General features: G+C 43.5%; 1 protein-coding gene across 2 annotated transcripts; it reads right to left on the minus strand.

The window, feature by feature from the left end:
* Nucleotides 1–14,523: 14,523 nt before the first annotated feature.
* LOC117362804 (protocadherin-8-like) lies at nt 14,524–21,253 on the minus strand. Of its 2 annotated transcripts, XM_033949797.1 has the most exons (4): nt 18,757–21,253; nt 18,253–18,457; nt 15,700–15,733; nt 15,392–15,549 (listed from the first exon to the last, which is right to left on the minus strand). In XM_033949797.1, exons 1-4 carry the CDS (start codon nt 21,208–21,210, stop codon nt 15,528–15,530), a joined length of 2,715 nt encoding a protein of 904 aa, XP_033805688.1. In that variant the 5' UTR covers nt 21,211–21,253; the 3' UTR covers nt 15,392–15,527. The 2 variants fall into 2 exon arrangements, with proteins under 2 accessions (XP_033805687.1, XP_033805688.1); XM_033949796.1 differs by lacking the exon at nt 15,700–15,733 and having other exon boundaries at nt 14,524–15,549.
* Nucleotides 21,254–72,089: the final 50,836 nt, after the last annotated feature.

Here is a 72,089-nt window from a genome sequence, read left to right on the forward strand (position 1 = left end):
GTATGTACATAAAGTACCTTAATAAACATAAACATAAGACTTTGCAATGCTTCAACTCTAAGGACTCTTTTTATCAAGCTGCGGTACGAGCCGGCAAGGTAAATGCTCCGACGCTCATAGGAATTGAATGAACGTTGGAGCATTTACCTCGCCAACCTGCAGTAAAAGGTTCTACCATTGCTTGATATAAGGAGCCCTATATGCAAGACTTTTGAAACCTTCTGACACTATCAATATCCTTAGTTAAAAAGTTCACTTCTGTACAACCAATAAATTGATTAAACCATGCATGTAGCTCTATTATAACGTAGTGCTCATATTTGTAATGTCTTCTACTTTTGGCTTTGATTTCAATAACAGAAGGGGACATCTTGATGGATGTTCAACCTTTTCAGGCACAGCTGTATGTGTTTTATTCCTCATGGCTCAAATAGTATGTGACCAAAAGGCTGAAGAGAAAAATACACCAAGCAAGATGCATGGTGTTGTTAAATGTTAAATGTCATTCTATTTATGAGCTGGAAAAGGTGGTCTCAATTACTGTATTGTATTTTTTTTCCTCCTGAAAAATGCAATGTACTATTATAAGGAATAGCTTCCTCAAAATGTCAGCTGCCGGGAATTAACATTTATGACAAGGGTCTACAGAATGGGCACAACAAATTGCACAGCCAGAAAAATAACGGCTATGTTTGCCATCACTTTCTTAGAGGATGACATTGTTTGTAAAATAACTTTCATGAATATTTATGTTGGGAGTTATAGTCAGGCTGACTTAATAAGTGGCTGATGTAGAAAACTACCATGAGCCAAAGTGCATGGTTACCGCAGGGTATATGCACAAGTTACTGGCCACACAAGGCAAAAAGGAGCCTGGCACAGGGGTTAACTTACACAGGCACACACTGCATTAACATGAATAGTAATGTGGCCATTATGTAACATAGTAGATGACAGCAGATAAAGACCCAAATGGTCCATCCAGTCTGCCCAACCTGATTCAATTAAATTTTTTTTTCTTCTTCTTCTTAGCTATTTCTAGGCAAGAATCCAAAGCTCTGCCCGATACTGTTCTTAGGTTCCAACTACTGAAGTCTCTGTCAAAGCTCACTCCAGTCCATCTACACCCTCCCAGTCATTTGAAACCCTTCCCAGCCCATTCTCCACCAAACAGCCATATACAGACACAGACCATGCAAATCTGCCCAGCACTGGCCTTAGTTCTTCAATATTTACTATTATTTTCTGATTCTAGATCCTCTATATTCATCCCACACTTTTTTGAACCCCATCACCGTTTTCCTCTCCACCACCTCTCTCGGGAGCGCATTCCAGGCATCCACCACCCTCTCCATAAGGAAGAATTTCCTTACATTGCTCTTGAGTCTCCCACCCCTCAGCCTCAAATTATGCCCTCTAGTTTTACCATTTTCTTCTCTTGAAAAGATTTTGTTCTACGTTGATATCTTTCAAATACTTGAACGTCTGAATCATATCTCTGCAACACACAGAAATATTTTGCTAGAATCTGGAGCAATGTAGAAGGATTGAACCACTTTTGGGGATGTACTGTAAATATCAGTTTTGCCTTTTTTCAGTGAGGATGTGAGTATTTTTTAAAGTTGTGTTTATTGTAATGGAATACTAGATGCCATATTACAAAATAGAAGCCCACCAATCCACCTTACTGGCAATAAACTTCCAAATCACAACTACAAAACTAACATTTTTCCCTTTTTTACAATGTGATTCTTCCCCTCCTCCATCATCTCCCCTCTTTCCACCCTTCTATTTCACCAATTAACTCTGAGGGGTCAATAGTGGCTCTTACCCCAACCCTCAGAGCAATCACAAAGCAAAGATATTTTCACTCATATTTTCTCTCTTGTTACCCTGTTCTAGTTCCTATCAAGTTTCAAGTTTATTAGGATTTTATATACTGCCTATCAAGGTTATCTAAGCGGTTTTTACAATCAGGTACTCAAGCATTTTTCCCTCTCTGTCCCGGTGGGCTCACAATCTATCTAACGTACCTGGGGCTACAGAGGATTAAGTGACTTGCCCAGGGTCACAAGGAGCAGCACTTGGCTTGAACCCACAACCCTAGGGTGCTGAGGCTGTAGATCCAACCACTGCACCACACACTATTCCTCCCTCTCTCCCCATCTCCTGGTGACAATGACTAATTCCACCCATTTACTCCCCTATTAATTTAACAACCAGCTTCATGACTGATATGAGTCTCCAAACTGGCTCTCAAATGCTTTCAAACATTTTCCACCCATGGAGATTGTTTCCTTGCACCCTAATATGCTCCAGAACCATTATATGATATATCAAGTTCTTCCATTGAATTCTGGAGATCATCAGTTCTCCAATTAAAGAAGATTCCATTTCCTGCCAAAAGGAATTCTCTACAGATTAAAATAAATGACAAAAGGAGATGCTGTCTGCATTGTACTTAAGATGGGAAGTCATGCAGATGGTGAATGTCTTAATTGCTCTTTTTGGACTGATAAGTGCCTATAACCTCATCTTGATTGACACTTCTAGAATTCGTCCTTAAATTATCATCAGTTAAATTCACTGGAATAGAGGCTTCCAAGTCATCTTCTCTTTGCGCTACCCTCCATATATAATCCACATGGAGTGGATTATGTAATACTAGTGCCCAGTGCAAAACTCCCTTCCAGCTAGAGAATGATACGGGGACAAATTTTTCCCTGTCCCTGCAGGAACTCATTTTCCCGTCCCGTCCCAGCAAGTTCTTTTCCTGTAATTGCCTCATTCCTGCAAGCTCTGTCCTCATCTGCACAAGCCTCAAACACTTTAAAATCATAAGTGTCTGAGGCTTGTGTGGTTAAGGCAGTGGCATACCAAGGGGGGTGGGGGGGCGAACCGCCCCGGGTGCACGCCCCAAGGGGGTACACAGCTGGCCACCCACTGGGGAATAGGCTGCCACCGGGGAAAGGCTTCCACTGCCGTCATCGGGAACAAGCCGGCCGAGCTCTCCCTTCTTTTCTTCCCTGCAGGGCCGACCAACTCTCGCTGCCCGACGTCAATTCTGCCTTGCTGGCCCGGAACATCCTCTCCGACTTTAGAATTGACGTCGGGCAGCAAAGAGTTGGTCGGCCCCATGGGGAAGAGAAGCAGGGCGAACTCAGAGCCGGCCTGTTCCTGATGGTGGCAGTGGCAGCCTATTCCCCAGCAGCGGTGGCAGCATTTTCCCAATGGCGGTGGCATAGGGGAGGGGAGGGAGAAAGAAAGAAATGGGGAGGTGGGGGACAGGGAACCAGAAACAAAGGGGGCAGGATGACACAAAGAAAAAGAAAAAATGGGGCATGGAGAGAGAGAGAGGGAAAGACAGGCATGGAGAGAGGCATGGACAGGCATGGAGAGAGAAAGAAGGGGGCAGGGTGAAACAAAGAAAGAAATGGGGCACGAAGAGAGAGAGAGAAATACAGACTTACAGAAAGAAAGAGGGCATGGAGAGAGAAAGAAAGAAGGGGGCAGGATGAAAGAAAGAAAAAGTTGGGGGAGGGAATGAGATCTGGAGGAGAGGAAGCATACAGGAGGCTGAAAGAAGGGAAGAAATATTGGATGCACAGTCAAAAGAATAAAGTGCAACCAGAGACTGATGAAATTACCAAACAAAGGTAGGAAAAATTATTTTATTTTCAATTTAGTGATCAAAATGTGTCCGTTTTGAGAATTTATATATGCTGTCTATATTTTGTACTATGGCCCCCTTTTACTAACTATCGCGGTTTAGTAAAAAGGGAGGGGGTATATTTGTCTATTTTTGTATAGTTGTTACTGAGGTGACATTGCATAAAGTCATCTGCCTTGACCTCTTTGAAAACCCGCGGAATATAAATGATAATTAACATTTTCTCTGCGTACCCCAAGGATCTCCACTGTCCCTGACTCTCTTCAATCTCTACATAACATCCCTCGGCACCTGCCTGAACAAATCAGGCTTAACCTCCTATAGCTATGCAGAAGACATCACCATTCTCCTTCCTTTTGACCAACCAACATCCTCCATGATAGACACACTATACGGGACACTTGAAACAATTGCAACATGGTTGAATAATCACAAACTGAAACTGAACCCAGACAAGACAAAATTCATTCTCCTCGAAAATAATAAAACCCCAACTATAACACATCTAGTAATAAACTCAATCACATACCCCAAACAATCCACTCTAAAACTTCTAGGAATGACAATAGACAGATGCTGTACCATGCAACCACAAATCAATAAAACAATACAAAAATAATTTGCGTTCATGAGAAACTTAAGGCAAGTTCGAAAATTCTTCGACTGAAAACAATACCAGCTCTTGGTCCAGTCCCTAGTCCTAGGTCTTCTAGACTACTGCAACATACTCTATCTCCCCTGCCCCACAACCATGATAAAACAACTACAAACAGTTCAAAACACAGCGCTAAGACTTGTCTATTCCCTGAGGAAACATGATCACATTACGGCGGCATACCTCGACTCACACTGGCTCCTAATACAAGCAAGAGTGCAATTCAAATTCTACTGCCTACTATTTAAAGCCATATATGGAGATAGCCCAGCCTACCTAAACAACCGCCTAATCCAAACTACCTCAACCAGACACAGGAGAACACACAAACCTTTCACGCATCCAATCAGAGACGTCAAACGAAAAAAGCTGTACGATGGCCTTCTAGCCACTCAAGCAGCAAAATTAGACTACCAACTCTCCAATTTACTGATAATGACTCCAGACTACAAATCATTTAGAAAAGAAATAAAAACCATCCTATTCAAGAATCCTTGAAGATAAACTAACACTGCAAGACTCATCCCAATTCTCTGAAGCAACTCGCTCTACTCTTCAATTCCTCTGTAAATGGCCAGATAACTTCTTTTGTAATCCGCCTTGAACCGCAAGATGTTGGCAGAATAGAAATCAGTAATGTAATGTAATGTTATGTGTTGTCATATGATTCACCATCACTCTTTCATCCCTCCCCTTTCTCATACAACACTCCTCCCCCCTTCTTTTTTTTTAACATCCACCCTGTTCTCAACAATTGCCCACTTAAAACTGCCTGTGGAATCCAGATGCTGACCACTCACTTCATCACTCTCAAAGTCTTATCTCTTGCTCAGTGCTCCTAGCATATAGGCCAGCTAACAGACAACTGGTTTCCAATCTTCACCACCAGTTCAACATTTTTACAAGGTCAGAATTGACCTCTGGTGTCTCCATGGTTTGACCTTTTATACTATCCTCTCTTTGGTGTCAATAAACTACCAAACTCAGCCACTAGCTCCCATATCCTGTACAATATTTGTATTACCTTGAAATTAGGAGAGGGAGGGAAGAATGTCTACTTGTAACCCGTTCTGAGCTTCTAGGAGAACTGGATAAAAATCGAAATAAATAAATAAAAAGGGGGCAGGGAGGGGGAGAAACAATCATTCTGTTCTTCCTTGACAGTCCAATGTAATCCACAAAAACAGGAAAAAAAAAATCCCACGTAAGGTAAACCTGAACAAAGCAACAAGTGGGGAAGGGATTGTATACATCAACCTTGGGAACAACTAAAGTTTATTAAATTTAATTATATATTAAATCCTATCACATATGTAAATATCAGTACAATAAAAAGGTCCAGTACAACACGGTCCATGTTTTGGCTTCAGGGGTGACGATGTCAATCTCCGGGTTCGTTTTATGGCACTCAAGGTCTTAGGAAATGCGCTCACCAATGCAAAATACTCGTGTCTAAATGTCGCATAGGTGTACAGGTACAGGCAGCATTAGAGCTTTTCATTGTACTGACCCTGGGCAAGTCACTTAATCACCCATTGCTCCAGGTATACTATACAGAGCATGAGCCCACAGGGAAAGATGCTTGAGTACCTGAATATAAACCACATGGCTATAAGTGGTATATAAATACTGATCCAATACTACTCTTCCTTCTGCTGGTCCTTTTGGATCTAATTTCTAGGGTACCTGAAAATTGATCTGCCATGTTTGGTAATTGTCCATGTATTTCCCCCTATCACATGTGTGTGGAATCTGGAGTTTTCCTACATTGTTGATTGGTTCAATGTGTACTGCAAAAGTGAAAGAGATCTTTAAGTAGGCCTTTGTAGCATGCATCAACTTTGTCTATGGTGTAGCCTAAATGGACTATAGCATGTTGTATCTCAGGAGATAAGGCAACACAGCAATAATTCATGCCTTTTTATCGTCAAAGTTAGATTATGGTAATTTAATATATGCAGGTATTGGGTCAGGACAGCTGAAGCGCTTACAAATAGTGCAAAATGCTACAATTAGATTATTAGGCCGTGCATATATTTGTGATCATGTGACACCTTTGTATGTAAAATTCAATTGGTTACCAATGGAATTTAGGATATTTAAAAGCACATTTTTTTTTCAATTGGCTTTCTCAAATTGAAGAATTGAGTCTGGGACTGTAATCTGTATTTCTGTTATGGAAATTTTTAGTTGTATGCATTAGTTAGGGTTTATTGAGATTTGATTGTTTTACTGTTTTACTATTAGAATTTTTATTATTAGAATTGTTATTATTGAGATGTTGATTGTCATAGTATTTTATTTAAAAAAAATTAACTTTTGCTTTTATTCATTCCTTTCCTATTTTTAAATGGAGTTCTTTTCTTAATGAATGTGAACTATACATTGCAAACCGCTTGGACCCTTTTTAGGGTGTTATGCAATATATAAAGTTTTAATAAACATAAACTATTTTGTATTTTTCAGACTAATTTGGATTCCAACAACATCATTATCCTGGTCTGGGTGTTGGAGCAGACTGCCCCCCACCACCACTTTGGCTACCTAGAATGTGAGTATGTGTGTTTCCGGATGCCCCAGTGGGGCATGAGTGTTAAAACATCCCACTTTGCTAATCTGTGAGTGCTGCTGTTCTTTGCATCAGTCTCATTGTGCAGCATGGTGGCTGGAGTTTGTCGATGCACTTTTCCTTTCTCCTTGTGTGGCGTGCTGGAGTGGCAGGTGCTGAGTAGCACTTTGTTTTTATGTGTATTATAGTTCAAGCTTTTATGTACTGCATGCCCACTACTCATGGTTTTGTCCTGTGAGCATTTTTGTGTGAATTTGAGCATAATTTCAGCTTTGTGTTTTAGGAATTTGATCTTGCACATTAAGGGAAATATGTGGTGTTCCTAATGTGGCTAACAGTTTGGCCTTTGTCTTTTTCACATTGTCTCTCTGTTCTGTTTTGTGGATTTTAGCCTTTTGTTTCAGTGTATGGGCAGGTGTAAAACAGTTTGCACATTCTTTTACCTTAAATGCAATCTCCTCTCAAAAGGGTGATTTAAGTTCCAGTTAAGATTCTGTTGAAATGATAAAACGTTACTTTCTGGAAATCCTAAAAATTCCTGAGAATTCTTTGCCACCATTGTCAAGAGTGTATTATTTGCCTAATAAAAAAAATCAGGATTCTCAAAAAAAAAGACGAGGATGGAAAACCACAGGAAAATTCTTTGGATGTTACAGCTTTATTGGAACAATCTGATAGAGAGGTGGCTAGTCCAGCCACTCTCCTACTGACTGTGGCTTTGGCTCCGGACACAGATTGGATCCTTAAACTTTTCTTTAAAAATAGATCTAGAGATTTCCTTGGCTTCCATATTCAAGTTTTTCCTGATGTTTCTAGAGAAACTCAAAAGAGAAGGAGGGAATTTTTATTATTAAAAGCAGGTGTGACCCAGATAGGGGGTTTATTTTTTCTTAGATACCCCCCTATAAGTGTTTAATCGGGTATAATTCCCTTAAATACATTTTCTTTGAACCTTTTCATTTGACGGCCTTCCTCTCCATGAAGCGCCTTGAAAAAGGAGAAACATCAGTGTCTCAATAATTAATTTAAGCTCTCTTTCAGCAACAGATAACGTGATTTGGTTTAATTTGTTATTGTATTGTATTCACTCCTAATTCCTTAATCTTGGATCCAATGTTGAGGACTAGTGTGGGATTAAGTTGAAAAATTTTATTACCTTTTATGTAATTTTGGTTTATTTTCAAGTTTGGGAATAATTAATGATATGTTGTCTTGATCGCACTTTTCTGTACAAGATTATATGCTTGTTAAATAATTTGAAAAATTTATAAATAAATAAATAAATAAATAAAAGATTATGTTCTAGTTGTAGGGCAGGATTAAAACGTAGAGAAACTAGGCATGTGTCTAGGACCCAAATATTTTTCATGGGATACTGTCAGATGTACCAATTCAATGATTCACAAGGTTGATTTTTGCTCTGATAACTCGTCAGTTTGTAGAAAGAAAAGGGAGAGGTAAGGTGAACAGCTAGAGCTCTCGCTGTCTGTCTATTCTTCCCAGCTCCTGAAAATTGTCTTCCGGTTGCCAGGAGTTGTCAAGCAACACCTCTTACCTGCTGCTTCCTCTTCTACCAGGTTTCCTCTACAATCAGAACCAAGAGATACCTCACTTGTGGGAGTTTTAAAATTATTTTTATTACATTGGGAAGACCTCCCAAGAAAAGGATCTGGGTATCATTGCAGACAATATGATGAAACCTTCCACTCAATGTGTGGTGGCAGCTGCCAAGAAAGCAAACAGGATGCTGGGAATTATTAAAAAGGGATGGTTAACAAGACTAAGAATGTTATAATGCCCCTGTATCGCTCCATGGTGCGACCTCATCTGGAGTACTGCGTCCAATTCTGGTCTCCTTATCTCAAGAAAGATGTTTATCTCAAGAAAGATGTAGTGGAAAAGGTTCAAGGAAAAGCGACCAAGATAATAAAGGGCATGGAGCTCCTCTCATATGAGGAAAGACTAAAACAATTAGGGCTCTTCAGCTTGGAAAAGAGACGGCTGAGGGGAGATATGATTGAAGTCTACAAAATCCTGAGTGGAGTAGAACAGGTACAAGTGGATTGATTTTTCTCTCTGTCAATAATTACAAAGACTAGGGAACACTCGATGAAGTTACAGGGAAATACTTTTCAAATCATAGGAGGAAATTTTTTTCACTCAAAGAATAGTTAAGCTCTGGAATGCGTTGCTAGAGGTTGTGGTAAAAACAGATAGCGTAGCTGGTTTTAAGAAAGGTTTGGACAAATTCCTGGAGGAAAAGTCCATAGTCTGTTATTGAGAAAGACATGGGGGAAGTCACTGTTTGCCTTGGATTGGTAGCATGGAATATTGCTACTCCTTGGGTTTTGGCCAGATACTAGTAACCTGGATTGGCCACCATGAGAACGAGCTATTGGGATTGATGGACCATTAGTCTGACCCAGTAAGGCTATTCTTATGTTCACTCACTAGGATGGATTAGGTGAATCCTTTGAATGCAGAGCTGTATGTGCCGCCTATACTCTAGCTTTTATTTTCAATGTTGTGTTTTGTTCTAGAAGTCTGTAAGGATGCCTTCTTAATTGTCAGTATCCTCTTTCAGCCACACCATGGCATTTAGCCTTTTAGCACAAGGACCAAGAGGAGGAGGAACAAGCATTGCCAAAAGTTAAGGAGGTTCCTAATTCCCTTCCCTAAAACAGATTTACAGGGATACTACAGCTCCCATCTGGAGATTACATTCTAGAAATTATTGCCAAAAATAAAACGGAACTATTTTTGGAATAATATTTTTATATAATTATGAATATGGAGCATTTTCTTACAGGCTAAACATGGGGACAATTTCTTCAAAATGATTAATTTTGTGCATATTATGACAGGAATGAACCTCACTCCTAAGCCAGGGCATGTGGAGTATGATCTGAGTCTCTCAAATTTATTGCTAATGCAAGAGTCAAAGGAGAACACAAGAAAACAATTCAGCAGATAAAACCCCCTGATGAGTTGCTCTGTATTTCTGAGGGGGAGAGAATGCATATTATCCCCACCCATGTCTTGATGAGTGCCCTCATGTGGTTAACTTTGTATATAACATCTGTACCAAATCTCAGTACTTAGAAACAGAGAAAAATGAAGGCAGATAAAGACCATAAGGCCTATCTCTTATGCTTATCCATGCCATCTACTATCCCTCCCTCTCCCTTAGAGATCCAATGTACTTGTCCCAAGTATGGTAGGTTTACTTTTGTGAAAACACCAATCAGGAGCTGCTTTGACACGAAGCTCCTGATTGGTAAGGCCCGACTTTAGTACAGGAAGAGGTGGTCAGAGCATACAGCGAGTGATTTCCTTCACTTGCCAGTGCTCTGGCTGCCCTCTCCTGCCTCTCCAGCTGCCCTCTCCTATCCGGTCATTCACAGTCGGAAAATACTGCGATTGACCGGGACCGCGAACCATTGACTGCAAATTCGCAGGGGAGCACTGTATTATGAAATTGGACCGATGATGATGTGATATGTGCTCCAAAGCATTCTGTGATTTGATATTGGAATCTTTCTAAATCATCTAATGGTCCTAAAAAATATTCTCTTTATTTGAAATATCTTTGTGTGGTCGAGTGTGATAGCTCGTTGGGCTATAGCTACTGTATGGATCACATTTTCTGAGTGTAAGTGTATGCATGTGTGTTGTGTAGTCTTTCTATGTGCAAAGGATGAAGGATGATTGGAAGGAGTCCTATTCAGTAAGGAGGAATATTCAGCTGACTGTGTAGGAGGCGGATCCAAGTCAGGCACTTTTAAAGAGAACAGTCTATTGCACAAGAAGTGATACTTTTTTTTAAAGTAACCATGGCCATGAGAAGGTGCAAACAGGTTCTATCATGATATACAACAAAGGAAAAGAGCATGGCTGTTATGTTCTACTGGAGAAAAACAAAGGACCAAAATTGTTCCCAGTGACTAGAAAGGGAAAGGAGATGGGATTTGATGTATTGCCTTTCTGTGGTTACAATCAAAGAGGTTTACATCTTATATACAGATATGTATTTTGTAGCTGAGGTTACTGAGCGTTAGGTCCCCAGGGTCTCAAGGAGCTATAGTGGGAATTGAACTTAGCTTATCTGGATCTCAGTCCATTCCACTAACTATTAGGCTATCCTCTCATGCATGTGTGTGAGATCTGTGACTTTAGCATGGGACCTTCAAAACAGAGTATCCATGCTCTATACAGGACTAAATATATTCAGGACTGAGGGGGTCTCAGAATACAAATGATGTAGTGTATGGATAATTTACTTCTTTGTGGTTGCTTTATGGATGAAGCAAATGGCATTAATGGAGCATCCTGTGATTCTTCTGCTTTTTGCACACATCATATTTCTTTCTTATTTTCTCTTTTTTTTACTATGCGGTAGAATATTTTTGTTCACTCTAAGTCTCTTTTCCAACTGTTTCTCTTCATCAGTTCCTGAATTTAGGATGATATTAACCATTCAAAGCCCCCAAATGTGTGATAAATGTGAAGAAATGTTTAGCAACTGGATTTGCGTGTATTGAAATTTTGGCAGCGTGATGACTAGTAATGAATAACTGGGTTATTTTTTCAGGATGACAGAAAGCTCATTATGATGAGATATCATATAATATAGGAAAAGTTTAAAACCGAGACAGTCAATAAAACTCTTCAGATCAATTTTCAGCAGCAGCAGTAAGCTTACATTTTAAAATACTGGCCATGATATTTAAAAGAATATGAAGGGCATAATATAAAAAAATGTCTAAGTCCGTTTGGGCCTAGGCGCTAGTCACCCAAAGTTGGCAGCGTCTAAAGCCAATTCTCGAAAAATACATCCAAAATATATATATATTTTTTAATCGTTTGCTTATACGTCCAGACGTTTGCTGCCATGTCATCTATCTTTATACGGAAACAAACAGGAGAAACTGCCTTCACACCAGTAAACAGCAAACACAACAAAGGTGACCTATTGGTGTTCAGTCTCTTTTATTATGGCCGGAGTCTTGTTGTAAAACAATTCATGCAATTTCCACAAACTTTTCAAGACATGCTATAGTAAACCACTTCTTGGTGCACTAACATATGTTACTGACTACAGCTCGAATGAATAGCGTCTGTGGAAATTGCATGAATTGATTTACAACAAGACTCCTGAGGCAGGCCCCTTACGGGCCGAAACACGATCGTGTCAAGTCCTTCATAATAAAAGAGACTGAACACCAATAGGTCACCTTTGTTGTGTTTGTTGCATCTATCTTTATACCACATTCTCATCCAAAAAATTGTCCAAGTCCCAAACACCCAGAACAAGACCTTTTGGATGTGGGAGGGGCCAGCAAAGTGATAGACTGGACACCCAGACATGGCAACAGAGTAGTGGGGCATCTTACATGGCACTGCTGTGAACTTCACAAAAAGGATGCCACATAAACATCTCACCACAACTCCCTTGCAAGTCATGGTGAGCCCCCCAAAACACCCCCACAACCCACCAAACCCACCTGTCTACAACCCCAATAGCCCTTATGGCTGCAGGTGCCATCTATACGGCAGTACAGTAGGGTTTTGAGGGGTTTTGGTGGGCTATTTTCCACCATGAATGCAGTGGTTAGAGTGGCTTATGAGTCCTCTTCTCTATGGTTCACTAGCCCCCCCCCCCCCCGCCCTGACTACTTAAACCACCTCTGTGGAACTGTACTAGGCTTTCCTATGCCAGGTGCTGATGTTCCGGAGGCAGGTATGTACATTTTTATCCGATATTTATAACGGTGTGAGGGGGTCAGTGATCACCGGGGGAGTGTGAGGGGGTCTGTAATTTGTCCCTGCAGTGGTTATCTGGTCACTTTGGATATCTTCTGGGCACTTATACCTGTTGTTAAATCGCCTAAGTCACAATGTATAAGTTCCATCTAGGCAGTCTCATTAAACTTTCGATATCGCTGCAGAATGACTAAGTCTAGGTCAGCCCATCTCCCGCCCTAACCACTCCTATAAGTCCTTTTGAATATTGATCTGATTGTATTTATAACTTTGTATTAAGATTCTGGAGTTAATTTTTTTTTTCCAAATGACCCAGCATCCTAGATTTTTTGTTCTGGCAATTCCATCTTGGGGTGTTGGGTTTTGTTTTTTGTTTTTCTTTCACCTATATAAGAAGCAGTGCTGGATTTCTGGGGCAATAAGGTTTCATTCACAACCATCCCTCCTTTTCCACTCTTTATAATAGACCCCCCCCTTCCCCCTCCAGTTTCTTGGTCTGGTCACTGCAGCAATGGTCCTGAGGCTAGGAGCCATGTAACCATGCACCTTTCAGAGCTGTGTATAATAGTCTTTAAATCTGGCAACTAGATGGCAGGGATTGTGAGTTCTACCTTCATAGTATCTCCAAGCAGGGCTAGTTGAGCCAGGTAAGGCACTGGCTCGGGGTATCAAAGCTCAGAGGCACTATAAGCCTATCTCCAAGGCTCAGCCTTTACAGCAGCAAGAAGAATGTGTTTTGCTCTCACCACTGCATTCTGTGCTCTCTTTTGTATACGGCTGTGTACACTACTGCAGGTTTAAACAAGAGAACAGGTACCGCCTGTTCTCGCATTTAAACCTGTGGCAGTGCTAGTGGCTGAGTGTGGAGCTCAGCACAACAGTGAGAACAAAATTGGTGTCAGGTCAAAAGCGCTGGGACAAAGGTGCGCCCAGACAATTGAGCGCAGCGCGGAGGCGCGCGCCACTCAAAATTAATGTTTTTAGAGCTCCGATGGGGGGGCGTGGGGGGGAACCCCCCCACTTTACTTAATAGACATCGCGCCGCGTTGTGGGAAAAAGTTAAATTTACAGTAAAATGTGGAGGGTTACAACCCCCCAAAACGCTGGCGCAATGTCTATTAAGTAAAGTGGGGTGGGTTCCCCAACAAAACCCCCCGTCGGAGCCCCTAAAAACAGTAATTTTGAGCGGCGCGCGCCTCCGCGCTGCGCTCAATTGTCTGGTTGCACCTTTGTCTTTCGCGCATTTGTCTATGAACCACAAAATTACATGTCTTGCTGCTGTAAAAGGTAAAGAAGATGCCAGCAAAAGGAGTGGAGGAGGGCACCAGAGTGACAGTTGGCTCAGGGTACCATAACCCCTTGAGGCAGCACTGTTCTCGAGCCCTAGTCAACTCATAATGCGGAAGGCCCAATTTAGGGATCAAACCAGGGAGCTTCCATGTGATAGTACGTAGCACTCAGACTGAGCCACAAGGCCAGCCATCCCTAGCATCCTCTTTATCAATGATGGATGAATCAAACAGTAGGCAGGAGAGCATGAAAACAGAATTAGATTTATCAATCATCTAGTTTTATGTTTAAGTGAATCCAGGTTTTACTTAAGCTAACCCTTACCAGCCTTAGCTTTATGCCTCATAACACACTCTAGGCTTTTCCTAACAGTTACCAGGAATAGCCCCTGCTGTGTTTTAATGTTTAATTACCAGAGTTAATTACATAGAAATAATTAGACCATCTTTAAAGCACATATTACAAGTGACAACACCTTGTGGCAGATTAGTTCTTTCCTTGATAAAATATAAAAAGCGCAAACTACATGAACAAAATCTTTGCACACATCATAAACTCTTTATTAGTGTGTTTATCAGTGACATGATTTACAGAAACAAAATGTATTTAAATAACATGTAATTTGGAAGTGACCATAGAGCTCAAGAAGGACAAGTCAGATGTGGCAAAGGCAAGATCCATCCAAACTATCAAAGATGATTTTGATTTCATACTTGGACAGCTCCTTTCCTGTCTGTTGATTTATAATTATTCAGGGTTTGTTTGTTTTTTTAATGTCTTACAGACAGTTCCTTTGGCAGAAAATTTTAACATTATTATATAAAAATAGAATGATTTTTTTCACTATGTACAAACATATTACATTACACAGTGTACATGTTAAAAATGCTAGGAAATGGGAAGTCATATGCGAACTAAAGCAAGAGCGCGTAAAATTTTTAAATACTGCACATTTCATAAAAATTACATAAAGTACAGTTGTTGTTTGCTAATACCAAACAGTACCAATGTGACAGGAAACTTTCCCCAACAGCTTCATTTTAAGGCACATCTTGCATATGTATAATATATATATACTGTATATATATATACATATACATACATAGACATACATACATATTCACTTATCTCAACTAGACTTGATCAATAACTTAAAACTCTCAAGAATGAATTTGTTTAAGTTGCTTATTGTTCAAAGTTCCTCACTGTCATTTGTGCCCACCTGTGATGACAGGTACCTGGCAGAGCCTGTGGGTTTGTAACGGGGAACAGTGATTTCTTGTAAGTCAGGAAGCCTGCCTGGTCGAGAAGGCGAAAGCAGAGTCACTGCTCTGCTCTCATAGTCCCTGGGTAGCACCTTCTCATACACACTCTGTAGACCCACTGTTTTAGGGATGTGAGCGTAAGCTTGCATTGCCTGGTAGTAGTTGTCTCTACGGAGGGGGTCTCGAGGGAGGGAGGTACTCTTGCAGAAACTGGATACTGAGACTTGTCCTGGATGGATGGAGGAGGAGTCACTGTTGGATGGCCTTCCACAGGAAGGGCTCCAACAGCGGTCTGAATGACCAAGGATCTTGCACTCAGTTGTACAAGCCCATAATCCTAAAAAAAAAAAATAATAATAAATAATGACAATTATACAGTGCACTGTAGAAATAATTGCAGATGATCAGGGATCAGCACTGGGATTAGTATGTGCCAAAAACTATACCACACAAAGAAAACCAATGACTGTATAATGATAAAAAATACCTTATGTGGCCTGTTTCATATAGCTGGCAAATCACTGCTGCACAATGTAGGCATTTATAGAGTGAAAATATAAATATTTTATTCTATTTTGAATTTAATAATTTGCCTTTTCAGTCTTATAAGACTGCCCTCTCTACATAAATTAGATAGCAAGCATGAAACACATTAACCCCTCCCTTCCTACAAAACCGCGGAAGCAGTTTTTAGCACAGGCCGGCACGCAGAATACTCTGCGCTGCTCCTGACGCTCATAGGAACTGTATGAGTGTTGGGAGCAGCACAGAGCATTCAGTGCACCAGCCTGTACTAAAAACCGCTTCCATGGTTTTATATAAAAGGGGTGGGGGCTGGGGGTGGGTTAATGTGTTTCGTGTCTGTTATCTAGTTTATGTACAGAGGGTCTTATAAGACTGAAAAGGCAAATACAAAATCAGCACATATAAAAAATAATGCAAAATCATCATTATCATAACAAGCTATAATCTTCTCCTGCCCAAGTTTTCCTAACCAGCCTCCCTCCCACTTAGGAATATCTTAGGGCCCCTTTTACAAAGCTGCGGTAGAGGTTTCTTCCATGGGCTGGCAAGGTAAATGCTCTGACACTCAGAGGAATCCTATCGGCGTTGGAGCACTTACTTCACCGCCCCATGGTAGAAACCTCTACTGCAGCTTTGTAAAGGCCAGTGTTAATGACTAAGAGCTCCTTTTACAAAGCCGCAGTAGAGGTTTCTATCACGGGCCGGTGAGGTAAAGGCTCCGACACTCATAGGAATTCTATGAGTGCCAGATCATTTGCCTCGCAGTCCTGCAATAAAAACTTCTACCGTGGCTTTGTAAAAGCCTAAAGCAGCAGGCTAAGAATCAGGAAAGCCCTCTGCAGCTCCTTGTGATCTTGGGCAAGTCACTTATTCCTCCATTGCCTCAGGGCAAGTCTATAAAATGTGCCTAAATTAAAGTGCCAGTCTTTACAGAATAGTAGCACTGGCAAATACATGTAAAAGTGTAAACATGGTGCATCACTTAGGCCCTCTTTTACAAAGGTGCGCTACGCGTTTTAGCGCATTTATGGTGTGCTACATCAACGCGTGCACTAACTGCTAACACGTCCATAGGATAACATGCACACGTTAGCATTTAGCATGTGTTTAGGGTGCGATAATATTTATCATGCGCTAAATAGCATAGCGCACCTTTGTAAAAGAGGGGGTTAGTGTACAGCTGCAAGTAGGCCATACCTTTGGGTGGAGCATGGGCATTCCATCTAGTGACATGTGCAGGCTATAGAATACTAACCACCTCTTTTACAAAGGTGTGCTAAGCTTTTCAGCGTGTGCTAAATATCAGCGCACGCTAACGTGTGCATGTTATCCTATGGACGCATTCGCGGTTAGCGCATGTGTTGATTTAGCACGCACTAAATCTGCACTACAACGCTTAGTGCGCCTTGGTAAAAGAGGGCCTAAGAGTGCTACAAGGCACACTTATGCAAGGCAACTGTCTGCCATAGACAAGGCATAAGTAGCCACACCTAGATATTGGCACGCCATGTCCCCTTTATGTTGTTATTGTATAATGGGTTAGGCATGTCTTAATGCTATTATAGAATTGTCATTATGTATGCCTCTATTTTGATGGGATTTTATAGAATTGCCGTTCTCCAAGATTAGGGAAATGCTTGCTGTACTTGAACTACAACTGAAAAAAAAGAGGAGAGCTAAATCCCAAATTCCATCCCTTTCTCTTCCTACAGCAATCCAATTAAACAAAATACTAGGGATAATAAAACAAGAACAAAAGTACCCACAGAAAACTAAATTGAAAATAAAGCTGTCTTATAAAAAGCACCTATATAGATCTGGTCAGGTTATAAAATCAATGTTATACTTTTGTTTTAAATAGAAACGATGACCTGAAACCAGTCATATAAAGGCATGCAATTTAGAAGTGGGTCAAAAATTAGAATTTAGAGTTGGAGGCAGAATCAGTACTTTTCAATTGCTCTCTAGTGTGGTCCTGCCCGAGATAGCTTTGAACCCCCCCAAACCCTTCCCCCCCATTAAAATTGGATTGTTTACAGTTTAGAAGCAATCACAAAAGTAAGACCATACACCAGCCACAGTTTTATTTGGATTTTTTTTATGTTAATAATTGATTTTATGGACGGGTGTATGGTTTTACTTTTTGTTTCTTTGATAGATTTTGTAATGCCTGGCCACTGGCAGTGCAGAACGTGACTTGATAGACTTCAGGGCACTCTTTTCCATATCTTTATTCATTTTAAAAACCAATATCAAGTGCAACATATTATCAAACAATGTACAAATAAACAGCACTTAATTCCATCAAATGATATAAGAAATACATATCCCTCCCCCCCACCCCTTTCAGGGCACTCTTGAAGTGTTGAAAGCTTTTCTCTGCTATCCTTTTTACAGCATAGTGCTTAACTGATAAAGAACAATATTTAACCACATGCAAGTACATTTTTAAAAAAATATTTATTCTTTAGGCACCATACAAACTTAGAGTGACTGCAGACGCAAGACCCCTTACCTGTCTGCATGTGGCTGATGATATCCTTTTTCAGAGCCTCCCCACTGATATCTGAATCACTGTCATTAAAGTCGCTGTCGCCCTTGCCGCTGTCTTTTCCACTAAACTCGGCTTCCCTCGCTGAGATGACATTGAAAGAATTCCCCTTCCAGGCAGTGACAGGCGGGGCAGACTCCTTGCCATAACCAGGAGAAGGCGCATAGGGCTGTGGAACAGAACGATAAGATGAAATGATTCAACAGGCTCACTCCCTCTCCGCCTCCACTTCTCTAGAGCAGGAGTAGGCAATTCCGGACGTCCAGAGAGCTGGAGCCAGGCCAGGTTTTCAGGATATCCACACTAAATATGCATGAGATAGATTTGCATCTCAAGGAGGCAGTGCATGCAAATCCATCTCATACATATTCATTGTGGATATCCTGAAAACCTGACCTGGCTCCTGCTCTCGAGGACCCGGAATTGCCTGCTCTAGAGTGAAGCTCAGGCCAGTGCCTGAGATCTTACCTCGGAATGAACCACTCCGCGTGGTCTCTTTTGGGTCTCATAGAGACCAGAGGTCATTTCTCGGCTGTCGTCCGCGCCGGAGACCTCGTCGCTGGCCGCAGGCTCCGGACAGGTGAGGGGGGCTTTGCTGGGGAAAGCTCGCACATCAAATACATTCCCTTTGGGGCTGGAGAACAAGTTGCTGTCCTCTTCCTGTTTCCCCTTTTCCAGGTGGGTCAGATCCCTTTGGTGGTGCACCGAGAGGCTGTTTTTCTTTCCTTCGGTGTCTTTCCTACGCTTGTTGCAGGTGGTGGCAATCGTGATGATGGCAGCGAGGAGCAGGGTGCAGCTGCCGGCCAGCACGATGATAACTATCAGGGGGATGTCCCACTGCAAAGGCTTCTCTTCCCGGGAGCTCGGCTTGACGACTTCACGACTGATAGGGGGCGCTGCCGTGGCAGTCACGACGAAGCTGACGGTAGCCGTTGCGGACAAGGGGGGTCTCCCTCCGTCAGTGACGCTGACCAGGACCCGGACAATTTGGCCAAGTTCATCGCTCAGGTCGGCAGCGAGGAAGATCTCGCCGCTGGCTTTGTTGATGGTCAAGGGGACACCTTGCTGCTGCGGGAAGGAAAACGCGAGCTCGGAGTTCACACCTTCGTCGGAGTCCCTGGCTTTAATCTGAGTCACAAGGTACCCCGGAGAGGCTTTTGCGGGTACCCCGACTTCAGCCGACCCGTTTGAGAGAACGGGGTGCGTGATAACCGGGGCGTTGTCGTTTTGGTCCACTATTTTCACTTTGATGACAGCGCTGCTGGAGAGCTGTGGGGTTCCCCCGTCGTGTGCTTGGATCCGCAGATCCAGCTGTTTTATGATTTCATAGTTGAATGTGCGGAGGGCATAGATAGCGCCGGTGGCAGGATCTACGGAGACATAAGTCGACACGGGAGCCCCCATGACGTCCGCCTCCAACAGTCGGTAAATGACTTTCCCGTTGTGTCCCAGGTCGGGATCTCTGGCCACCACGGTGGTGATATAGGCCCCCGGGGCGTTATTCTCCAGCACGGACACTTCGTAGACGGCCCTGGTGAAGAAGGGGGCGTTGTCGTTCTCGTCGCTCACCCGGATGGTGTACTGCCGGATGGTTTTGAAAGGAGGGGAGCCTAAGTCTTCGGCCACCACGGTGAGGTTGTACTCGGGGATCTTCTCCCTGTCCAGAGCGGCGCTGCTGACGATCATGTAGCTGTCCTCGTAGGCTTGCTGCAGCTTGAAATGCTCGTGGCCGTGCAGGGTGCAGCGCACTTGGCCGCTGGGTCCCGAGTCGCTGTCCGAGGTGCTGATCAGCGCCACGAAGCTGTCCGCGGCCGCCGCCTCCGTGATGTAAGCCACGCCGGCGCTGATGGAGGTGAGCGGGCTGATGCTGACGGCCGGCGCGTTGTCGTTCACGTCCGTGATGCGCACGATGACCTTGCAGGCGGCGCTGAGCGGGCTGGCGCCCAGATCCTGAGCCTGCACGTCCAGCTCGTAGGTGTCTTTCGCTTCAAAGTCCACCGGGGAGGCCAGAGCCAGGCGGCCGCTCTTGGGGTCTAGGCGGAAGACCTGGCGCACCTCGGCAGACACCTGGGGGCTGAAGCCGTAGATGACGTCCCCGTTCAGCCCTTCGTCGGGATCCAGCGCGTCCAGATCGAGTAAAAGAAAGCCGAGAGGGGCGTCTTCCGTGAGCTCCACCGTGTAAGAGTTCTGCTCAAACATCGGGCTGTTATCGTTAAAGTCCAGCACTCGCACGGCCACCACTGCACTGCCGGACCGAGCCGGGCTACCTCCATCCTTGGCCACCACCTCTAAGGTGTAGGAGGCTTGAGTCTCCCTGTCCAGTTCTTTCATCAGCACCAGGTCGGCGTATTTCACGCCGTCCGCCCTCGTCTGCACCTCCAGGCTGAAGTGGCTGTTGACGGAAATCTGGAAGCTCTGGATGGAGTTGGAGCCCACGTCCTCGTCCACCGCGATTTCCAGAGGGATGCGCGTGCCCAGCGCGGCGTTCTCCGACACCTCCAGCGCAATCTCGGCTCTGGGGAAGCGCGGGGAGTTGTCGTTGACGTCCCTCACCTCCACCTCCACGTGGAGCAGCTTGAACTGATCCTTGGCGAAAGTGACCACGTCGAAAGCCAGGACGCACTGGGCGGACTGCCGGCAGATTTGCTCGCGGTCTATGCGCTCCCCCACGCTCAGCTGCCCGTCGCTTTCCCGCACCCGGAGCAGGGAGCTGTTGGACTGCTTCATCAGGCGGAAACTTCCCTCCGCCGGCACGTTCATGGACGCCTCTTCGGACAAAGTCCCAATGACGGTGCCCGGCTCATCTTCCTCATACAACCGGTAGCGGATAGTTTTGCAGAGGGCCATGGAGAGCAGTGAGCAAACATAGAAACATCTCAAAGAAGAGACCCAGCAACTGCACCGTTCTTTTTCAGAAATCATGGCACCAGCACTGATGAACTAATTAAAAAAAAGAAAAATAAATCTCTCTTCCTAATCTGTTGATAAACCGTGAAGTGACTAGCTTGCCCTCACACATGACATATAGCATACTCCATTTTTTTTTTTTCTCTAAAGACTTATCTACAATAAATATCTCTATATCTTCTGGGCTGATCAGATTTACCTCGCAAAGCTTCTCAGACTGAGCAGAACCGGTAGCTCCTCGGAGGTTCTTGTAGTTACAGACATGCAAATTAACCACCCGCAGCAGCCAATCACAGGTGTCCCTCTCTGCCTCTCACAAAACCCCTTCAGTGTGGGAAGGCTTGGACAGGAAAACATTTAAAACTGGTGAAACCTTTCTTTTTTTTTTTTTTAAAAAAAACAAAACCCCAAACTTTTTTGGCGGTTTTTTAGGGTGAGCAGCGGAAGAATTGGCACAAGGAAGTGTGGACTAAAAGACATGGAGTGTTTCTTAATTGTACATCACTAAAGATCCCTTCGGTTGAACAGGTGCTTTGTATACAAACAGAGTGAATTCTAGTTTTCCCTTTAAAGCTACCGTAATGCGTTTTGACTCTGCCTTTATTCTCATGCACCTAGCAAACATGTACAATCTGATTCATGTTCTACATAAGCAGGCTACCCCACTAAATAACGTCAAATCAAATATTTTCCTGAAAATATCTGTTTTTTTCCAGGTTTTACTCGTGTGATCAGAGATGTATTTCTAGCCTTTCTTTCTTTCAGAGGATTTAGCTAGGAATCTTAGTATGCATGTCACTGCCCAAGCAGTTTCCTTAAGCCTTTGACGCTGGTAAGCTATGTTCCAAATAGGATTTAGCATAAGCTTGGGGAGATTTGGAAAGGTTTCAAAGATCAGAAAGTATCAAAGGCTTATGAAGCCCTCGTTAGCTGAAGAAACATAATGGCATGGCAGGCTATCCCGTTTGAGACACCAATGTCTGTATTATTCTTCTATGACAAGTTAAAAGGAAAAGAAGTTGAACAGTTTCCACAAAGGAGTTGGGCTAAGTTGAATATAATGAACAAACGCCACATGTATCCATTATGGACCCCCATTCATTCTCAATCACTGCCATAACTCTGACTAAACGATGATAGGTGCTGAATTACATACAATACCCAGCACATATTAAAATACGTTTAGAGATCCATCCCTCCTGATGCCCTGTTACGCCTACTTAAAGGATTTTCTTTTTTGTCCTAATAGGGCCTCTCTGGGAAGCAACAGTAGTCTCGTTCCACAAGAACAAAATAACAGCATGAGGCTGAAACCTGGCACAAACCTTGGGGAGCTAAACCATCTGCCCAGCAAAGTATGGAGACATTTATACCACATAACACAGTGAATCACCAGGTTTTACTAGTCCCCCATCTATGAGGATACTGTAACACTTGCATGTGCATTACAGACTTTTATCCTGCCAAGTTCACCTATGAGTCAGTGAAATCTCATGACAGAAAAGCTAACAGTGGGAGGCCCTGAACTTGTGATTATCTCATTCCTGGTGCATTCTCCTTGAAGCACATGGTATTAGGGAAGGGGTAAAACGCGGACCTCAGGGATCTAAAACCGCACGTCCTTAAAAAGCTGAGGTCCGTGCCCCTTTCTGGCTCTGACAGACCTCGATGGCAATTGAGCCCTACGGATCCATCAGATCTGCTAATGAGGCTCGCGCGGAGGAGGATGCACGCAAACACAAGGCGCACGTGAGGTTCCCGCCCCGACACAGCAACTTTCACCGCGAAACCCTCGCTGCATCACCAGCGGGGGAGAATCCCAGCAGGGAGGGGGGAATCGACTGCCGCCGCTTAAGGTGGATAAGAAAAGCTTTGTCCACCTCACCTTTCTAGGGCTCCCCCATCCCCCCAGTCCATGAAATCTGCCCAAGCCGAGGGAACTGCTTCCATTATCTGCTCCGAGCCACCCGATCTCTGCTCCGACTGGGGGCGCCGATGCGCGTGCTTATTATTGTTACCCGCCACCCTTGATTCTCTTTCCCCCTGGCACCTGCAGCTCCTGCTCTCCCAGGTCCGCAGCCTCAGAAGGGCTTGCGCTGAATTCGATCTAAGAAGCGGGAAAAAATGGAGCAGATAATGACAGCTATCAGGATGTTAGCAAGCGAGAACCAGAGCGTGGGTACTCATTAGTTTAAGTCTGGGTATCTTTATGGAATTTAAATGCAAAAAAACAAAACAAAAGGGTGAAAACATACCCAATACAGAACATAAACAAGGACCCATGAAAACCCTAGGATAATGTGGATACATTACAACCATGAGGAATATACGATGGGCATGTGAGATGGATCCGTCAGAGCTCAATTGTTATTGAGGTCTGTCAGAGCCAGAAAGGGGCACGGACCTCAGCTTTTTAAGGATGTGCGGTTTTAGATCCGCGAGGTCTGTGAGACTGACTGGACAAAAAGAGGATCTTTTACCATTCAGTATCCAGGCAAAAGATCATTTGAAAGTCAGCTTAGATTACATCTATCTGTTCAACAATAACTGCTTATGTATTTTCTTGTTCATAGTTTAGGAAGTAGGGAGGAAGGAATTGCCCTTTCCAAATTCTGTAGGACATGGGTGTAGATATGGTGCTTCCCTCCTCCTCCTCTCCATATGGTTTCACTACTTACTTTCTTGCCACTATCTCCCATGGTCCACAACCTCCCCCTGGCTCCCCATTTTTTTCTAGTTCACCCCTCATGGTTGTCTTTCATTTAACTGCTGACATTTGTGACTGAGACAGGAAAAAAGGAGATTTGTTTGGGGGGGGGAAGGAGGAACTATGGGGAGATGGGGGAATATGGCAGAGAGAAAGGAAGAGAGAAGAGAGGGAGAGGCTGGATCACATTGGAGGGTGATGATTGGAAACAGGCTGGACTATGTTTGAGGAAGGAGGGAAAAGATAGGGGAGATGCTGGAGGTAGAGGAGGGGATATAGGTGATTAAGGGGAGATAGCGGATTGAAACGTGGAAGAAAGAGACAAGGAATCTGACATTGGCAAGGGTAGGATGGAGAAGGAGCATCATTTAAAAAAAGGAACTGGCACCGGGGCTGTAAGGAGGAGGTTAGAGCTAACACAGGAGCTAGGGATGAGAGAAGAGGGCTTACGTGCAGATGGTGGGCATGAAAGAAGGGGTTCTGACTGGCATTGTAGTGGATGGGGGCTGGGAGAAGAGGGATGATTTTGGGAGAGGGATCTGATACTGGGCCTGGGGCTAGGAGAAGGGAATTGGGAGCCAACACAGGGGCTGAGGCTGGAAGGAGGCAGATACTGGCAGGTGGCAGTGGATTAAGGGGGCTGATATGAGGGGAGTATGTATGTGTAGGCACAAAGCAAAGGCATATGCAATGTATGGTAGACATAGAGGAGCAAATGATTGCTGGGTTGAATATTGGAGAAAAGGGAAGATGGGAAGATGCTGAGGAAGGAAGTATAGGGGAAGAGAGAGAGAGAATGGATGCTAGGAATTGGGGAGACGCAGGGACAATGGATCTTAGGGACAAGAAAGAGAGGAGGAGGGCACAGGTTTTTGAAAGAAGATAGGAATGTGGAAGTATAAGGGGGAATAGGAGCCTGTATAAGGGAGCAAGACAAAAGAGAACTGGAGGCAGAGAGGAGGTAAATAATAGGGAAGGAACTGGGGTTGGTGAGAGGATGAGAGGCAGAGGAGATGAGTATAGAGGATGGAAATGAGGGATTAGAAAAATGGGAATAGGAGATGAGCAAGGAATGAGAGAGAAGTAGAAACTGGAAGACTAGAAAGGTAAGTGCAAGAAATGGGGGAAGAATGGAGGGCGAGGAGGAATAAAACAGGAGGGCCCTGAGCTGGAAATGTGACATGCTCCTTAGCACTTCTGCTTCATTCACTATATCACTGCAAAGCAAGAAAATGCAATGGACATGCTGCAAATTTGGTTCCTTATGTCCATTATGCCCTATGTAGCTGCATCAATTGCACATATCTTGCTACAGCCCTGGAATAATATATAGATTTAGGTAGATAAACAGGAAGATAAAAAGAAATGGAGAAAAAGATGAAACAGAGGATCAATGTGTGTGAGAGATATAAGGGAGGAAGAGACAAAGACAGAATGAAAAATAAAAGAAAATGGAATTGAGATCCTGGAAAAGGACTTAGGACCTAGATAGAAAGATAAAATGTTGAGACTTCTTAAATGTATTTGTTGAAGAAATTTTTGGGAATCTAATATTTATTTTGTTTTGTATATATGAACAGTTTTCCTTACGCTGGGTTTTACTAAACAGTGGTAGAGGTTTCTATCACAGGTCAGTGAGTTAAATGTTCCAACACTTGTAGAATTATAAGCGTGGGAGTATATACCTTACTGGCCCACGGTAGAAACTTCTACTGCCGTTTAGTAAAAGGAGCCCTTAATTTGTTACCTTGCGCTGAAAAATCAGCAGGAGGGAAGCTCACACCATCCTGCCTATAGGGCTGCATGCTGCGAATGACGGGCCTTCCCCCTCCCATTGCAAAATCACCATTTTGAGCCAATCAGAGCCTTAGGCCCCTCCCACTGCATTCCAAGATGCATTGGGAGGAGGAAGGCCCATCTTTCACAGCACACGGCTCTGTAGGCAGGAGGGTGCGGGCTTCCCTCCTGCCAATTTTGCAACACAAGGTACGGGGGTGTCAGGTGATGTCGGGGGCACTGTTGCTTGAAGTCAGTTGGTATCTGCTGATGTGTGTATGTGGGGGTGGGAGTGGGGGTGTTGCCTGAAGTTAGGTAGTGTCCGCTGATGTGGGGGGTGTTGCCTAAAGTCAAGGTTGTCCGGTGATTTGGGGGGTGCTATTGGCTGAAATCAGTTGGTGTCCAGTGATGTGTGTGTGTGTGTGTGTGGGGGGGGGTGTTGTCGGGGTTCTCCAGTGATGTGTGTTGCCTGAAGTCGGGTGGTGTCCGGTGATGTGTGTGTGTGGGGGGGTGTTGTCTGATGTTGGGGGTGTCCAGTGATGGGGGGGCAGGAATGTTGGGGGTTGTAAAATGATTTGGGGAGGGGTGTAGGGTTCTTGATGTTCGTGGCGGGGGAATCCCAATCAGCTGAGCCAGCAGAAATCCCAAAAACCAGCTCAGCTGGTAGGGATTTCTCTGCCCCGATTAGACAAAGTAGTTAGGTATGTCTACAAAACTTGCTTTTGTGTGTTTTTCACGTGAACGTTTTTATTTTTGAACATGGCCAAAAAAGGTAGATGTCCTAAGGACCAAAACTTATACCTAGGTCATTTTCAAAAATAAAAGATAGACGTCTGGTAGATTTGAGAATGGACATTTTTTCTCCTGGGTTTGTGGATGTCCTGCCCAAAATGTCCAACCTTAGACTTACTCACTTTGTTATTCAAAACAATATCATATCAATCAATCAAGTAACTGAAGTTATTTAGTGAACACTCAGACCCACAGCTGAGGTCTCAGTGAAAGATTCACAGAGCAGCTGTTAAAGAGACCATCATCGTTGTTCACAGTCTCACCCTCCATACAACAGTTAAATAACTGCACAAAGATGGTAAAACAAAACCAACTTAGCTTTGAATGGAGTGGGTAATCGATATAGCTGCTCCGGGTTCCTTTTTATTCAAGTGACTGCATTCATTACAATTGCCGACCCCCCTACCCAGGTTTCGCCAACTGGCTTCTTCAGGAGGGGTACTATGAATATAAAACAACCACATTAACACTAAAACACTTCAGTACCACTACTATAATTTTACACAATAATCATAATTAACTGCCACACCATTCACACTCGGACCTACCGGCATAACGCACTCCACACAACTCACAGACACCAGAGCTTTTGACGACGAATTTCCATCAGCAGGCCCACCTTATATACTCCTCCCCTTCAACTACGTCATACTGACATCAAACTCATCACTACAATCTAACCAAAAACCTGCTCCTTCTATAAATGAAACCATTCGATTTCGTTATTTAATCCTTAAGAACTAATACTAATTGTCTTTCCACGGCAGTGGTGTATTGTATAATATGCCCCTGTGGGCTTTATTATATCGGGCACACTCGGCGGGCCATTAAAACTCGAATCGCCGAACATCTAAGTAATATTAGATGTAATCGTGTGTCGGCTCCTCTTGTGAACCATTGGCTTGAACAGCAGCATTCAATTGAAGATGTCAAATATACAGTGATAGCTAGGACACATAAAAAAACAGGGGATGTGACTCAGTGTCTACTATATTTGGAACAAAAATTCATCTTCCAGTGGCATACTCTGACCCCAAAAGGGTTAAATAACGAAATCGAATGGTTTCATTTATAGAAGGAGCAGGTTTTTGGTTAGATTGTAGTGATGAGTTTGATGTCAGTATGACGTAGTTGAAGGGGAGGAGTATATAAGGTGGGCCTGCTGATGGAAATTCGTCGTCAAAAGCTCTGGTGTCTGTGAGTTGTGTGGAGTGCGTTATGCCGGTAGGTCCGAGTGTGAATGGTGTGGCAGTTAATTATGATTATTGTGTAAAATTATAGTAGTGGTACTGAAGTGTTTTAGTGTTAATGTGGTTGTTTTATATTCATAGTACCCCTCCTGAAGAAGCCAGTTGGCGAAACCTGGGTAGGGGGGTCGGCAATTGTAATGAATGCAGTCACTTGAATAAAAAGGAACCCGGAGCAGCTATATCGATTACCCACTCCATTCAAAGCTAAGTTGGTTTTGTTTTACCATCTTTGTGCAGTTATTTAGCTGTTGTATGGAGGGTGAGACTGTGAACAACGATGATGGTCTCTTTAACAGCTGCTCCGTGAATCTTTCACTGAGACCTCAGCTGTGGGTCTGAGTGTTCACTAAATAACTTCAGTTACTTGATTGATTGATATGATATTGTTTTGAATAACAAAGTGAGTTAGTAGAACATATTTAAGTATATCACTTTGGATAATTAAATTCCCTTGAGGTATAAGATACAACCTTAGACTTATACATCCTATCAAAAATGCCCCTCTGTGTTGTCTTTGTGTAACTTAAGTGAGGGTTTCTAACATGTAGGTTCTTTGTAGGAATCTATAGCAGTTCATTTTGTTCTCTTTTTCAAACTGGAGGTGAATTGGTGTTCTAAAATATTTGCTGTGCTGATTCTCCATAGACAGGGTTGATACAGTTTGAGTTCTTTGACCTGATGTTGAAGTGATATGGTATGGTAAGCTTCTGAGTGTCCATTTTCAGACTTTGTGTTACTTCACACAGTGTCTGGCAGTAAAAGGAGAAACAGAGTATATGGGGGGAGAGGGAGAGTGCTAGAAGGGGGGAGGAAAAGAAAGAAAGAGATGAGAGATGGGAGAGTGGGTGGAAGGGAAGAAAAAAGGTAGGGAAGGGAGAAAAAGGAGGGAGAGAAGGTGGTGGGAAGAGCTAAGGAAAAAGTAATATGAGAGGAGGCTGAATAAGCAGGAAAGGAGAGAAATGAGAAAGGAGGAAGAATAGTTGAAAGAAGTGTGAAGAGGAGAAAGGAGCTGAGATGGACAGGACTGAAAAGAGGGAAGGAGGGAAAGGGTGGTGTGAAGGAGAAAGAAGCAAGAAGGGGGATGTGGAGGAAGAGAAGGGAATGAGGAGATGGAAAAGGAAATTATGGAGAGATGAGGAAGGGTGAATGAGTAGAGAGAAATAAAGTGTGTAAATTGATCAAAGGTATGTGTTTGAGAGATAAGAGTGGAAAAATATACTGTAGATAGGATAAAGAAAACCAGAATGAAAAGGGAAAACAAAAAGAAATGGAGCCTATAACATATGTCAAATAAAGATGAGGACAGGATGGAAAATTTAGAGGACATTTTGAGAGAATAAGAACATAAGAATAGCTTTACTGGGTCAGACCAGTGGTTCATCTAGCCCAGTTTTCTGTCTTCTTGGTGGCCAATCCAGATCACAAATACCTGGCAAAAACCCAAATAGTGGCAAGATTCCATGCTACCAATCCACGGCAAACAGTGGCTTCCCCCATGTCTTGTCCAAACATTTTAAAACCAGCTACATTAACCGCTCTTACCACATCCTTTGGCAATTCATTCCAGAGTTTAACCTATTCTCTGAGTGAAAAAAAAATATTTTTTGGGTTTTAAAAGTATTTCCCTGTAACTTCATTGAGCGTCCACTAGTTTTTGTAATTTTGGTTGGAGTAAAACATTGATCCACTTGCAACAGAAGAAAAATACTTTAGATATCAGAGAAGAGAGGAAACAAAGATAAATAAAAAATAAATTACAAAGAAAGGCTAGAGACACAAAAATACATCTAAACAAAAGATACAGACCCCTAAAGAAATACAAAGGTTTTAAAATGTTTTATTGTGCCACCCTGCTGCAGCTACAAGTGAACAGGAGGGAAGGTTGAGGCTGGTTGTGGCAGGCCTGGAAGGGAGTGGCAAAAAAGAGAATGAGAGAAAGAGATAGAGCGTTTGCTTAAAACAGCATGGGTGTCTTTTACTCACCCTCCCTCTCCTCTTGTGGGGGTGTTTTTGTTAAACATTATTTTTTCTGTACCTAACCAGAACTTAGATGAAACATTTGGGGAGAAGTTGAAATGCTACATATCACAATTCAGGTCCTCAGAAGATAGGGCTGGCCTACAACATAAGCTCAGGTAATCTACTGTGTTTCCTCATTGATCCTTACATGATTTTAATTATTTCAAAGTTGTTACAGTATATTACCAAATACACATGACGTTTTAAGAGTATGTGACTTTTCTCTAAATCAACTTCTTGTGCACAGGTTCCTTCCAAACATGATGTCACATTTGCTCTGTTGCGTCAGGGAGATGGTTCCTGAAGAGCAAGAATATATACCCCCCCCACACTTTTTACAAAGCTGCGCAAGTGGCTGTCATGCGGCAATGGCCCAGAAGCCCTTAAAATCCTTATGGGCTTCAAGGCAGTTACTGCAGTGGCCTGCGCTAAACGGCTTTGTAAAAGAGGCCCATAATTTCCAAAATACTATTTGCTAAACCATTCAAAAATCTTTTGGCACGTGCCATTCAATTTAAATGTTTATTATGTGAGATTTAAATTGAATGGAGTGTGCCAAAAGATTTTTGAATAATTTAGCAAATAGTATGCAAAAGAAATGATATGAATTTTTTTGTTTTTTTACAGGAATGTTTGCCCTGACACAGCAGAGCGAAAATAACATTATGTCAAGAGGGAACCTGTGCACAAGGGCCCTGATTCTATAAAATGCTCCTGCTGTTAGGCACACTTAGCCAATCTAGGCACCTTTTAATTTTTTAATTGGTTCAATCAGCACTGTTAATTGATCAGCACCATTAAAAAACAATTAAAAAAAATAATTTTTGAGCAGGTGCCTTACTTGGTAGGTGACATCTAGGCATCTACACCGAGGTACTTACCAGAAATGTGGCTAGTGGCAGAGTTTGGGTGTAGCTTGTGTTAGGTTCTGGTATTTTAGGCCAAGAAAACTCTGGCCTAAAATACCGATGCCTAAATTTTTTGACGCCTACAGTGCTTAAGTTGAGTTAGGTGCCGATAGGCACGATTCTATAAATGGCACCTATCTTTGAATAAACAAACAAAGATACAGGTTCCACATGCAATTGACTTTATGCTTTATAAGAGGGAAAGACCTCAGAAGCCTGCACCATGCACAGAAAAATCAATTCTAGCAATGGTTTGTTCAGCAGGACAGGTTTTCTATCATAGGTCATAAAACCCTCACAGCCAACCGATTGACAAAACTTATTTTCGCTAGTGTATTTACACCCAACTCTTTCAATCGGTGAAGACTTAACAAAAAAATGCACTTATCTGTTCAGAAATAAGAGCCCGACGGGACCCGTTTCGCCCAATTATTGGCTTCTTCGGGGGACTTTTTGACAGCTGAACAGAAAAGAAGAAAAACAAATGCTGCAATTTCATTCAGAACATTGGCATACAAAAACAATTGTCTCAAAAATTTTTAACGAAATAGTACTCACTGCATTCAGTATAGACACACTCTCATCAAAAAATGGCGCCGGTGGCGAAAAAACGCCACGCATGCGTATTTAAAGACACTCCACAATGACGTCACTCATGCTTCAGAAAAAAGAATGCCAGCCAATATTTCCGTTCAGACCACTAGGTTTTAAAGCACTGAGCTTGAATGTCCATCTGGCTTCTCTTTGCAAAAGTCTTGTGTGACGATCACCTCCTCGAACGTTTTTAATTACTTTATCGATGCACATGCATCTTAACTCGTGGAAAGCATGGGAAAAATCCAGACAGTGTTCAACTATAGGGGCACTTACTCTCTTCAGCTTCAAGTTGGACCGATGTTCGCACATCCTAGTCCTAAACGGACGGATTGTCTTCCCCACGTAAACCTTCCCACATGGGCAAATGATGGCATAAACAACGAATTCAGAGTTACAAGTCATAAAGTGCTGTAAATAGTACACCTTGTGGTCAACAGGGTTCGTGAACGTGGACCCTTGCACAGTTATGTCACAAATACTGCATGAGCCACACTTCTGAACAGATAAGTGCATTTTTTTGTTAAGTCTTCACCGATTGAAAGAGTTGGGTGTAAATACACTAGCGAAAATAAGTTTTGTCAATCGGTTGGCTGTGAGGGTTTTATGACCTATGATAGAAAACCTGTCCTGCTGAACAAACCATTGCTAGAATTGATTTTTCTGTGCATGGTGCAGGCTTCTGAGGTCTTTCCCTCTTATAAAGCATAAAGTCAATTGCATGTGGAACCTGTATCTTTGTTTGTGCTTTGGAGGAGGTTCTTATCCATTGTTTTGTTTGGAGTAGTAACCTATCTTTGAATGACATGCAGTAGGTACTGTTTCCCTAGGTCAGGGATAGGCAATTCCAGTCCTTGAGAGCCGGAGCCGGGTCAGGTTTTCAGGATAGCCACAATAAATATGCATGAGATAGATTTGCATCTCAAGTAGGCAGTGCATGCAAATCCATCTCATACATATTCACTGTGGATATCCTGAAAACCTGACCTGGCTCCGGCTCTCGAGGACTGGAATTGCCTACCCCTGCCCTAGGTGCTTCCTGATTTAGGCGCTATTTATAGAATCAAGTCCAAGAAGTTGAATTAGAGATAAATCACTTCCTCTTAAGATGTCACACATATTTTGTAAAATCTTTGAAATATTTAAAATCATTTAAGGATCAATGACGAAGCACAATAGATGAGCTGTGCTTGTTGTATGCCAGCACTGCCTTCTGAGGATCTGACATTTTTTAAAATTTATCTAATTGAATTAATGATATATGGTATTTCAGAGTTCTTTCACTTATAATGCAGAACATTGATACCACTGCTTGGTGGACTGTTGATTACTGCACATGATTCTTTTAACCATGAATAACATGACAAGAAAGTACTGTTACATATTGCTACTGAAAGTATTTCATATCATGCCCAGTTATATATTATAGTTTCACACTGTGCCAATGAACTGCATTTTACTGCTTCTCAGAGCTGCTTAGCTGCCAGCCCATACATATCTTGGAAATTCTGATGAAGTTCTCAGGAAATTCTCAAGTCATTCCCCTTTCCTTGATGGGATATTTATGTCTCTTTCCTTCAGGTCACTGGTTTGCTGTCAACTCTGTCTACCCCAGGGCTTAATTTCTCGGGGAACAGCCTGGAATGCAGTTCCGCCTCTTCTTTTTAGACTCCAGAGCAACCAGGGTGATCTGCTCCAGCCCCTTTCTTCCAGGCAGCCTGCAGAGAAGAGGAAGGAAGGGGGTGAGTCTGGAGCAGCAGAGCAGAGGATATTCAATCTGCTCCCTAATCCAACCTCTGGTCTCCTTTGCTCCTGCCTTTGTCCAGCCCATCTCCCCCTCTCAGCTCCATGGTTCCACTTTCTTTTTATCTACAAACTACAGCACTGATCTTATTTCTCTTGCTCTGTTCCTTTTTGCACCCAGCGTTGAGGTGACCTCCTTTATTCCTGCTCAGTACAAAAATAGGTTTCTTTCAGTTTGGGAAGGGAAAATATATGTTCACCCATCCAAATATATTTCTCCAATCACATATTTTCCATTTTTCAAAATCAGCTAATAGAGTTGCTCGTTATTTTCATATTTAAGAGGTCCTTTGTAAAAGAGGGTTTACAGCTGTACTGTAATGTGACTATGTACATGGAGGCTGCTGCTAGATGCAGCCTTTGATATTGTGCTGTCCAGCTTTCTGCTTCAGTCAAGGTCAGGCAACAGTGCTGTCACAACTAATTGTTTAATGTCACAAAAGATCTTATTTATTAAGATCTATTTTACTGATAGACACAAAATGGAGGGAATTGCCTAAATAAATAAAGCCCATTACATTGTCAACCAGTGTACCTTTAATAAACTGCAAATAACCTGTTACTTTTTTTTCACATGAACATTTTTTTTTAACCAGTAATTTTAGCAGCTTGGTGCTCTAATCAATGCTCGGGGTATAAAGATATCTGTGTGGCTGATTTATCCCACATTCTAAGGAAAATCTATTTTTTTTAAGGCGTAACGTAATCTAATCCCTTCATTCCCTCAGCAGAATCTGCAAATCCTGCGCAATTCCACCAGGGTCTATGCCACGCCACCCCAAGTGAAGGGAGCAAACCCGGACCTGCGCGCTTGCGCACTACAATCAAAGGCAGGCGCGAGCGCAAGGTTTAGGCAAATGTGCACGGTTGAGCGCTTTGCCTACGTCTAAGAGCTTAAAATCCAAAGAGGCGGGAGCTGCAGTCCGAGGCCGAAGAGGTGGCTTTGACAGGAGCGCAGAGAGAGTCACCTTCTTATCATACCAAAGAGACTTTTCTTCCTTGAGCCCTCTAAAAGGAGCCCCATTCTTTATAGGAACAACTTAGCAGACACAACTGTCTCCCACTCCTGAGAACAAACGCGGTCAACAATGGCCTGCATTCGGAGGAATGCAAATACAGGGCGCCAAGAAAAGGTGGATTTTTCTGACTCTGCCTAATACGGGCATTGTGAGACTCGCGTGCAGACAGCGAGATTGACATCGGAGTCACGTGATGGATTAGATCTATAGGAAAGTTTTAGACGAATTTACAAAGGGTAGCTCAGCTTGATCTGATCTCTCCCACAGTATAAAGGGAAAGGAAAGCAGGATATTCTCCTATGTAATAGGATTATCTTTTCCATTTTAAGTTCTATACAGCATGTAATTTATTTTTAATTAGGATTAAATCTGCCAGGAAAGGGAAACCTAGGGTTTTGCGAGGCACAGACCTAAGAAGGAAGGCTCTGTACACACGGCTGTTTGCCTCCCATACACTTCACAGCACAAGTGCTGGCCAACTATATTTTGAATGCACAATGAAGGATTAATGACGATCTTTTGAAATGCTCCAAAACAATTCTTTTCGGGGAGCGTATATCTTTCTAGTCAGAAGATTGTTGGGTCTCCAAGGCTACAGAAGCTTTGTGCATTTGACTTTAAAAAAGTTACAGGATTGTAAATAATACGCTAATGGATGAATAAATCTCACACTTTATATGGTGGAGGTTCATGGTAAACTATAATACAGGGGGGAAAGTTAGTCCTGGTAGCTAGAAATTTGCCTGTAAAGTTTTTTTTTAAAATTTTTATTGATATGATGTATTGTCACCCATGGTTAGTCCTTTGATGACTAACGCCAGAGCATTTTAAAAATGAACAAAAGCACACAACTGGAATCTCATATAGCTTACTTTAAAAAATTATTTTAAATTATTTACGGGTCTTGGAAGCACAGTAGTCGAAGTTGTAGACTTTTTTGCTTTCAGAATCAACTTTTGATATGCAAATACAAATCTTTAGTGAAAAGTTCTGAGACTATAGCTGATGAACACTGATCTACCCCAGCTCAGGTTGAAGTGCTTTATGTTGCTTTGGCAACTGAAAGCTTTATCATCATCGGGCTATTGATTCATGTCACCTGGGATCAAGTGAAGGCCAGTAATGGTTGTCACAGCTTTTCCTCATCATATGTCCTCTGAAAAACGCAGTGCTTGGGATATCAACTAGGTATTTTCTGAGAATTTTCATTTCCAAATCACCAATTTATCATAAATATGTAGTTCAGTAAATTGAATAGGGTCCTTTTCTTCATTATAGAAGGAATAAAATCATGTCTAGAGGCATGCTTCTCACACGCTGATATCTGACTACTGCACCTTCTGTGGCTGCCTCTAGGAGGCTAAAGATTTCATATCATAAAACTAGTTAAACTGATTGAGAAAGTGACTCGCCCAAGATAGTAAGGATTAGCTGCCACTAGTGCTGCCCGATTCACGATTCAAATTGGTTCACCAATTCACTTTGGGTGAATTGATTCAAATCGATTTAAAACAAAAAGAAAATTGGCCTCCCGATTCGGTAACTGACCCTCCCCCCTCGCCCCTTAAAGCAGAAGCGGCAGCGCTGCCTCTTGCTGGCCGCTGGTGTCCGGCTTCCCCTCTGGCCTCCCGCTGGTGTCCGACTTCCCCCTGGCCTCCTGCGCACCATTTACCTACTAACAGCAGCCTGCAGAGAAGATCGCTGGGGCTAGCGATCTCTGCAAACTGCTATAGGTCTTTGGAGCTGTTTCCTCTGCCGCGGTCCCGCCCCTGCTCTGACATCAGAGACAGGATCACGGCAAAGGAAACAGCTCCGAAGACCTATAGCAGCTTGCCCCAGCGATCTCTGCAGGCTGCTGCTAGTAGGTAAATGGTGCACAGGAGGCCAGGGGGAGCACATAGGCCTTCTGGGGAGGGGGAGTGCACAGTCCTTCTGGGGTGGGGGTACAGGCCTTCAGGGGGTACAGGCAGGCCTTCAGGGATGGGGTGCAGGCCTTTGGGGGAGGGGGTGGTACAGGCCTTCAGGGGTGGGATTCAGTGCTTCAGGGGTGGGGTGCAGGCCTTCAGGGGGGGACAGACCTTCAGGGGAGGGGGACGCTGGTATAGAAGTACACAGAGGGAAGGAAGGGGGGTTCAAAGAGATGTGCATATGCCGGACTTTGGGAGGAAGAAATAATGGGTTTAAAAACAGAGGAGAGGGAGAGAGATGGTGGACAATGGGATTTAGGGAGGGAAGGAACAGAAAGGGAGAGAAGTTGGACACAAGGGATGGTGTGGAGGGGGGATAGAGATACTGGATAGGAGGGTAGTTGGGGAAAGAAAGGGAGATATGGTGGACCCTGGGATGGTGGGGAATGAGGGAGAGATGCTGGATGAAAGGGTAGTTGAGAAAAGGTGGCTCTGTGGATAGGAAGGGAAACGGAAGGGGAGGAGAGAGATAGAAGATGGATGGTTAGCACAGAGAAAGAAGGAGACCCTGGTAAGCAAGTTATCAGAAGACAACCAGAGCCGGGGACCAACAAGATCTGAATAATGACCAGATAACAAAAGGTAGAAAAAATAATTTTATTTTCTGTTTTGTGATTAAAATATGTCAGATCTGAAAAGTATATCCTGCCAGAGCTGGTGTTAGACCGCAAACGTGAGCTAGGATTTAACAGAGAGTGGAAAAGTCTTTTTTGTTTGTTTATTTTGTTTACACCACAGCGCCTGTGTGGTTAGGAGAAGGCAAAGGGGGTAAAAAGGCTATAAAATAAACCCACCAGGATGTTTAAAAAAAAACCCACCCAATTGGGCAGGAAAATTGAATCGAAAAATCGATTCAATAAGCTGAATCGAATCCAAATTTTTTTTTCCTGAATCGGGCAGCATAGCTGCCACTATAAGAGGCAACTACCAAATCCAGCAATCTTCACAATTTGTAGCATTCACATTGCATCTGCCCCAGGTTTTGCTTTATGAAGTCAACTTAGAGAAAATTTTATATGTGGTTACAGACAAGGATAACATTTAATAGCATCACCCAGGAAAGATAAATAAGAATGTATCTGTATAAGAACAGGAAAAAGCAGTGGGAGAATGTCTTACTGAGTTTGACTCCAGCTTTTTAGCTTTTTTTATTTTTATTCATAAGTCATAGGATGTTTAAGATAAAAGGTAATGAATTATAGCATTCTTCTATTATACACTGTAAAGTTACTACCAGGACTGGTTTTAGACATTTATTTATTTGGTTTTATATCCCGTCCTCCCTGGAGAGCTCTGAACGGGTTACAAGTTTACATACATAACATAACATTCATTTTAGAAACATAAACATGTGGAGGGGCATAATCAAAAAAAGGGTCTAAGTCCCCTTTTGGCCTAAGTCCTTAAACGTTCAACCCAGAAGCAGGGAAAGTGTCCATAACCAAAACAAGCGTCCTTGTTTTGATTATGGCCTTCCTCTGCCTAAACGCCCAAACACCACCACTTTTTAGCCATAATGAAACAAAAAAACTCCTAAGCCCCAAACGTCCAACAGAAGGGCTTTTAGGCGAAGGAGGAGCCAGTCCTTCGCCTAAAAGCTGGATTCTGTAACCGATGTCTGTCAAAAACAACACCCATTACAGAATCCCCCCCCCACAACGATCCAGGTAGGAGGGTGCCCAAGCCCTCCTGCCATGTCAAACCGCCAACCCCCCCCCCGATGACATCGGGGCAAGAGGGAGCACAAGCCCTCTTGCCCCGTAGCAGCTGCGACCCCCCTGACAACCTCGGGGCAAGAGGGAGCCCAAGCCCTCTTGCCCCGCTGACTCCCCGACTTCCCGCCGATATCGGGGCAAGAGGGAGCCCAAGCCCTCTTGTCCCGCCGACTCCCCGACTCCCTGCCGATATCGGGGCAAGAGGGAGCCCAAGCCCTCTTGCCCCAAGGCGATCGTGCCCCCCCCCCCGCCGAGAACGAGCAGGCCCCAGGCCCTCCTGCCCTCGACGAACCCTCCTGCCCCCAACGTCCGCCCCCCTCAGAGCCCCAGGTTGGGCCATGTGCCTAAGGTCCTGCCCACAGGAGGGGCCTAAGGCTCCCGGGCATATTCTGATTGGCCCAGGTGCCTTAGGCCCCACCTGTAGGCGGGGCTTTGGGGCGGCTGGGCCAATCCGGCCCCATTCTGCTGTGGGCTGCCTGCCGGACAGATGGGTTTGGCACCCGTCTGTCCGGCCAAAGTTAAAGAGGTACGGGGAAGGAGGGTGGGGGTGGGGGGGTCGTGGGGTCGGCCGGGGGGTCGCGGGTCGGCTGGGGGGGCAATCGGGGTTCTGGGGAGGGCGGACATTGGGGGGAGGGGGGTTCATCGAGGGCATCCCTCCTGCCCGTAATGTAGTGGGGGGTGGGGGTCGCCTGGGTCAGAAGGGCTTGGGCTCCCTCCTGGCCCGATCGAGTCGGGGGGGGGGGGGGGTCGCCAGGGCCAGGAGGGCTTTGGCTCCCTCCTGGCCTGCTCGTTCTCGGCGGTGGGGGGGGGCATGATCGCCTTGGGGGAAGAGGGCTTGGGCTCCCTCTTGCCCCGATATCGGCGGGGTGTAGGGGAGTCGGCGGGGCAAGAGGGTTTGGGCTCCCTCTTGCCTCGATATCGTCGGGGAGTCGGTGGGGCAAGAGGGCTTGGGCTCCCTCTTGCCCCGATGTTGTCGAGGGGGGGAGTCGCGGCTGCCGCGGAGCAAGAGGGCTTGGGCTCCCTCTTGCCACGATGTTGTATGTGTATGGGGGGGTGATGCATCGAGGCAGGAGAGATATCTCATCTCCCCTACCGTGATGCCATCACTCCTCTACCGGAACTGCTGTGACCCGCGGCAGGAGAGATAGGGCATCTCCTCAGCTTTTTCAGTCTGTCAGTATATGAGAGGTTTTCCATACCCCTTATCAGTTTAGTTGCTCTTCTCTGGACTCCCTCAAGTACCGCCATGTCCTTCTTGAGGTACGGCGACCAGTACTGGACACAGTACTCCAGATGCGGTCGCACCATTGCACGATATAGTGGCAGGATGACCTCCTTCGTCCTGGTCGTGATACCCTTCTTAATGATACCCAACATTTTGTTTGCTTTTCTTGAGGCTGTGGCGCACTGTGCCGACGCCTTCAAAGTTGTGTCTACCATCACTCCCAGGTCTCTTTCAAGGTTACTTACCCCTAGCAGTGATCCCCCCATTTTGTAGCTGAACATCGGGTTCTTTTTCCCTACATGCATGACCTTGCATTTCCCTACGTTAAAGCTCATTTGCCACTTTTTGGCCCATTCTTCTAGTGTCGTTAGGTCCCTTTGCAGATCTTCGCAGTCTTCCAGGGTTACAACCCTGCGGTAGAGTTTGGTGTCATCCGCAAATTTAATAACTTCACAATTTGTTCCAGCCTCCAGGTCATTAATAAATATATTGAACAGGAGCGGTCCCAGCACCGACCCCTGCGGAACTCCGCTCGTGACCCATTGCCAGTCTGAGTAATGGCCCTTTACTCCAACCCTCTGTTTCCTGTCCGCCATCCAGTTTTTGATCCATCGGTGGACCTCCCCTTGCACCCCATGTTTCCACAGCATTTTAAGCAATCTTTCGTGCGGTACCTTGTCGAAGGCTTTTTGAAAGTCAAGGTAAATGATGTCAATGGATTCCCCTTTATCCACTTGGCAGTTTACCCCCTCAAAGAAGTACAATAAGTTTGTGAGGCATGACCTACCCTTGTAGAAGCCATGCTGACTCGACTTTAGCTGTCCATTGTTTTCTATGTGTTCACAGATGCTGTCCTTAATCAGTGCTTCCATCATCTTTCCCGGGACCGAGGTCAAGCTCACCGGCCTGTAGTTTCCCGGGTCCCTACCTACCAACTTTCCATCTCCATTTCTCATGCTCTAGCTCTCCCATTTCCCATTTCACTCCTTTCCCAGCCTCTTGTTTCCTTATATCTACTCTCCATTACCACATTTCTACCATTGTACTCATTTCTCTCTCACTGTTGTCTCATTCATCTTCTTGTCATCCCCCTTTTGACCTCTTCTACATGGCTCCACCATTTTCAGAATCTCCCTCCCTCTTTCCACTCTTGTCAGGCTATATTTCTCTGTTCCTTTCTCTCAATTCCCTAGCATCTTCTTATCCCACCTCTCTTCTTTCCTGCACCCCCATGGGTCCATCTCTTCTTCTCTCTCCCCCATGGTTCAACATTTCTCCCTTTCTTTTCTGTTCTTCCCTCCCTTCTTGATGCTGAATAGGATGGAGGGAAAAAAGAGATGCTGCATTTATCTCCTTTCTACCCCCAGACCTAACATTTCTACCTCCCATCCCCAGGCCCAACTTCTCTTTCTTTCTCTTTCCAACTACCCTACCCTCCCATCCTATATCTTTCCCTCCCTCCCACAGATCCACTATCTCTCCCTTTCTCTTCCCAACTGTTCTCCCTTCAAGTGGCTCTTTCTCCCACCTCACCACCCCGTGTACTTTTCTCTTCTCTCCCTTCAGACCATTATTTATTTAAAACACTTGTAGCCCGCATATCAACTATCTATGTGGATAACAATGATATATACATAATAGAACATAACAGATTATTAAAATAATAGCATACAATAAACAACTTACACATATGCCTTAATAATAAAAAGCCAAGCAATTACAAGATTACAAAGTAACCAAATTTGAAAAGGCAAATCGAAAAAATAGGCTTTCAAACTTTTCCGAAATGCCATAAAATCAGAGGTCAGATGAATAGAATCTGGAACTGAGTTCCATAGTAAAGGTCCGGCTGCTTGGAATTACCCACCATCTTTCTAAATCTTCTCTGTTTCTGGGCCCCACAAGTTCTTTCCCTTCATGTCAACTCCCCCCACCCCCAGTCTGGAACATCTTTAACCCCTCCCCTGTTCTACTTAAAAAAGACAGCTGGTCCAGAGGGCTTCCTCTGCTGGCATGCCTTTCCCCTTCTTTTGGGGCCGGTCCAATATTGTTCTGCCTTCCCCTTCCTGTTGAAAAACCGATCATAGCAGTGATTCTGAAATGCTGTCTGTGGCCTCTATGCTTTTCTTCTGCCACAGTCCACTCAAGAGGAAATAGAAAGTTGCATCATTGGGGATGGGCCACGGCAGAAGGAAAGCACAGAGGAGACTGCAGGTAGTGCTTCAGAATCGCTGCTGCAGTCAGTTTGTCAGTGGGTTGGGGAAGGCGAGAGCAATGTCAGACCAGTGCTCTCCCCTAATGTTGGCCTTGGTTACTAATATTTCACATTTCCATAGTGCTGAACGGCATACACAGTATTGTACATTTGACATGTAATAGATAGTGCCTGTTCTGAAGAGCTTACAATTTAGTTTGGGCAGACAGAGAGGGCATATAGGGGTTGGGGAGTTCTTTGCAGAGGGAATGATAGGATAGACATAGTTAATTTTACAGTGAGTGGCAATTAGGAGTTGAAAGCAGCAATGAAAAAGTGGGCTTTTAGCTTGAATTTGAATACTGCAAGAGAAGGAGCTTTATGTAATGACTCAGGCAGTCTTTTCCATGCATACAGCACAGCAAGATAGAAGGGACAGAGTATGGAGCTGGTAGTGGAGGAGAAGGATATGGATAGGAGGGACTTGCCCAATGAACAGAGTTCACGGGGAAGAGCATTGGGGGAGAAGAGGAGAAATATTGAGGGACTGCAGAGTAAGTACACTCGTAGGTCAGTAAGAGGAGTTTGAATTGTATTCAGAAATGGATGGGGAGCAAGCGAAGTGATTGAGGAGAGGGGTAATGTGAGTATGGCAGCATGCAGTAGAATTTTGCACAGATTGGAAGGGAGAGAGATGGTTGAGTGGAGGACCTGAGAGAAGCAAATTGCAGTAATCTAAGTGAGAGGTAAACTGTATATTATGTACTAGTTTTTTAGCCCGTTACATTAACGGGTGCTAGAATAGATGTGTAGACTTAGGCATTTCTTTCTTTCTTTCTGTTTGTCTCTCTCCCTGGTCCCCTGCCTGTCTTTCTGTCTTTCTCCCTGGCCCCCTGTCTGCCTGTCTTTCTTTCTTTCTGTCTCTCTCTCTGCCCCCTGTCTGTCTGTCTTTCTTTTTGTCTCTCTCCCCCGTCTGTCTTTCTTTCTGTCTCTCTCCCTGCCCCCTGCCTGCCTGTCTTTCTGTCTCTCTCCCTGGCCCTCTGTCTGTCTTTCTTTCTGTCTCTACCCCCTGTCCAGCAGCACCCTGTCCCTGCTCCTCCTGTCCAGCAGTAACCCTTCTCCCTTCCTTTTACCTCCCCCCTGTCCAGCAGCACCCTTCTTTCTGTCTCTCTCCCTTCCGCTGTCTATCTTTCTTTCATTCTATCTTTCTTTCTGTCTCTCTCCCTGCCCCGTTATTCCAGGAGGGAAGGTATGGCGGCTAACATGTAGCGAGTTGGAGGTATGTTTTGGTTTTTTTTTTTTTTGGGGGGGGGGACTGGTGGTGGTGGTAATAAGATGAAGATGGAGTCTTGATGGCCATGTAGGAAGCTATCTAGCGCCGGTGTAGGAGCAGTGCAGTTAATGGTGCGTAACGTGGGTGCGAGGGAATGTTTTATTTTTCAGTCTGTTATTAGTATGTATGGCACATTTATTCATTGCAGAAATAAGTGGAAAAGCACCATGCTGACCTGGGGGGGGAGGCACATGCAGGCCCGATGGGGGGGGGGGGGAGATCCGTGGCTGCCGCTTGTGCTATTTACACCTTCTTGGATCATCAAAGTGTCGTCTCAACAGGAGGTTATTGTAGCAACCCAACGGACTATTACATTTCTCCAAAGTCTGGGGTTCGAAATCAAATTTCCAAACTCTCAATTACATCCTTCCCAAACTCTACAGTTTATTGGAGCCATACTGGACATTGTTCAACTCAGAGCATTACTGCCTCAATAACGCCAGGCCACTCTCATGCACCTTTGCCAACAAGTGCCTTCCCTCACGTCAGTCTCGGCAAGACAAATGATGGTTCTTCTTGGTCACATGGCTTCTAGAGTTCACGTGACTCCTTTTGCCAGATTTCACCTCTGAATTCCTCAGTGGACCCTGGCATCTCAGTGGCAGCAAGCGTACGATCCACTCTCTCAACACATTACAGTAACTCCTTCATTGAGACAATCTCTCCACTGGTGGATGCTCTCTTCCAATCTTTCCAGAGGTTTGCTATTCCATACGCCCCCCTCATCAGAAGATCCTCACAACAGATTCTTCAACCTACGCTTGGGGGGCTCATCTCGATGGTCTCGGTACTCAAGGCCATTGGTTCCCATCAATCTGTTGGAGCTCAGAGCGATCTTCAATGCTCTCAAAGCTTTTCAGCATCTTCTTCATGACCAGGTAGTCCTCATTCAAATAGACAACCAAGTTGCCAAGTATGATGTCAACAAGCAGGGAGAAATGGGATCTCTTCCTCTTTGTCAAGAAGCTCTGAAGTTTTGGAATTGGGCAATCCTTTGCAACATCTTCCTCAGAGCTGTCTACATTGAAGGGCAGCAAAACTGGCAGACAAATTGAATCATCTTCTACAACCTCACGAATGGACACTCAATTCCTCACCTCTACATCACATTTTTGCTCAGTGGGGAACTCCTCAGATAGACCTCTTTGTGACTCCCCACAACAACAAGCTGCCTTGGTTCTGCTCCAGGATATACTCTCCTCAACGCCTTGAGGCAGATGCTTTTCTTCTGGAATGGGCAAATCATTTTCTCTATGCGTTCCCTCAATTCCCTCTGATTCTCAAGACTCTTGTCAAACTCAAGATGGAACATGCCACCATGATTCTGATAGCTCCTCGGTGGCCCAGACAACCATGGTACTCCCTTCAACTCAGCACCAGGGAGCCTCTACTTCTACCAGTATTTCCCTCTCTGCTTACCCAGAGTCAGGGGTCTCTGCTCCATCCCAACCTGCAGTCTCTACACTTAACAGCTTGGTACCTTTCAACCTAACTGCCACTCTACAGTTCTCTCAATCTGTACAGGACAATCTACAGGCTTCCAGGAAGCCATCTACTAGGCAGTGTTACACCCAGAAATGGACTAGATTTTCTACTTGGTGTACTACTCATCAGAAGGAGCCACAATCTACCTCCTTGTCTTCTGTTTTGAATTACCTGCTGCACTTATCTCACTCTGGCTTCAAATCCACAATTATTAGAGTCCACCTAAGTGCCATTGCTACTTTTCATCAGCCTATTGAAGGGAAACTCCTCTCTGCTCAGCCTGTGGTTTCCAGATTTATGAAATGACTTTTCAATATCAAACCACCTCTCAAGCCGCCTACAGTGGTTTGGGATCTCAATCTTGTTCTTACTCAATTGATGAAGCCTCCATTTGAACCAATAGATTCGACTCATTTGAAATATCTCACTTGGAAAGTGGTTTTTCTCATTGCGCTCACCTCTGCTAGACATGTCAGTGAGCTACAACCTTTAGTAGCAGATCCACCTTTTACAGTATTCCATCATGACAAGGTGGTCCTCCTTACTCATCCAAAATTCTTACCAAAAGTGGTTTCAGAATTTCATATTAATCAATCCATCGTTCTTCCAGTGTTTTTTTTCCAAAGCCTCATTCTCATCCTGGAGAAACAGCTCTTCATACTTTGGACTGCAAACATTCTTTGGCTTTCTACTTGCAACACACTCAACCTCACAGAACTGCTCCTCAACTTTTCATTTCCTTCAATCCAAACAAGTTGGGGCATCCTGTTTCCAAGTGAACCATCTCCAACTGGATGGCTGCTTGCATCTTTTTCTGCTGTGCTCAGGCTGGTCTCCCTCTGCAGGGTCGAGTCATGGGCCATACAGTTAGAGCGATGGCGGTGTCTGTAGCTTTCCTCAGATCAACTCCTATTGAGGAAATCTGCAAGGCTGCCACTTGGTCCTCGGTTCATACATTCACCTCTCATTATTGTCTAGATACTTTCTCCAGACGGGATGGCCATTTTGGCCAGGCAGTTTTACAACATTTATTCTTCTAAATTGTCAACTCTCCCACCATACCATTCTGGTTAGCTTGGAGGTCACCCACATGTTGAGAATATGCTGCCTGCTTGTCCTGGGATAAAGCACAGTTACTTACCGTAACAGTTGTTATCCAGGGACAGCAGGCAGAAATTCACACAACCCACCCACCTCCCCTGGTTGGCTTCTTAGCTAGCTATCTGAACTGAGGTACCTCAGAGGAGACGCACGACCTAGTTTGGTGGGAAGACACTCGCGCATGCGTGGTGCAGCACTCACAAACTTTTTTAAGTTCTATAAGCAAGTCTGCTTGCAAGGCTGTCCACTACGGGGCTCCGTGGATGATGTCACCCACATCTGCCTGCTGTCTCTGGATAATAACTGTTATGGTAAATAACTGTGCTTTTTGGTTGTGTATTTTCTTGCCAATCCACTGGCCAACAATGTAGCGATATACTGGAGCTGGTGGATTCTGATATTGACCATTAAGTTGAACCTTAATTTCAGTGTTTGCAGTTTACAAAGCCAGTCATCAGAACTAGCAGTCATCAGTTTTCACAATACAGATTTAATCAAACTGTTTGCCTTTTCTACCAAGCTATTAACCTGAGTTCTATCAATGGAAACAAAATGATAATAAACATGCAATGCATCAGTTAATTCATTCATGAGTTCATTTATAAAATGTGAGCCATTATCTAATCAATTTTTCAGGTAGGCCATGCCTAAGAATAATTTCATTTAGTAAAAATTTTGCTACTGCCATAGCACTTTCATTTTTAACAGGAACTGCTTCAATCCACTGGGAATATAGACAGATGAACACTAACATATACCTGTACCTATGATATCTAGTTTGCATATCTATAATCACTCAATACTGGGTGCCCACCATAAAAGTGTGATTTGATTAATAAGGATAGTCGCAGACAAATGCTGAGGGTAATGTGTGACATAATTTTAAAGCACACTTAGTAATACATAAGGTACCATTTAACGCAATAATATCCAAAATATTTCCCACCATTTTAAAAATTCTCTTGCTATTTACTGTGCCATAAACATAATTAAAATAAATTCAACCTTAATAGCATGAAAATTTCAAGCAAATGCCATACACAAGTATAAGAAAATAGACTGTTACTTGGTATCGTGCTTTTTAGCAGGCTCCAGTACACAGAAAAGAAATAACAGTCATTACCTGCCCATGACAAATGGATTGCAGAGAAATGTATATTGGGACTAGATCTCAATATGTGTCACATTAGGTTAAAAACTTGTACTGAAAAAACATGCACTGCCAAGGATAGCTATGCAAATTGTAACCTGGAAAATCTAATTGTTTGTACTAACGGGAGATCCCTAGTTTTATCTAGTTAGGATACAACCTTGTATAGTAAACTTGCTCTGTAATTATGTCAAATTGTAATCTGTCAACTAATTGGTTAGCGCACCTTTGTAAAACAGGGGGTTTGTCTCCTAATCCCCTCTTTTACAAAGATGGGCTTAGCTTTTTAATGCGCGCTAAACGCTAATGTGTGCATGTTATCCTAGGACACATTAGCGATTAGCGCACATGTTGATTTAGCACGCGCTAAATCCGCGCCAAAACGTTTAGCACTCTTTTGTAAAAGAGGGCCTAAGTCTTGCATTGCCACAGTATGAACATGCAAGTTGATTTGATTACCAAATATTGATGTTAGATGTCCAGGGTTGTCTTACGAGATGTCCATTTATATGTGTGGATAAAATCCTAGAGAAGATGTTCTATTGGGTTGGTGTGAAAATGTATGGAGTCACCAACAGGCCCTGAAAGCAGGCGTCCAGGCGCTAGCTGGTGGCAAAATTTAAAGTTGATTAAAGCTCCTTCTTTATTGAAGGAGCTGATGGTGGTCAAAAGAAGTAGAAGTTAATTTTTTGTCCAAACTTAAACACCGATACCCTCACACCTTCAGAGTTTTCAAAGTGGGCAAGTCTTTATTGTTTGCCACTTCAAACTAACAAAACATTGTCAGAATGCTCCCATCAGTTAAACAAGTCTTTAGCAGTCCTTCCCTTTCTCAAGCAGCAATAGGGGAGCTGCGCACACCACCTGCGTGGCATTGTCCTTGAGCTCGTGGCTCTTCACAAAAAAACACAATTGCATCAAAAAGAAAAAAAATTCCACAAATATGCTCAATCTGGCTCCTTTAAACTCCAATTTTCTTGCTTTGACAACAAACCTAGTGTGATACAAAACAGTATCCTGTAGCCTTTAATACTTAGCTACCTGCCAGTGTGTCTAGCGCTGGTGGAGAGTTGCTGAGTCTGCAATATATAGCTGGAAAATAATTCCTCAAATCTGCCAGAGCTGCCAGAGATGCCAAAGCATAGGGGAGGGGTGGAGACAAAAAATGGAGAGGGGGTGAAACTGAAATAAATCATGTACAAAGGAGAGAAAGGGCACAGGATATAGAGTTTATTGAAGGGACATAGAAAGAGGGAAGATACCATATGCAACAGAGAGAGGGCGGACACTGGATGGAAAAGGCAGAAAGGGTGGACAGTGGATGCATGGGGCAGAGAGAGGGTGGACAGTAGATGGGGTAGAGAGGGCAGAGACTGGGTGGAAGGGGCAAAGAGAGAGAACAGATGTTGCATGGAAGGGAGCGAGGACAAATGCTGAATAGAAAGAAGAGAGTGAAGAGAAGATGACTAAAGCAGAAACGACAAAAGGTAGAAAAAATATATTTTTGTTGCTTTACATAGAATCAAGTAGTATTGTAACTGTATTGATTAAAATTTATCAATAGGAAATGGAAATAAGGCATACGGTAATTTCGGGTTTTCATAATAGAGAACCTAAATGGGCCGCCGCGTGAGCGGAGCGCCGGACTTGATGGACCTCGGTCTGATCCGGTGAAGGCATTTCTTATGTTCTTATGTTCTTATGCCCTGTTTCACAGACTCTCCCCAAAACAACTCTTTCAATGTTGGCTTCCGAATCCAAGCATACAAAAACAAACAGTTGGAATCCTCCCCCTTCTGAAAGACTTTTCCTTTAAAGTGACCTCAGCCAGTCCTTTTAGATTCTCCAAGTCTATGATAAGCACAGGTGATTAGCACAGCACCAACTTTCAATACAAAAAACCACGCCTTTATTCAACAAACTTCCATGGCTTCTGGCTGTCCTTTATTTATATTAGTTTCCATGTCCTATTCCATGGCTTGCCTCAAGGCCTTGGTTTCCCGTCTCTGAGACACTGCTATCAATCTCCATTTCCGCAGCAGTCTTTGGCTGTGCCCTTCTCAGCCGTGTGTGCTCCTGTGCGTGCTGCCTCTGTCTCTCTAACCAAACTCCCAACATGTTTAAGGTGTGTGTGCCACACCCCAAACTTGAAGGCAGAAGGAATGTGTTCTGTGCTCTTTGGCTCCCTCTCTGGTCATGAGATGTAGGCTCTGCTTTACACTGGGCTTTCCCTTCTCTGAGCTTTGCATTTTCTCCCCCCCCCCCCCACATATATCTTTGTAACCTAATGCTAGGAGGATTACTACACTGGGAAGAATGGTAGGCTGGTTTGGAAAAGATGTGCTTTACAGCTTCTTCTCGGGATGTCTCAACTTCAGGGTCTAGATGAGCAGTAGTGCCTGGCACAGTCAATGGGTGACAATGGTTCCTTGATTTAGTGTTGTGATTACGTATGATTTTTTTTTCTAGTGCATGCTTTGCTTGTAGATAATGATATATATCTTCAATTTCCATAGCTTTTAGCAGTGATTCAGAGGAGTCAGATAATGTTGTTCATCACTCTACCAGGTCAGTTATTGAATACATTTAAGCACCTTTGAAAGCTCATTTTTATTTTCTGACCTGCTTTGAAGGCTTCTTAACACTGTCATTTGTAAAAGGCTGAAAAGGTTTTATGGCATGTTGCTTGCTGTATAATAATATCATGACATGTTGTCTGCCTTTATTGGAAGATGAAGACATAGAAACAAGAGGTCTAGGATGCAGAGAATGCAGGTTAGGAAGGAGAGCCATCAGCTGGACCAGTTACATCCCAGACACTCTGAATCAGTACTTCAACTATGCGTAAGTCCTTTAAAAATGAGATACTATCTATACTGGATGCACACCTTCTCAGACTTAAGCTAGTACTCTGTCCTCCCTCTCCCAAAAGAAACAGAGCAATCTATTTCTCCAACATTCTTTCCGGCTGCAGGTGTCTTGTTCCCCTGCCCCCCTCTTTCCTTTCATCCTATCACAGAGATTGCATTACCCTGCTTATGTAATATACTTCATTGAAATGGAGATAAAAATATGAAGGCATATTAGGCGTATCTAGTCTTTCCTGTCTCTTAGAGATCCTATGTGCTTGTCTCATGCTTCCTGAATTCAGATACAGTCTTCGTCTCCACCATTTCCTCTGGAAGGCCATTCCATGCATCTATTTTAAATAAGTATTTCTTTAAATTCTTCTGAGTCTCTCCCCTCTCATCCTTTGTTCCTATTTCCCCTTATTCCAGAGTTTCCTTTCAAATGAAAGAGACTTTCTTACTGTTCATTTACACCACAAACATATTTAACTGTCTCTATCAAATCTCCCCTCTCCTGCCTTTCTTCTAAAGTCAACATATTGAGATTGTTTAAGTCTGTCCCCATACAGGGCAGGATTAATTCGTCGAGGGCCCCTAGGCACACAAGTCCACTGGGCCCCCTTACAAAAATGTTAAAAAGAATTGGACCAAAAACTGAATAATAATAATAATAACAATTTATATACCGCAGGACCGTGAAGTTCATCATATCTAACATGCGAAGTTGATAAACATTTCCCAAGAAGCGATTCCCACCCTACTGTGCTTTTCCATCCCCCTTCCTATCTTTTTTTTTTTACTTTATTATCTTGATGTAATCTTATTTCCTTTCCCCCCTTTCCTCCTGGTTTTGTGTTAGTCTCAAATAGTTTATATACTCCCCTTTCATTTGTAGCATGAGCTGTTTTAATTTTTTTATTTGTAAATATTATTAATATTATTGTAAACCATTTAGATATTATGTGATAGATGGTATATAAGGTAATTAATAAGAACATAAGATTTGCCACTGCTGGGTCAGACCAGTGGTCCATTGTGCCCAGTAGTCCGCTCATGCGGCGGCCCAGTATAACGGCACGATAACCTTTTCAAATCTGTTTGTGATTCCCCTTCTTAATTATTCCTAGCATTCTGTTTGCCTTTTTGCCGCCGCACCGCACAGAAGCTCACCTAGCTTGCCCAGTTGCTCTAGACATTGCCTTCTTAACTTGTTCCCCAGTATATGACACACTCTATTGGACCCCAGAGGAAGGAGTGCTTCTTTGAAACACAGATCATGTTGGGTACGGGTTTTCCAGCCTTTTTGGAGACAAACTGTTTTATGTTCGTTTTTATGTTTGTTTATTAAAGACTTGGCATCTTGTACACCATTCCTGCAGTTTTATCCTTTGTTCCTTGTTTGACATATCACTGCAGTTCTGTTGGATTTTTTTGTTTGTGTTTGCCCATTATTTTGTCTACATTTAGTTTAGCTAGCTCCTCACGAACACAATCTTTTGAAAATATTCAAGGTCTACCACACTTCCACTCCTACTTGTGTTTGTCTTCTGTAGTCCTACTTATGGCCTTGAGTCTTACAAAACCACTTTTACACTTCCTCCTATCACTAACATATCTAAAAAATGCCATGTTCCCTCCCCCATTTTACCAAATTAGCTTTTTTTCTTTTCTATTTGCATCTTTGCTTCACTGACTACTTTACCGGCTTCTCTTAACTTTTCCAGATATTGTTGCCTATCTTCCTTTTTCAACGATTTAGTTTATGAAGGCTAAATCTCTTTGTCCTTATCTTTTCAGCTATTACTTTAGAGACTCAAAGCAGCTTTTTTTCCTCTTGCTTGTGGTCTGTATATCACACCAGTGCAAATAGATTTTCCATTCCCACTTTCAAGATTAAACCACTATGCCTCTTCCTTACCTCACAAGTCTTGCAATTCTGTTTCTAATGTTACCTTTAACATAAAATGGCATTCCTCCTCTCTTCACCTACATATATTGCAGCTGCAGGCCTCCTCTTCCTATCTACCCATCTGCTCCGCTGTCTTCTTCCAGCTCCACAGCTTTCTTGATGGCTCTATATGACTTAGCTATGTGACCAGGAAGTGAAGTCGGAAGGAGAACTGAGGCCAGTAGCAGATCATCCCCTCACTACACCACTGCATGCATGGTGCCCCTTGTGATCAAAGTTGATGGGACACTGACAGAAGGATATTAGCAGATTCTTCTTCCCTATGTTTATTATAATGGTAGAGGGTAATTTTATGCAAGTCACTTAAAGTAAGGAGGTCAAGAAGGCACCTAATTTGAGGCTATTTACAATACAGCCATGTAGAATTATATCTCTCAGAGGAAAGGTATATAAATGTATGTGGCTGAAGTCACAGATAAGTGTGTATTTTAAAACCTATGGGGGAAATTCTATTTATGTTGCTAAAAGATCAGTACCGAAAAAATCCACGCTTAGCACTATTCTCTAAACCACATCTATAGTTAGATGCAGGTAATAGACTATGGGACTCATAATCGAAAAAGAAAAACGTCCAAAAACCGGCCTATTATTGGCACTTGGACGAACATTGTCAAAATATGTCGAAGTGCCAATAATAAAAATGGGTTTTGGACATATTTCTAAACGATCTAGGCCTTCATAGTGCTTCTGAACGACCATAGCTAAATGGGGCATTTCAGAAGGAGTGTCGAGGGCGGGAGTTGGGTGGGACTTGGGCCGGCATAGACTTAGTCATACAGCATGTATAACCGAAAGTTATACAGCACAGGATCGACGGAACTTGGACATTGTGACTTAGACCATTTAAAACATGTTCTAAGTCACAAAAACCCATGCAAAATCACCAGATAAGCACTGCAAACACATAATACAGACCCCCACACACTACCCCAGTGATCACTGACCCCCTCAACCCCATAAAAATTGTAATCACACCTTTAAAATTCAGCCTCCAGACCATCATCACCTGGCAGCCCGGCATAGAAAAGCCTAGTCGACCTGCACAGAGGCATGTTAAGCCGTCTTGGGTGTGGGTTAAGGACACATGGAGAGGAGGCCCCATGCCCATAAGCCTCTGTAATCACTGCATTGATACTTAAATATGTGCACTCCCCTATACACCCCCAAAACCCTTTTGTACTGGCATATAAGTGGCTTCTGCAGCCATAAGGGCTATTAGGGTGGTAGATAAGTGGGTCTAGGGGATTCTGGAGGTGGTTTGGGGGGCTCACCGTGACCTATAAGGGAGCTGTAGTGAGATGATGACATGGCACCTTTTTTGTGAAATTCACAGCAGTGCCCTGTAAGGTACCCCACTATTTAGGTGCCATGTCTGGGTGTTCAGTCCATCACTTTGCAGACCCCCTCCCACGTCCAATAGGGCTTGTTCTAGACATTTTTGACTTGGACGAAAAGTTGGACGAAAAGTTGGACGAAAATGTGGTATAAAATGGACGATTTAGCAACTTGGACGATCAGATTGACAGACGATTTTCGAAATGAAAAAAAATGTGGATGTATTTTTCGAAAATGTGTCCTAAGCTGTTTTTTTACTTTGGACGACTTGTGACTTAGACGAAAACAGACTTAGACGTTCCTTTCGATTATGCCTCTCCACGCGTAGCGGCCATCCCCAAGACTAAAATTTAGGTGCAACCATTTACGCCAATGAAAACTTGGCCTGCATTTAAATTGTGCATGGATTGAACATATTCTATAAGAATGAGACTAACTTTTAGGAGTGCCCACGACCAGCCCATGCCCCTCCCCTGGCCATGCCCCCTTTGAGATCCTTACAGTAGAATTTATGTGCACCACTTTATAGAATATGCTTAGAAAGTTGTGCGTGTAAATTCTAATTAGTGCTAATGATTGTCAATTGTCAATTATCATGTGGATTGGTTTGTTAACTAATTAAGTTGTGTGCACAAAATGGGAATATGCACAGATTTGGGGGTATGTGCATACTTTGTGACTGTGCCCATACTTTACTCAAGCTACAGTATATCCCCAAACATGCCTATCTGTGTCTCTCATAAAAATATATGCTTTCATATCATCAAGCTTACTTTTACACATGTAACCCAGAGGGTAATTTTATGAGGACTTATGCATGTACAAAACAGAGTTTACATGTGAAAAAATCCTTAATAAAATTGTCCCTCTTTAGATTGAAAGTGATAGTTTTATTTTCCAAAATATATGCCCCTCTCTTTCCCTTCCCTATCATATGAGGGCAAATCAAAACTTAAAAGGCAATCGTTAAATTATGTGATAACCAGAATAAAGCTAGCAAAATGCAACATATGTCCTCTTACATTGCCTGTTGGATAGTTCATCCACACACAGTGTAGTGCTCGGCCTTTAGTCATGTGGAGCCACGAAGTCAGAAATATGGATTGCACCATCGAAGAACAATGTGCATTAATGTGCTTTCTTTGGGCAGAGGGAGTGAAACTTGTAGAAATTCACCATCGGATATTGACTATGGACGTAGCACCATGAATCAATGAAAAGTTTATAAGTGGGTAAAAAGTTTTAAAGCGTGAAGAACAGGTGTAACTGATAAAGGTTGTTCCGGTCGCCCATCAACATTGCGCACACAAGAGCATATTGACAGAGCGGATGCCTTGATTAGAGAAGACCTTTGGATAATGGTGTCTCAATTGGCTGCAAATTTGGATATCAGCCATGGATCTGCATTTGCCATAATGCATGATGAATTGGGATACAGGAAAGTCTGTGTACAATGGGTTTCCAAACAGCTTACTGATCTGTACAAGCAACAGCGTGTGGAGATTGCGAACCAGTTCCTGAGACGTTATGAAGAAGATCCAAGTATTCTGGAAAGAATTGTCACCAGAGATGAGACATGGGTGCATCATTGTGACCCGGAGAGCAAAAGACAAAGAATGATGAAGTAAAGGAAGCAGTGCTCACCTGGCTTTGGAAAAGCCGAAAAACTTCTCTACAGGAATGCAGTTGAATGATACAACAAATGTGTCATCATACATGGGAGCTATGTAGAAAAATGATATGTTCAATTGCTCATAGTTACTTCTATTAAAGCCGTTAAATGTATTTTGCCTTTATTTTTTGATTTACCCTTATATCATTTATTTTGCACTCTGTGTATAGGTGCCCATGCATGCTGTCATAGGTATGGTGGAGTTGGAAGTTAGACAAAGATTTGGCAATTGTGGACCTGGCCATGCCAGATCTACTGTCATCGGCAGATGTGGCAAGACACTGCACTATGTCTTATGAGGGCTTCTTGTTTCACTTTGTCAAGATTTTAAAATGCCACCAGGAACCAACATATTCTCTGCAGTGTGACCTTTTTAAATATGCAACTTGTGATCATCAGAATTTAAAATTTTTTTATTTCTAAATTCCTCTATTTCTCATGGAGTTTTCTGGAATTACATAGTCAAATAAACTTTATGTAAAGGGTGTCTGCTTAGGGGTCAAAATATGAGCACCCAGTTTTGACTTTATGCTCTTCTTCACTTTGATATCCATTCAAATATGGTCAGTGTGCTCCCTTCACCATTATTCCAAATGTACACATAGGAGAAGATATCTCAAATATGGCATAAAAAGAGATTTTTAAGTTTGATATTAGCGATATGTATTCCATATGAACTACATTTTATTCGACTTACCGTCTGCTTATTTTTATTTGCCAAAGTCGATAACTTTGTTTTTGGCAGAATTGTTTTCAAATTTTGAACCAGAGTGAACAGCATAAATGAGTACAAATGTCCCTTCCTGAGTTTACAATCTTTAAGTCTGTGGAGGTTAAATGAATTGCTCAAAGTCACTCCACACAGAAAAGAATATGAAGGGATGTGGAGTCTCAAGAACTTTGAGGTTTGTTTTACGATCCTACAGTTTCAGTTTCTGCCCTCCATGTGGAGAAGTTAGTTTATCAATTGGAAAATTCATTCCGCAGTCTAGTGCAGCAAATTGTTAATTTCACTGCAACTTTAGGAAATGATCATATACACTGTATAATCTGAAATTGTGCAAGAAAGAGTTGGAAACAGTTCTCATCTTGTGACTGGCTGAGAAGTGCTGATGGAAGAACATTTTTATACAGAAAGGCACAACAAGGTGTCATATCTCATTCGTTGGAAACTCTGTCAGCTCTGGGATCATGATCCTACGAGAACTGTAGAAAATGAAGACGTCCAAATCCTGAATGATAAAAAGCTGGATACCAGAAAACCAGATATAGTAGTAAGAAAGGAAAATACCAGAACATCATTGATTGCAGAGGTGTCAGTCTCAAGCGATTACTTGGTGAATTGTGTGGAAAGAGGAAGATCCTCATGTACCAAGAAATGTTTCTGAGACTAAGAAAATGTGGCAGCAAGACACAGAAATATTTCCTATTGCTTTGGCTGCCATAAATTTGATAAGTTTGGACTTATCCAGTCCAAGTGCCTATACAGTGTTACATCTAATTAATTCCAGAAAGAAGCTCTCTTTGGCACAATTTGAGTACCATAGCAAGCATTAGAAGTAAATTTGAGACATGCTCTGGCTTAGGAGTGAGGTTCATTGCTGTCATGATATGGCACAACTGGACTATTGTAATTCAATTTACATGGGTTGAGCAAATGAAATGAAAAAAGACTCCAGTTAATTCAAAATACTGCCACAAGATTGATCTTTGGTAAAACAAAGTATGGTCATGTGTCACCCCTGTTAAGGAATTTACATTAGCTCCCTTTTCAATTCAGAGTTTAGTTTAAATGTGCCTGCATAGTTATTAAAATATTAGATGGTATTTTTGATTCGTTGGTCTTTCTAGCTTTAAATTCTTTGAGATCTTCAATTTGAGAACTATCCATATATTTAAACTTTCTTTCCCCAGATCTATCAGTAAACTTGTTCATTCCTTCTATTTACAAACAGCAATTTGGAACGACCTACCTTCTCAAATAAGATTCTGTCTGTCACTTCAAGTTTTTCAAAAAATTCTAAAAACTACTCTGTTGCAATGTTTTCTAGCAGATAGGTTTCCATGACGTCAACTATTTCCACAACTATTGTTAACCAAGTCGAGTCTTGTTTCTCAGGGATGACTTGGTATACAAGTCCAATATTTGGTCTAGTTTATTTACCCAGTTGAAGAAATTGCCCTTGAGATAATATTATGGTTATATCTGTAAAAAGTCTTTCTGAAAGGCATTTCTTATCTTCAAGGTCTGTTCTAGAGAATGTACCGTATTTTCACGCATATAACGCACGCGTTATACGCGTTTTTACCTACCGCGCATACCCCTCGCGTGTTATACGCGTGAGCGCGGTATACAAAATTTTTTTTACATAGTTCCCACCCCGCCCGACGCCCGATTCACCCCCCCCAGCAGGACCGCTCGCACCCCCACCCCGAACGACCGCTCGCACGCGCTCCCACCCGCACCCGCATCCACGATCGGAGCAAGAGGGAGCCCAAGCCCTCTTGCCCGGCCGACTCCCCAACTCCCCGACAATATCGGGCCAGGAGGGAGCCCAAACCCTCCTGGCCACGGTGACCCCCTACCCCCACCCCGCACTACATTACGGGCAGGAGGGATCCCAGGCCCTCCTGCCCTCGACGCAAACCCCCATGTGCCTCAGGCCGCGCCCCCAGGTGGGACCTAAGGCTCCAGGGCCTATTCTGATTGGCCCACGCGCCTTAGGCCCCACCAGTAGGTGGAGCTTTGGGACGGATGGGCCAATCCGGCCTCATTCCGTTGTTGGCTGCCTGCCGGACAGGCGGGTTTGGCTCCCGTCTGTCCGGCCAACTACCAAAGGTACGGGGAAGGGGGGTGGGGGTGTCGTGGGGGTTGGCCAGGGGGGTTGCGGGTCGGCTGGGGGGGCGGTCGGAGGTTCTTGGGGGGGGCGGTCGTTGGAGGGAGTGGGATTTGCGTCGAGGGCAGGAGGGCCTGGGATCCCTCCTGCCCGTAATGTAGTGCGGGGTGGGGGTAGGGGGTCGCCGTGGCCAGGAGGGTTTGGGCTCCCTTCTGGCCCGATATTGTCGGGGAGTCGGCGGTCCTTCGGGGTGGGGGTGCGAGTGGTCCTGCCGGGGGGGGGAGGATGTATCGGAGAGTCGGGACAGCGCACGGAGAGTCGGGGCAGTGCACGGAAAGTCAGGGCGGGTGAACGGAGAGTCGGGACAGCGCACGGAGAGTCGGGGCAGTGCACGGAAAGTCAGGGCGAGTGAACGGAGAGTCGGGACAGCACACGGAGAGTCGGGGCAGTGCACGGAAAGTCAGGGCGGGTGAACGGAGAGTCGGGACAGCGCACGGAGAGTCGGGGAGGGCGAAAGGAGAGTCGGGGTGGCCAGAGGAGAGTCGGGGCGAGCGAAAGGACAGTCGGGCTGCATGCGCGGTATACCCGTGAGCGCGGTATACAAAAGTTTTTGTACATAAAATCGTGGTTTCTGCGCGCTATACCCGTGTGCGCGTTTTACACGGGTGCGCGTTATCTGCGTGAAAATACGGTAAGTTCATATATAATGTAAACATTGCTAGCAAAATTTGTTGGCTATGCTGCTAAGGCCCACAGGATGGTATAGATTTTATTTGCATTTATTTATTTACTAGTGTTTAAGCCCGTTACATTAACGGGTACTAGAATATATGCCTGTCTGTCTTTCTTTATTTATGAAGCAGCAGTGATATTTCCCTTCCCCTCCAGGTCCTTGCTGAAGCAATTCCCTTCTCTTACCTGAGCTGTCCTGCTCCGTTTCAGCCCCTCCCTGCGATCTGGCTTGCTCCGTTTGGCCCCTCCCCCTTCCCTTCCTGTGGGCTGGCCTGCTGCGGCCGAAGATTTATGTTTTAAGTTTTAAAAAGTGCCGGCGGCGGCTCCTCTCAGCTGCTGATCCTCCTGTAAAGAGCAGCCTGCGATGGTGGCTGGCTTTAGCGAACCTCGCAGGCCGCTCTCCAGCCTCGGTAGCACGTTCCCTCTGACGCACGGGATCGCGTCAGAGGGAACGTGCTACCGAGTTGGAGAGCGGCCTGCGAGGTTCGCTAAAGCCGGCCACCATCGCAGGCTGCTCTTTACAGGAGGATCAGCAGTGGCGGCGAGTGAGGGCCGACGTGTGTTCCCTGCCGAGGACGCGGGCAGGGAGAGAGCTTGCCTGGCTTCCACAGTGAGTGAGGGCGGGAGGAGGGGAGTGGCCAGAATGTTCCCTGCCGCTGGGTTGGCTGCCACGGATCACACACCACAGCGGCAGGCAACACGAAATCCTAAGTGCGCATGTGCGCTTAGTCTTTTATTATATAGGATTTAGCACAAATTTATTATCTGCTAATCTTGGAGATACCTTCCACCCATGGGTCAGATTACAATTAACACATATATGAGGGGGTGCTGAAACGTTCTTAGCCCAACCAAGAAGAGAATGACATGGATATGGTTCAATCAATGATCTGAAACAATGTCAAAACATAGAATTTCGTTTCTGCAAATTGGTATTTAATGAAATGAGATAACACTCTTCAGCGACAATGGCAAAATAATGCTCAGAATTTAGGAAATTGGATGGTTGGGCTGAGAACTTTTCAGCACTCCCCTGTAACATGAAATATAAACATAGAACATTTTTTCATCACACTTAGCAAGCAATAAACATTAATCATGTCAAAATTAAATAATAAACTTCCCTTGTTAAGATCCTCAAATTCCCAGATGACACCATTGGAAAGAAATATTTGTTAGACCTGTGAAGGGCAATTCTAAAATATAGGTGTCCACATTTACATACTCCTTGAGCATATAAATATCTAGACCAGTGGTTTTTAAACCTATCCTGGGGGACCCCCAGCCTGTTGGGTTTTCAAGGTATCTCTAATTGAATATACATGAGTGAGATTTGCCTACAAAGTAGGTAGTAGACATGCAAATTTCTCTCATGCATATTCATTAGGGATATCTTGAAAATCCAGCTGCCTGAGGGTCCCCCAGGACAGGTTTACTAACCACTGATATAGAACTCCAGCACATAAATACATAAGTGCACATATACCTATGCATGATCAGCGAGGTGCCTAAGCACTATTTTGAACATACCCACTTAACTTACATTTTGCAAGGGAGCATACATAGGTGCAGGGCTCACACTTAACATGCATACCTTTATTCATTCAATTTATTTTCTGCTCTATCAGTTAGTTTCTAGGAGGATTACAACATAAGACTTACAATATTCAAATTCAAAATAGTTTAAAATTATTTATAATCACATATTCAATCATATTGTACAGTTAATCAATACTTCCTCTAATTTATTTATCTAATTTATCTATCTTTTATACCAGTGTCTATATATCTCTTATTAAAAATATAAATCTCTAAATAAAAATGTTTTCAGTAAAACGTTAAAATTTTCCAAATCTATAACAGTCTGACTCTGTTCAGAAAGCATGTTCTATCAGTAGGATGCCCCTACATAAAAAATTGAGTTCCTACAGTAGAACCTCCATAGCTGACCACCTCCCTACATTGGCCACCTCCTTAAGTTGACCTAATTTTTATAGACTGGACATGCCCCACATGTACTTAATGGAAGACTGACTTCTATACAGTATATTGTAAGTTGTATCTTGACCACTTGGACTGTGACACACAATATTAATTTACCCTCTATAACTTGACCAGCTGAGTCCATTTACACCATGGGATAGATGGTGTGAGCTTTGCTCCTTAGTCGTATCTAAGAAGTTGCTAAAAAATTTGAACAGGAATTCAGAGTGGCAGATTTCCAAGCATCAAGTGGTTGACTTGAGAAATTTAAACTGCAACATGAGATCTCCCAGAAAGTCTTGTGTGATAAATTCAATGAAGTTCCAGGAGAAGTTGTAGAAGAGTTCATCAAAAATTTCCTGGACTTCACCAGAGGCTTCAAAGATGATGACATCTTTAATGCTGTGGAAGCAACTTCATCTGCTGCATCAGTTAATGCACTGGATGCTGTCCTCTGGATCAGTTCTGCTTGGAATAAAGTTCAGCCAGAAACAATACAGAAGTGTTTCAAGAAATTTGAATTTATCACAATCCAAGAGCACAATGTTTTGGCTGCATCAGACAGTCCATCTCCCATGAGAGAATTCGAAGAAGTAGATTTTGAAGGTTTTGTTGCAATGTTTGATGGGGTAGCAACCTGATCCAGAAGCAATTTTTCAAGCGATATTGACCGAAGTACAGACTAGTATAAAAGTGCATGAAGCAGCTGATGAAGTAGAAGAAGCAAGTGAGGATGACACAGAAATTGTGGAGACTCCAAAAGAAGAGGATATTGGGCATCTGATAATGCAGCTGAAATCATCTGCTATGGAAAAAAACCCAACAGATTTGCTGTGGAAAAGTGCCCAGGTATGTTTTTCTCTACTTCCCTTTGTAATAAGAATAAGAAACAGACCAAGATTGACTGTTTTTTCAGAAAGAATGATTAAATCATTAGAAAACAGTAAATATATTGATTTTGTATGATACTGTATGTATGATTTTATTGTGTTTTGATCATATATGATTACGTATGATATTCTCTAATTAAAGCTGTACAAGAAAGTAAAGTACATGCTCGTATCGGTACGGTAGGCCTAGTTCCTTATGTTGACCACCTCCATATATTGACCAGTTTGTTATAGTCCCTTGGGAGGTCAACTTACAGAGGTTCTACTGTACATTCTTTTAAACAGATCAAGTTAACAGAAGAAACATCAAGCAGATTAGAATTCGATTATTGTAAAACTAATTGGTTGATGAATGTGTAGTGCTGCTTCTAACTAGAGAATGACACGGTGACAAAATTCATCACCGTTCCCGTCCCCGGGGATAACCACAGGAAATAATCCCATGTCATTTTCTAGTGTCTATTTCAACCTCGGTCCTTCTACACCAGCATTCTTCAAAGCAAAGCTTGTGGGTCAGTGGCTGTGCTTATGGGAGCCAAGGATAATGAAGCCATTGTGACATCTTAGGCACTGGTGGAATGAGGCATTATGACATCACAATATCTGCTCTGGATACCAGAGACTGTCATTCTGTAGTGTCTGTTTAAACCTCAGTCATTCTACACCAGCATTCTTCAAAGCAAAGCTTGTGGGTCAGTGGTTGTGCCCAATTATACGCTGATTCTTCCCTCTCTCCTTAAAGAATGACATGAAAATGGTTTCCCGCAGTTATCCGCGGGGACGGGGACGGTGATGAATTTTGTCACCGTGTCATTCTCTACTTCTAACACAGGTGATGTCTTACGTATCAAGAATACTGTAAACTACACCTATCTCTACCACATTCAAGAGCCTGAACTTATGTCAGTTTGTAGCTGATGTGACTTCAGACTCCTAAATGTTAAGTGCACTGATACCAGGCTATGCTTGTATTCTATAATGGCTCCTGGATGCCCAGGTGCCATTATAGAATAGGCTGCTGCCACTTGTCCTCAGGATGCAAACATGGAAGTGCCCAGTTTAAGAATTGCCTCTATAGGGTATAATTCTATAAGGAGCCACCTAAGCTAAAGCCATAGACATGCATTTGAACTAGCTGGCTGAAAGTCTGGATCTCTAAGTTTGAGAGGATGGGTCCAGGCAAGGGAAAGGAGACCTAAGCTCCATAATTAAGTGGTTAAAGGAACTGGGCCCAGTTGTTGGTTCCTCTTTGTGGGGTTTTGTTTTCTTTTCTTTGCCTAGGTTTCATTAGAAGCTCTGTACCCAGAGGTGTAGGAATTCCCCAACTTCCCCATCCACTGACATCTAACCCATCTGTAAGACCCTTATAGGTGAAACTACATACTACACAGGGTCCCTGAGTAAGGCTGGTTTCTTAGTAGGTGTGGGGAATAGGGCTGGGCAATTTTTTGAACTGCCCTCTCTAGATCCTGTGTTTATTTCAAGCTTGGTGAGATGGTTGGAAGATTGCCTTCCATCTCTGGACTGTATTTATTTGTTTGAATTTACTAACTACCTTTTTCATGAAGAGATTCACCCCAAGCGGTTTACAATACGTTGAATAGTAATCAGGCACTCAAGTATTTTTCTATCTGTCCTGGCAGGCTCACAGTCTAACTTTACTAATCTTGCAGGAAAATGGGCATCGGAGTTAGGTATTCAGATTCCTTTATTGGTAACTAGTGCAGCTATGAGGGAGTGTCAGTACTGTGTTATTTACAGAGCGTATTTTTCATAAAAACAACCCATAGGGTGGGTTGTTATGCCTACTTCATGTTTTAAGTGTAAGGTGGTGGAGGGCTCTCTTTCACATACCTTATGCTCCTGTCCATCTATGCAGATCTTTTGGAGAGGAATCTCATGATATCTGGAGTGCGTTCTGCAGAGAACAATAGTATATTCTTTCCGAACCGTTAACTTTTGATTGCGAATTCATTTTCACTCTCTAGAAAAGGTGATACAAATGATGCTTGGTAAAATGTGTTGTGGGGAAATTGTGCTTATTGCATTGCTGAATGATGTCCTTTCCCCCCTAAAATTGGCATTGGAGAAATGCATCCCATTCTCTTATGATGATGGAAGTACGAGAGGCTGCATTTTCCTTCAAGAGAAGCAAAAATGTTTGGTTTGGGAAGTACACTGTATATTCAGACCCTGCCAACCAAAGTGTGTAGTTGTGTTGTTAACTGTTTACACATGTAATCCCAATATAATTTCTGTTTGGGGAGGGAGGGGTGGTAATTTGGTGGGGAATTGGGGGGAGGGAGTTTTGGGGAGGAGATGGGGGAGGAGTTATCATTGCAGATCTCATATTATGGATGTTGTATCTCATTATTCAGGGGAATAATGTACAGTATGGATGGCCGTATATTAGGGGAGGGGATTGGGATAGAGAGGGCTTAAGGATGACTTGTCATAAAAGAATTATTCTATTTGCTGCTATTTTTGAATTGACTTTACTGATCTTCAATAAAAATTGTTTTTCAACATAAAAACTGCACAGAAGACACAGGGTATACATTTAATCATTACCACGAGTAAGAACCATGTATAGAGTATCCCCTGGATTCTGTATATATTGTGCAGAAATTTGCACTCTGAATTTTGCATGCAACTGAATTGAAGACCTCTCATACCTCCCTTTTAATAAACCGCGATAGTCGTTATTAGAGCAGGAAGCATCAGGAGCAGCATGGAGAATTCTGCGTGGCTCCCTGCTCTAATAACCGCTATCGCGGTTTAGTAAAAAGAGGGGGGGGGGGAAATAAATAGCAATAATTTGGTGCTAACAACCAATTATTGCAATTTATTGGTTTTGATTGGCTGTTGCTATTCTATAAAATTCGTGCATAGCTTTTATAGTGTGTATCTGAAAAGGGGGCATGGCCAAGGGCATGCAGGAAGCATTCCCAAAAGTTATGTGCAGACTTATAGAATTAGGTCGATCCACACCTAAGTTAGATGCTAATATTTATACTTGATTTTAGCAGGCGTAAGTCTCACACCTAACGGGCGTGGATTTGTGCTAAGTGTAATTCTATAAAGTACATACATCATTTATAAAATTACGCATAATGCCAATTTTTTTTATGAGTGTGGATTTTTGAGCATCATTTACTGAATTCCTTTCTATATACAAGGGCCCTACAACTTTCAGGTCTACTACTGAGTTAGGCACCTACCACTCAATTTTAATTTTTGCCAATTACACTGGTCATCAAGCATTTTGCTACTGGAGTTCTGTCACCTGTACCTTAACAAGGGCCACAAAGCTGACTCTAAATCTGAAAACAGTTTTTTTCTATCACATCCTGTTTGTAAGTTATGCATCAGTTTGTGTTTATATCATTTTCATCAATAACGCTACCGTGAAGCGTCAGTATTTTACTGTTTCTGTAACATAATATTGCATTTTAGGACAGCTCATTGAAAGTTTATACTAAAAAGTGATTGTGCTGCTTTTTTTACCTGTGAATTTTTATATTTTGTTTGTTTTGGGCTGAAAAATTTTGTCAAGGCGATGGGCAGAAATGGTGGTGTGTTTCAGAACCTAAGAAGTATGTTTGGTTTTGAGAAAAATGAAGCCAAAATCAAAGAAGGTGTTTTTGTTGTACCTGAAATCTGTGAACTGATTCTTGATGATGCGTTCAAACAGGAGCTGAACCCAGCTGAATCAGCAGCATGGGAAGCATTTGTGCTGGTTGTTCAGAATTTTCTTGGTAATCACAGATCAGAGAACACGCTAACAGCATATCAGCTAATGGGTACCAGAATGTCACTTAAAATGCACTTCTTACATTCTCACCTCGACTTCTTCCCACCCAATCTTGGTGATGTCAGCGATGAGGAAAGATTTCTTCAAGATATCAAGGTGATGGAAAGCAGATATCAGGGAAAGTTCAATCCCAATATGATGGGAGACTATTGTTGGTTCTTGCACAGAGAGACAAATGTACAGTACAAGCATAAAAACAAGTGTCTCAAACATTTCTGAACATGCTGACATCACTTTTGTGTGAGTTAAGAGAGGTGTAAATATATGCTGTAACATGTCTCCTTATTGTCTTCGTGATTGTTTTCAGAGTAAATTCCTTAACACAAGTTTGGTGGGACAGTTCATACTTGCAATATTGTGCCAATATGGCAAACTGTCTAAAAAATCAGTAACATGTATCTCAGAAATCTGACGTGCTAGCTGAATTTCAATTACAAATCTGAAATCAGCGTCATTAAATTAACTAAGAGCACTTTTTAAGTTCTCAGTAGCAAAGAAAACCTTTTTTTTGTTGACCAGTGTTATGAGCTGCTAATTGCTCACTATCAGTGATGATTAAGCCTTTTAAATAATTAAGTTAGGCACCTAGATTAGCTAGGTGCACTGATCTTGGCACCTGTCTTGTATAGAATCTGGACCAAATTGTACAGCTTCAATAGATTGCCTATTTTAAATAAGTGAGAACTGGGAACAGTGTGGATCAATACCATTCAACAGCCTACTTGAAAGGAGAGGTGTCACAAAAATCAAATAAAAAAACCTTTTCAGGCTTGTACAGGTTTGTACGCATAAATGTTCTAAATCTCAAATATAAATTGGTATCATATAAAGATGTGGAATCACTTTCTCAGATGAGTAGGGCACTTATTACCATCATTTGCTGTAAGATATTACTACAGCCGATCAGGAAGACCAAAAAAACATGTAGAATTTCAGAGCGATTGCATTGTTGCAAACTACAGGGAGATTAAATGAGAGGAGCCTATAGTCTGCAACAATGCAATTGCTCTGAAGTTCTATTTGATTTTAGTCTTTGTGATCTGCTGCTATTTCCAGTTCTACGGAGTTCTGCAGATCTCAGCCTCTCTCTGCTGGGTGTCTACTTTTGCGGCAAGAAATGACTACATTCCAATTTTTATTTGCTTAAAATTCACAATCACAAAGCCCTCTGCACACTATTTTCTTTGGGGATTAAAGTGTGCTGCAACTAGTAATGTGTGCCTTAAGTAAAGAGACTCATTGCACGAAATGGAACCTGCTGTAAATAATGCATGATGGGTTATGCCACCGGGTTGGCTATTGACCCTTGGCAACACACAGTGAGGAATCCACGCTGTGATGCTTCACAGCAGAGTACAGGAGTGGTTTGCCATTGCCTTCTCCCAGACAGTATGTGGCTCTACTAGAATTCCGATGAGCATCAGAGCTTTTACCGCCGCAGCCGGCGATAAAAAACCCTAACAAGGCTTGATAAAAGGGGGCCACAGAAACAGAGAAAAATGAAGGCAGATAAAAACCATATGGCCTATCTAGGCTGCCTGTCCATGCCATCTACTATTCCTTCCTCTCCCTTAAAGGATGATATATTCCATCAGAGCAGGCACTTACAGTAGGTGCCCTAATTGCAGTCGTCTAGTGATGCCTAAGTTCGGGATTCGCACCTAACTTTTATTTTTTCAATTGGCTTAATCAGCATGGTAATTGAGCACACCAGTTTTTAACTAATAAAAAAAAAAAAATTAAACAATTTAGGAGTTCATCACCGAACTTTTAGGATACCTAGGCCCTCTTTTACAAAGGCGCGCTAAGCGTTTTAGCGCAGATTTAGCGTGCACTAAGTCAACACATGTGTTAACCGCTAACGTGTCCATAGGATAACATGCATGCGTTAGCGTTTAGCGCACGCTAATATTTGGATAGTTGCTCGATCTCTTGTTGCACGGTCGCAACTATCCATTGGCAATTGAAATTTTCTTGCACGTCCCCTGAAGAAGCCTATTAGTGTGAAATGGATTTTGGCTTCCGTCGGAAGTAAAAGATAAGTGCTTGTTTGTAGTGCCATACACAGCTTTGCTAATGGATCGATCTTAATTCTGGTTGCTAGCTCTCTACCATACCCTTTTAAGTATGAAAGGAAATAGTTCATGAAATGAAATTTATATATCTAAAATTGAAAAAATGAATTTAAATAATAAATAAAAAAAATAATTTCAAATACATGGAGGTTTGACCTCAAACTATCCTTCCCCTCATTAAAAGGCATATCCCATGCAGGAAAACTAGGGACATCCCTCTCCTTCAGAATTACAGAGCTCTGGAATAATCTTACTACCCCACTTCGGAATCTGGGCTCCCTCCAACTTTTCCGAAAACATCTGAAAACTTGGCTATTCTCAAAAATGTAATACTTCCTCTCTCTTTGGTATACTAAGTCCCTCTAAATACTCTTTATACTAAGTCCTGTAACCCTTCACTGGAGTTCCTTCTCTATACCAGTTCCTGTAAACCGTGACGAGCTCTACGATTGTGGAGAGGATGCAGTATACAAATTTAAGATTTAGTTTAGTTCAGTTTAGTACCCCAAACCCTCAGTAGGAGTCTTACTATTGATTAGACACCTGGGTTCTTTGAGGTCTTTTTGCCTTCATTTATATATAAATATACATCATCTAGATGATTTGCAATTTTTTTTAATTTCTTGAGGATTATGAAGTAGGTTTTGAGATTTTTCTGATATTATGAATTGGATGACTGCAAAATGGTTGTGTTTGTAGACAATAAAAACTAAATTTCTTTTGCTCTCTGCCTCTGGGATAACAGGTGCTCCTGCTTTATTTTCATATAGTGGGGCGAAGATAACTATTCAATCTGTGGTGAAGAGTTTAGGAGTGTTATTGGATTTCTCTCATTTTGTAATCAGATTGTGGCTGTTGTGAAAACAGTATTTTTCAAGATACAGCTAGTGGTAAAACTTCATGAGTTGCTTTCTGGTCCTAATTTCCTAATGCAATGTTTTGTGCTGCTGCATAAGGATTATTGTAATGTATTGTTTTGTGAGCTGCCCCAGAAGTCATTGAAGGTCTTCCGTGTAGCTCAAAATTCTGTGGCACATGCTATTAGAGCAGAGGTGTCAAACTCAATCACATTAAGGGGCCGAAATCCAAAACACAGGCTAAGTCGCAGACCAGACCCCACCCATCTCTACCCACTCACCGCCCTCTCTATAATAGTACTAATTGTAACACTATTTTTTCCCATTCATTTTTCATATACACTGTACACACAATATAATCTTATTAACAACACATAATGGTTAACCACAAAATTAAACAACACAAAGCACACTATATGCTTCTCAACATTCATTCCTACCAGAACACAGATAACCCCTATGCAAATACGGAACTAAAAGCAACCGGTTCAGGCACAGGATGCACGTAGGAGCCACAGCCCATGGCTTTGTGTACTGCGGCAGTGAGGAAGAGGGAGCTGGCCAGAAGATAATGCCGGGGGCGGCAATGAAAACGCTGCATCGATTGTACTGCGGGCCACATAAAACAGCCAGGCGGGCTGGAATTGGCCTTCGGGCCTTGAGTTTGACAACTGTGTATTAGAGGTTTGTCGTGGGTGGATCATGTTTCTCCTATACTTGCAGAATTGCATTGACTGCCAGTGGTTTAGAAAATTCAACTTCAAAGTTTTAGTGCTGGTTTATAGGGTGGTACAACGAGACTTGTCCTCTGTGATTTCTGACTGTAGTGAAAGAGTGATCTAGTGGTTAGAGCAGCTGCCTCAACACCCTGAGGTTCTGAGTTCAATTCCCACTGCAGCTCCATGTGACTCTAGGCAAGTCACTTAACACTGCATTGCCCCAGGTACAAAATAAGTACCTGTCTAAAATATGTAAACTGCTTTGACAGTGTGTAAACACCTGCAGAGCAAGTGGTATACAAGTCTCATCCCCTTTACCCTCATTGGATGTTTACATGCCTGCTAGCCATTTATATTCAGACCCAGAAGTTGTTGATAGTGCCATCAGTGTGCCAGATATGCTTGATGTCAATATGGTCTCAGGTATTTGTGGTTGCAGGACCACAGTTGTGGAATGCCCATCCACTGTCAATTTGGCAAGTGTTGGGGCAGTTTCGTAGATGTTTAAAGGCAAATTTGTTTCAAAGGGCTTTTTCTTTATTGGGTGAGAGTGTTTATGTTTTATTTTATTAGTTATTTTATTTGAAGACTTGTGCAATATTGTATGTTTGTGGTTTATTATGTACTAGTCTTATAGCCCGTTACATTAACGGGTGCTAGAATATATGTGTGTGTGTCTCTCTATTTCTTTCTCTCTCTCTCCTTAGCCGCTTTCTTTCTTTCTTTTTCCTTGGCTGTCCATCATCACCCCTTGCCTGCTCCCCCTGTCCATTCTCCCTTCCTTTTACCTCCCCTGTGTCCACCACCACCCCTTCACAGCTCTCCTTATGCAGCAGCAGCCCTTCTCCCTTTGTTTTACCTCCCCCCTGTCCAGCAGCACCTTCCTTCTCCCCCTGTCCAACATTAGGCCTCCGTTCCTTTTTCTTCACCCCCCCTCTGTCCATCAGCACCTCTTTCATTCTCCCCCCTGTCCAGCAGTAGGCGTCCCTTCCTTTTTCTCCCCCCTCCTCCTTCTTATCCCTATGATACACTTACCTTGCTCTACCTCTGATCAGAGGCTTCCGACAGCCGCCTAGTTGCACCCATTGGAAAAGTTCCCTCTGCGGCATCCCGCACCCCTCCTGACGCGACTCCCGCTGTCTTTCTTTCTGTCTGTCTCTGTTCCTGGCCCCCTTTGTCTGTTTGTCTTTCTGTATATCTCCCTGCCCCTGTGTCTTTCTTCTTTTCTTTCTGGTGTTCTTCCTCCCTCTGTCTGTCTGTCCGAAGCAGCATTCCCTCCCCCTCCATTTCCCTCCCCCCACACCAGTTCCCTGTGCACCTGCCCCTGTGTCTTTCTTTTTGTCTTTCTGTCTCCCTTCCTCCCTCTGTCTGTCTGTCCAAAGCAGCATTCCTTCCCCCTCCATTTCCCTCCCCCCACACCAGTTCCCTGTGTACCTTCCCCTGTGTCTTTATTCTTGTAGCGTTTCCTCTACCCCCTTTCCCTTCCCACAGTCGCGACTACAAACGTGGGCTCGAGTGCTTTGCGGGCCCCCCCTTCCCTTCCCTTCCCGCGGGCCCGACTGGTGATTTAAGCAGCATGTCAACAGTCTTCACACGCTGCTTCGGGTCCTTCTACTGCCCTGATTTACTCTGGCACGTCCGGAACAAATCAGGGCAATAGAAGGGCCCGAAGCAGCGTGTGAAGACTGCTGGACACGCTGCTTAAATCGCCAGTCGGGCCCGCGGTAAGGGAAGAGAGGGAGGGGCGGAAAATGAGTCGGGTCCCGGGCAGCGGAAAGTTGCAGGGCTCCTCGGTGGGGGTGCTGAGTGGCCGTGATCCCTCTCCTCCCAGACCCCCCCCCGAGGAACGGAGATCGGTGGCTACAGCCGCTGGCTTCGGCGTCTTCTATCCACTGCGGCCAACCCTAGCGGAAACAGGAAGTAATCAGAGAGGGCAGGCCGCAGTGGACAGAAGACAGCAAAGCCAGCGTTAGCGCAGTGCAGCGCTTTTCTCTTTATTTTTAGAAGCGGGTGAGCCGGCGAGAAGGAGGAGTTGGTGGTTTTGGCAGTGAGTGAGGCGGGAGGGGGGGGGAGTCGCTGGCTGTGCTGTGCTTTCCCGATCTGTCCGCCGCATACGCACTCTGGCCACGGACCTATGGATCAGGGAAGACAGATCACACAGGTCTGAGTGCGCATGCGCGGCTAGCTTTTTATTATATAGGATGTTATATTGTAAACTGCATAGATTATGAGCTATGAGCAGGGCAGGATTAGTTCTTTGAGGGCCCCTAGGCACACAACCTAGGCACACAAGTGCACTGGGCCCCCCAGCCCTGCTCCTCCCACACCCCAACCATGCCCCGCCCACACCCCACCCTGCCTGCCTATGCCCCGCCCTCATTTAATTACCTGTTTTGTTATTTACTTCTTTATTTGTAATGTATTGTAATTTATTTCTTATATACCGCTACATCCGTTAGGTTCTAAGCGGTTTACAGAAAATATAAATTAAAATTATAAGTAAGAAAGGTACTTAGAAATTCCCTTACTGTCCCGAAGGCTCACAATCTAACTAAAGTACCTAGAGAGTAATAAGGAAGTGAAAAGTAAAGATAGAGGAAAAATAAGAAAATAAACATTTTAACAAGACTGTATTGAACTATGTACTTTGGAAGGTAGAAGAGAGGAGAGAAAGGAATAGATGCAGAAGGAGGAACCGTTGAACAAAAGAATTCTGGAGAAAATTAAATGATAGAAATAGAACAAAACAAAAACAAGTGGCAAAACAATGAATAAGATTAAAAATAATTCATAAACTGGAAAAAAAATAAAAATAAAAACATTGTCTTCAATCCACGGTTTCAGCTTCAGTGATGAAGTGGAGCAAGTAAGTTTTGGAGGAACGATGATGTTCCCAGAAAAAGGACTTCTTCAGGTAAGAGATTTGGTTGATAGTCCCAAGATGCCCATGTCTCCTCCTCTGCGATGGTCTCCTCCTTGCAATCCTCCCCACGACACACTGCCCGTGCTCCAGCCGCTACCCTTAGTAGAAACGCCACAACAGACGCCAGCACCGGGTGTTTAAAGCCCTATGGGGCCTCTGTTTCACCACCTAGATTGTGGCATCCTCAGGAGCAATTTCCACTTGTATTTCTTTTTTTCTTTTATTATAAAATTCAAAACAATAAATATTACCGTACCAGTGCCAGTGTACAGTTTTAGTTCTATGTAAGCCCCAAACATCTCTGAACAAATCCCCCCTTCCTTCCCACCTATTGCCCAGGACTTTAACTCTGAACCCTTTCCATACATATACAAAAATGTTCAAATGCATTGTAAAGCAGTAATACTATCGGAAACATAGGTCTGTATTAATAACCAAGTTTGCAACTCCTCTCAACTGCCTCACTCTATGTTGTCCAACTTTAACCCATATGTATGTATAAACAACCAAATCTGTAACTCCTCTGGTACATTCAGTGGCGTACCAAGGGGGGGGTGTGGGGGGCGGTCCGACCCGGGTGCCAAGCCCTGAGGGGGTGCTCCCGGTCCGGTTCCCGCCCCCCCTGCGCCGGGTGTCCCGTCTGAAAACAGCCTGCAGCAAGATCGCGCGATGCCAGCGATCTTTGCCTGCTTCAGCTGTTTCCTCCGCCTTGGTCCCGCCCCTCCTCTGACGTCAGAGGAGGGGTGGGACCGCGGCGGAGGAAACAGCTGAAGCAGGCAAAGATCGCTGGCATCGCGCGATCTTGCTGCAGGCTGTTTCCCCAGGGAAATGAAGCGGGAGGCCGGGGGAATGAGCAGTGCTTCTTGGTGGTGGTGGTGGGGCCGAGCGGTCCTTCGAGGTAGTGGGGGGGGGGGCAGCAGGCCTTCAGGGTGGGGCGGGCAGGCAGACCTTGTGGAGGGGGGGAGACAGGCCTTCAGGGGGACAGGCCTTCAAGGGGGACAGGCAGGCCTTTGGGGGGGTGACAGGCCGTCGGGGGGGGGGGGGGTGACAGGCCGTCGGAGGGGGTGCAGGCCTTTGGGGGGGGGACAGGACTTCAAGTGAGGGCACAGGCCTTCAAGGGGGGACAGGCCTTCAAGGAGGGGACAGGCCTTCGAGGGGGGTGTAGGTCTTCGGGGGGTGCAGGCCTTCGGGGGGGTGCAGG

The sequence above is a fragment of the Geotrypetes seraphini genome, chromosome 6 (genome assembly GCF_902459505.1).
Source record: "Geotrypetes seraphini chromosome 6, aGeoSer1.1, whole genome shotgun sequence".
NCBI lineage: Eukaryota > Metazoa > Chordata > Amphibia > Gymnophiona > Dermophiidae > Geotrypetes > Geotrypetes seraphini.

What these genes read in the sequence shown, in the direction of transcription:
- LOC117362804 (XM_033949796.1), bottom strand. Translation starts at nt 21,210, where the DNA reads ATGATTTCTGAAAAAGAACGGTGCAGTTGCTGGGTCTCTTCTTTGAGA. An exon ending in GCGGAGTGGTTCATTCCGAG is followed by an intron (nt 18,458 to 18,756) that starts GTAAGATCTCAG and finishes TCTGTTCCACAG; the next exon opens with CCCTATGCGCCTTCTCCTGG. An exon ending in CATCAGCCACATGCAGACAG is followed by an intron (nt 15,550 to 18,252) that starts GTAAGGGGTCTT and finishes TTTTTTTTTTAG; the next exon opens with GATTATGGGCTTGTACAACT.